The sequence below is a fragment of the Erythrolamprus reginae genome, chromosome 2 (assembly GCF_031021105.1).
Source record: "Erythrolamprus reginae isolate rEryReg1 chromosome 2, rEryReg1.hap1, whole genome shotgun sequence".
NCBI classification, from domain to species: Eukaryota; Metazoa; Chordata; class Lepidosauria; order Squamata; family Dipsadidae; genus Erythrolamprus; species Erythrolamprus reginae.
In genome coordinates this window covers 206,405,492-206,477,580 of record NC_091951.1, presented here as the reverse complement: position 1 = coordinate 206,477,580, position 72,089 = coordinate 206,405,492, and the positions used below count along the sequence as shown (strand labels likewise).

At 41.5% G+C, this 72,089-nt stretch overlaps 2 protein-coding genes across 3 annotated transcripts in view; both read left to right on the top strand.

Moving 5' to 3' along the window:
- Nucleotides 1–3,379, top strand: part of CDC37 (cell division cycle 37, HSP90 cochaperone) — a 15,023-nt gene extending 11,644 nt beyond the window's left edge. The window contains exons 7-8 of the mRNA XM_070741476.1: nt 2,202–2,273; nt 2,869–3,379. Coding sequence (XP_070597577.1) covers nt 2,202–2,273; nt 2,869–3,018 — 222 coding nt within the window. The 3' untranslated portion in view covers nt 3,019–3,379. The remainder of the gene's footprint in view (nt 1–2,201; nt 2,274–2,868) is intronic.
- Nucleotides 3,380–15,101: 11,722 nt separating this feature from the next.
- Nucleotides 15,102–71,430, top strand: TYK2 (tyrosine kinase 2). 2 transcript variants are annotated; one of them, XM_070741494.1, is made up of 24 exons: nt 15,102–15,335; nt 20,004–20,209; nt 20,828–20,951; nt 35,753–35,906; nt 37,083–37,246; nt 38,477–38,861; nt 39,774–39,968; nt 40,520–40,677; nt 40,764–40,899; nt 41,853–42,048; nt 43,571–43,677; nt 44,529–44,702; nt 52,451–52,538; nt 53,215–53,342; nt 54,608–54,743; nt 56,761–56,912; nt 57,154–57,304; nt 57,890–57,987; nt 61,702–61,894; nt 65,493–65,611; nt 65,881–66,053; nt 66,421–66,538; nt 68,802–68,912; nt 70,152–71,430. In XM_070741494.1, the coding sequence occupies exons 2-24, from the start codon at nt 20,023–20,025 to the stop codon at nt 70,284–70,286; spliced, it is 3,582 nt and encodes a 1,193-aa protein (XP_070597595.1). In that variant the 5' UTR covers nt 15,102–15,335; nt 20,004–20,022; the 3' UTR covers nt 70,287–71,430. The 2 variants fall into 2 exon arrangements, with proteins under 2 accessions (XP_070597595.1, XP_070597596.1); XM_070741495.1 differs by having other exon boundaries at nt 15,187–15,335; nt 41,856–42,048.
- Nucleotides 71,431–72,089: the final 659 nt, after the last annotated feature.

Genomic DNA, 72,089 nt, shown 5'->3' with positions numbered 1-72,089 from the left:
TTCGCTTCAGGACTCAGCTCGAAAGCGGCGAGAATGAACGGCGTGGGCGGGCGAAGGGCGGGCGGCAGCGAGGAGTTTGCGTGGGCGGTGGGGAAACTCCTTGCTGATGCCCGCTGCTTGCCCTCCCGCCAGCAAGAGGGGGAAGACCCAGGGAAGCCGCCCAGCAGCTGATCTGCCGGGCGCCATCTACGCATGCGTGCCCATAGAAAAAAAGGGCACACATGCGCAGATGGTGTTTTGACTTCCGGGTTGAAAAATCGCAAATTACCCTGTTCGCAATGGTCGGGGACGCAATAACCGGGGTATTACTCTATATCATCTTGACTTATGTTTGGAAATGTTTTTCCTTAAAAAGCAGCACATGCCACATGTGCAAACAATTCCACATCATTTAAAATATTCAGCCCAAACCCATAAAAATAATTCAATCCAACATATTGCCTGTAATGTTCAAAGGCTAATTTATCCCCCAAATATTCAGGTAGGGAAAAATAGGAACATAGGAGATTTGAATTTTAACAGACTCAAGAATCAGTCATAACTCCTTGTTGAAGAATGTCATAACTGTTGCCACTCACCTGTATGAAGATTCTCACAGAAAAGTCCAGGTTGGCTAGTATTGCGCACTCTTAATTTAAAACACCTTTTCTATTTTAAAGATTTATATGGCTTCCCAACTTAAATGCTAAAACTGCAACTCTGGGCAGCATACAATCATAAAAACAAAACATTTCCTCCAACAAAACCTTAGCAATGTTACCAAAGACTTTTGCCCCAATTCCTAAGGGAAGATCCAGAGGTTTCAAAAACTTTTGAAAGGCAAAATGTCAAAGTTTTACTTTGTCTGCTCACCCAAGGCAAATACAAACATGGGTGACAAATTTAAAAAAAAGGGCGGGGGGGAAGGTTCGCCAGTGAAAGGTGGTCAATAATATCTGGATCTCTGTTCTCTGTCCCCTGCCATGGTTTTCTTCTGAACTGCTCTTAATATAGTAACCCTTGTGGCTATTGTATAGTGTACGGCTAAGTTTATGTTTACATATAGCTTTCTTCTTTTTTCTACATTGTCTACCTCTGGGTATGCCCATCCCACTTACCTTGTATGTCAGTAAGATGAAGACAATATGGACGCACAGTACTTTTTTGTGGCTGTTGATATGAAGGAAACTAATGGGAATGTCTATGGAGATTCTCAGTCATCCAGTACTTCTTGGATGAGAAGTGAAACGTATTCAAGGAAAAACAAAGTCCAGTTGCCTTTTGAAAAAACACCTTTGGGACAAACAATGCCGAAAGAATTAGTAGTAACAACGGTTTGAGAGTCATGCAGCATATGTGGTTTATTTTTTTCTTCTACCTATTTGGCAGAGGGAACAAAGCTAATTTTAAAGGAGAAGGACAGTTGGCCCCCTCCAAGGACAAACAACCCAGATGCACTCCTCAATAAAATCAAGTTTGGGATCACTGCCATAGATGTAATATTAGCTCCATGTAAATCAAAGAATGGATTCTGAATGTGAATACTTACAAGAATAGAAATGATGTCTTTGAACAGATTAGAATTTATTATTATACATTTATAGTAATTTAAAGTAAATTCTGTATTAAAACAAGATCATCTTAATTTACTTTTTTTGGTAAGCCAGTTATAAAAGAGCCATTGACTAATAATTATTCTAGTGATGTTTTGTATTTGGAACATTTACATTATTATATAAACATTTTATGTCTCCTTTTCCATGTAAGGTGTAGGTTCATGCTGAATGTAAATTTGATTTTGGGATCAAAGGACTAGGTGTTCCTGATGTTCTGCTCTTTTGCATATAATTTTCCCTGACAATATTATTGCATTGCAGCAGATTATGATTTTTTGTTCTTCCCAGTTACAGAAGTAATTCAATGTGAACCACAGCAACTCCCAAGTTGTTGATTAGAAGTCTTTTCTAGCTTTCGTATCTGGAGATATTTTTAACTAACTGAGCTCCTCCTCTTTCTCTCTTGTATTTTTGAATATACAAAAATACAAAACATTAAATGCAAATATAACAAACTGGAAAATGCACTTTTAAAATTGCACTTTCTCATGCTTCAGGGAAAACTGTTTTATTGTCTTGAATTTTTAATATAAGGATATAAAAGTTAAGAATGCATTCCATGTGGATTCTTTCCTTTGCTTACTATTTCTTTCTTTTTTTGGCCAGGAACTTCAGAAATGTTTTGATGTGAAAGATGTGCAGATGCTTCAGGATTCTATCAGCAAAATGGACCCTACTGTGAGTATCCTTAGAACGGTTTAAGAATTAGGTTCCAGATCTCCTCCATGCTGCAAAATATTATTTCCAGATTAACTTCCAAGAAATATTAGGTTCCCTTCTTATATATTTTCCTATCTATATGCACTCTCCTGTTGCTTGAAGATAAAATTAGGCCCAATGTAGTCATCATTATACAACTCTCCCGGTGCCTTGTAAATTTGAAAAGCCTTGATTATCTTCACTCTTCTCAATTTATTATATGTATCTCTGCAAACTAAATACTGTATTTAATGGGTCCCAGTCATATAAGCTGTAGGTTTTTTTATTCTGGATAAGCTTCCTTTGGCAGAGGGCAACCTCAATTCAGGTATTCTTCCACTTGGGTAGATGGGATATTGACTGTGGCTCCAGGCTTTTGTTCATTAGCACACAATTTATTGATTTAGAATATTCCACAAGCTCTATGTCGAGAGACCAAGCATTTTTCTAAACTTTAGACTCTACTGTAATTTTTGAGAGCAAATTGAGCCCCCTAAGCATTAATTGGAGTTGTGAAGATATCTAATGTGCAATATACAGCCCTTCAGCAGGATATATGTTGTATCTTTTACAGGAAGCAAAATACCACATGCAGCGGTGTATTGATTCTGGCCTGTGGGTACCAAATGCTCAATCAGAAGGAATGGAAAAAAGTGACAAGTTAGAAGGCGTCTATGAGGAAGTGAAGAAGGAGAGCTCTGAGGAAGAAAAAGGAAATCCCTAAAGCCGTGGCCATGTGTCTGTAAAGCAGATTGTCCCATTATCTTCTGCCCATCCTTTCATGCCAGTCTGTTCAATGATGATGTACTCTACATATTTAGACACTTTTTGAAATTGTAGAGCTGCCTCTTGACTGGCTCGCTTGCTCATCCAATTTGTTCCCAACTTGTACAGCTTTGTTATGAGGAGTCCATGCACCATAATGCAGGCTCAGAGTGGCTTGGCATAGCAGTTCCACCTTCTGTCTTGCTGTGATGACACAAGTCAGTGTCCTAGTTACAAATGTGCTATTAATATCTATCTTTTTGTTTGATAACCAGTGAAAGCTATTGAGCAAATAAAAAGGTTGAAATAGCTGAGATTGATATGGTGTGAGTAGCCATTGTATTTATCTCATATGGATTCAAATTATTCATTTGGTTTAGTTCCAATCCAAGTTGTTTGAAAAGACTGAATGGGAATGATGTGTAACATCCAAAATACAATCCTTAACATCTGAGATTTACTTGACAGCTTTGGAAAATATGTCTTCTTGAAACCTTGTAAACATAGATAAACATTGGATAGACTCTCCTGGATTGAATGGGGACAATGAACTACCAGTCAAGGCAATACCCTGTATACATTTTGAGCTGTAACCACTGCAGGGCATGTTTGGCTATTTCTTGAAATGATCTAGCAGACTAATTGCTTTGTAGTTTTGGGTGTCTGCTGTACTTTGCCTTGCTTTACAGGAATTCCCAGTTAGGCCTGTCTGAAAGGAAAGTTGCTTTTAGCCTATCTTTTTACTTTTAATCTGCTGTTAGAAAAATAATACTGGAGAGCTACTAGGATGAGCCTGCTTGCTTTTTGCCAAAATCCAACTATTCCTTGAGTTGTAGTTTCATGTGATTGTGTTCTATTTGCATATTCCCAATTTTGTATGACAGAGCAATTGAACAGTTAGTGAAACCACGTTCATTGAACAGAATTACAAATTTGCCTAAAGATGAACAATTTTGGTTAGCATTTTACAAATGGAATGGGACAACTCAGCACAGCCACCTCACCACCACCAGCTCATCCACCACCATTTCACCATTTACAACTCATCGCCACCAAGTTGCCACAGGATAATGCCATGTGGCCAGGTTGCTCTGGGGACAACTCACTACAGGTGACCGGAAAGAGAGCTGGGCAGGCAGTCGACAGCGGTGGAAGCTCGGTGCCACAGAGGTTGTGAAAATTTATTTATTTATTTTATTTTATTTGACTTCTATGCCGCTCAATCCCAAAGGACTTAGGGCGGCTTACACCAATGTAAATTACAAACAACAATAAAAAGAAGTCAAGAAAAAAACAAACTAAATTCTAAAGCCCTAATTAAAACTCAAAAAACAATTCAGCAGCACGCGTACTAGCCATTTATACCGATTTATACACATGGACAAGCTAGTGGTTGATTTAGGGCCCCCAGGCCTGATGACATAGCCAGGTCTTCGTGGCCTTATGAAAAGCCAGCAAGGAGGGAGCCGTACAGACCGGGGGGGGGGGGGGAGTTGATTCCATAGAGCTGGAGCAGCAACAGAGAAGGCCCTCCCCCATGGTCCTGCCAATCTGCATTGTTTAGCTGATGGGACCTGGAGGAGGCCAACTCTGGGCTCCAATTGGTTTCTGGGAGGTATGTGGCAGGAGACGGTCCCGTAACTAATGGGAGCTACCCAGCCGCTGCCGCCTCCCTGACCTGCCCATCACTACTGAATGGCCCACCTACCACCACCAATACATGGCCTGTGGTGGATGTGGAAATTTATTTTATTATTTATTTATTTATTATTTAGATTTGTATGCCGCCCCTCTCCGCAGACTCGGGGCGGCTCACAACAAAGTGAAAACAATTTACAACAAATCTAAATTACTATTTAAAAATATTTAAAAGACCCCATTTTCTAATGTGATATCTCCAGCTGTTTCTTCCCCCACTTACCACCAAACCAGCTGAATTCTGGTTTGAGCCAGGGTGGCGCAGCAGGTGGAGTGCTGTACCGCAGGCCACTGAAGCTGACTGTAGATCTGTAGGTCAGCAGTTCAAATCTCATCACCGGCTGAAGGTTGACTCAGCTTTCCATCCTTCTGAGGTGGGTAAAATGAGGACCCAGATTGTGGCTCTGTTAAAAAGTGCTATTGCTAACATGTTAAGCTGCCCTGAGTCTAAGGAGAAGGGCGGCATAAAAAATCGAATAAATAATATAAATAAATAAATTCCAAATAGCCCAGAGCTCCGTGCAATAGCAGTAGGGGATGTTAAATTAGGAAGACTGACCAGCACTTTGTCCATTTGCTTGCCTGCCCAGCTCTCCCTCTGGTAGCCCACGGCAAATTGTACCCGCAGCAAGTTGGCCATGTAGAGTTCTCTGGTGACTTGGTGAGTTGGCAGAGGCTGGCCATGTCAAGCTCGCTGCATATTGATGTCCTAGACCTGTGATGGTAAACCCATGGCATGGATCCCACAAGTGGCATGCGGAGCCATATCGCTGGACACACGAGCTCAGATCCGGTGTGCACACCAGCTGGCTGATTTTCAGGCCTGGTTCCACTGAGAGTCGGGAAACAGTCTGTTTCCAGCCTCCAGAGGGGGTTGGGGGAGGCTGTTTTTGCACTCCCCAAGCTCCTAGAAAGGCTCTGGAGCAAAAAAACCCAGGCCTTTTGGTTCAATTGGAAGTTGGCAAATGGGCCATTTTCTGCCTGGGTGGGGTGTCTCAGGGGGGAAGGCCATTTTCACCCTCCCCAGGCTCCTAGAAAGGCTCTGGAGTCTGGGGACAGTGAAAAACAGGTATGCCATTGCATGCCAGGATCAGGTCACACTTGCATGCGTGGCGGGGGGTGCCTCACATGGAATTATGGGAGTGGGCATGCACATGCGTGACCCCTCCTGTGCACTCCCCCCTTTTTGCCACACGAACCAAAAAAGGTTCGCCATCAAAGTTCTAGACTCTTTATAAAACCTTTTGTAAACAAATTCTTGCTGTCTTCACCCACAAGGAACTGGCTTTCATTCACTATGTAGTTTAGAGCATGGGTCCCCAACTTGTGGACTGCGGCCCACTACCAGTCTGCGGTAGGTTCGTAACTGGGCCATGTGAATGGCCAGCCTGTGCATGCACAGCTCCACTTGCATGAGCATCACGGGCACATGGCCCCACTCACAGACCAACAGGTGTCTATAAGTGCCTTCCCCTCCCACAAAACCAACCCCTCCCCCCCCCACTCCAAGCCGCCAACCTGAGTCCCTCAGGATTGGGTGGCATAGAAGTCGAATTAAACAAACAAACCTGGAAAGATTGGGGAGGTCTGCTTTAGACCTTTGAACGGCATGCACATCTATCAATGAAGAATTTGTAACTTTTATTCCTGGAGTTTAGTGACTCTGTCTAATCACGCTGATTTGAAAGTTTATTTTCATTTTTAAAGGCAAATTACAGACATAGCAGTAATTTCCTCTCCTAGTTTGATTCTATCAAGGAATTAGTCAAGGACAGGTTAAAAACAAACAAACCCCGAGGCTTTCTTCTCTGATCTCCAGCATAGCTAATAAGTCTGCTAATCTTATTTGCCTCTTGCATTTTTTTTGAAATTGAGCAAATCTCTTGAGTAGTTAAAATGGTAGCAAAGAAAAAGCCTTTTAAAAATAAGACAGCTGTGCGGTGTGTTTAGTGATTGTCAACTAGTCAATCAATATCAATCAGTCAGTTCTCTGATCGCTGAAGACATGAAATTGGATCTTCCTTGTTGAATTCATTAATCAGTAAACTACAGTATTGTCATTCAAACTAGATATATATCTAATAGATAGATTGAGATATAGATATATATTAGAATGACAATAGTTAACTGATTTATTCAATCAAAGAAGATCCAGTTTCAAATCTTCAGTAAAATAAATATATAATTTTTCTCCATGTGGTAGCTTTGAAAATTAAAGTTACTAGATTTGCATAAAACAAGCCGTAATTGTCTTATGGTTTAGCATTACTCAGACTTAGTCTATGATATGGTAACTCACAATTTTTTATACATTTTTTAAAATAAATTACAATTGATTGGCTTTATACTATAAGCTAAATTATATTTTGGCAGAGGGTGTTATATGAACCTAGCCTGCTGCAATAGTTTATGCTAACAAAAATTGGTGATTAGTCTTTGGTATATACCAGTGATGGTGAACCTTTTTTGGTTTGTGTGCCAAAGGGGTGTGCGCACACTCTCCCCCACCCATTCACCCTGGGCAACGCACATTCGTTTTGGTGGCTGGCAAAGGCATTGCGGGCTGCTCCTTTGATATTTCCAGGCTGATCCTATGGGCCAGATTTTAGCACCTCCACGGGCCGGATCGGAGTTTGACATCCCTGTTCTAATCCAACTCCCAGCTCAAGTAGCTTTAAAAGTAATCACCAGGACCTTGAATCAGGAGCCAGTGCAGTTAATGGAGTTAATGGTTACATGAGCATAACAATTATATGCACCTAATTACCCACATCATTGTGTTCCAGATTAAAAAAACAACCTGGTTTTTAAGCCTTCCAGTATGCAGACGGGATTTCAGGAAGAATCTTCCACAGGGCAATTTCATCACTTTCAAAACATAGGATTTAATGGAAGGGATCTAGTGTAATCCAATCCTGTGGGCCCATGCTGGCTGAGCAGACACCCCGAGAGCTGATCAGACAGCTAGGCCTTATGCAATGGAGAGCTTTGTAGTATATAAAATAAGCCCTACATGGCATTGAGCCAGATTACTTGCGGATCCGCCTTCTGCCGTATGAGTCCCAGTGACCGGTTAGGTCCCACAGTGTCGGCCTTCCCCAGGTCCCATCAACTAAACAGGACCTAGGGGAAGATCCTTCTCGGGGGGGGGGGGCTCTGGAATCAGCTCCCCCCAGAGATCCGCACTGCCCCCACCCTCCTCGCCTTCCGTAAGAGTCTCAAGACTCATTTATGTCGCCAGGCTTGGGGCGATTAGACCTTAGCCCCCTGGTTGACAAATGTTATATATGGTGCTTGTTTGAATGGGTATGATTGATTTTTAATATAATCAGATTTCAGTTACTTAGTTTTAATTAATTGGATTTAGCTTACTGTATTTTCTTTTATATATATATATGTTGTAAACCACCCCGAATCCACGGAGAGGGGCAGCATATAAATCCAATAAATAAATAAATATAAATAGCACTCTGAATCACACTGCAAGCAAACTGGTGGCGAGTGCACCTTCCAGAGTAGGAGTGTCAGCTGGGCATAACAAGTCATGTCCACTATTGCTTTTTGAATCAGTGGAAGCTTCTGAGTGGCTATCAAAGGCAACCACTTATAGATACATTGCAAGAGCAGTGTTATTCTACTTAAAGCACAGGAAGTTGGTATATTACAAAGATTATTAAGCATACTAAAATTACTACAACTTCTATGAGTAACAGCTGCTAAATGTTTGGGTTTAATTCAGTGACTTAAAATATGAAATTATTTAAAGAAAGACAAATTATGAAAAAGAATGGCACTGGGAATAGATGAGGATGCATTACAATTACAAAACAAACACAGAAGAAAGAGTGAATCCTCAAACTGGGAAAGTTGTGATTGGATGGTACTGTATTGTGAAACAAGGTGAAGATTTAAAAGGCAACTTATGGAAGATTGTATAAGTATGGATGGTTTGCAGATACAGTGGGTAGTGTTAGTGTCGTTTTAGCTTTGGCTTTGTTTCCATTCTCCTATCTCATGCCTTTAATTTCTTCAGCCTACTATTTCATACTTATTTTCTGTAGTCTGCATTATACTGTTTATGGAATGGAATAGTTTGAGGCTATGTTAAAACCAGTGCCTCCTTTGAAATGTTTATAATTTGTATCAAGGATTAATGGCTGCCTTTGGAACAAGAAGTTTCTCATTGTCTAACTATGCGACACAATATTTCAGTGCCTATGAAGATTATTTAGCTATGTGAGGCCATAATCCTTTTCAAAGTTTGTTTGCTTTGTTTTCAGGCATTTTTGGCTGCTTCTTGTGCTCTTGAATCTGTTCCCAGTGTTTTTATAGTTTCCCACACAAATGCCCTCTATTGACTGTTGTGTGTTCCCATTACACCCACATGAATTGCATGATGCAAAAGCAGAATCTTTTATGTCACAATCACAAAAGCTTTTTGTAATAATATAAATTTATTCCAAAAGACAGACAGAATAATAGGGAAGGCAGAAATAAGAACGTACATCACTAGACTATTTATCTAAAAACTTTAAATAAGTAGTAGTACTTGGTAACTAAGCAAATACAATATCTAAGTAAATATCTAAGGAAATCTGCTCAAAAAATAAAGGGAACACTCAAATAACAGATCCTAGATCTGAATGAATGAAATATTATCATAGATTATTTCATTTGCACAACTATTCCATTTGCACAACAGTCTGTGAGATTGACTGTCAATCAGTGTGGCTTCCTAGGTGGACAGCTTGATTTCACAGAAGTTTGATTTACTTGAAGTTATATTCTGGTTTTTAAGTGTTCCCTTTATTTTTTTGAGCAGTGTACAATAAAGGAGGGCCGGGGTGGACATGATAGCAGTATACAGGTACTTGAGGGGTTGCCATAGAGAGGAAGGAATCACACTATTTTCCAGGGCACCAGCGAGCTGGACCAGGAGCAACGGATGGAAACTGACCAAGGAGAGATTCAACCTGGAAATAAGGAGAAACTTCCTGACGTCGAGGGTGATCAACCAATAGAATGGCCGACCAGCGGAGGTTGTGAACGCCCCAACTCTTGACATATTCAAGAGGAGATTGGACTGCCATCTGACTGTGTGTGTGTGTGTGTGTGTGTATGATTCCTGCTTGAGCAGGGGGTTGGACAAGATGACCTACAAGGTCCCTTTCAACTTAAATAAATAAATAAATAAGAATGAATGAATGAATGAATGAACGAACAAATTTACAAATCCTGACAGCAGTAAAAGTCAATTTGGTTTAGTAGTTAAGGCACTAGTGTAGAAGTCAGGAGACTGAGAGTTCTAGTCTCATGTTAGGTATGGAAGCTGGCTAGTTAACTTTGGGCCAGTCATTCTCTTCCAATTCATCTCAGAGTTCTTGTTGTGTGATGATGTTCGTCCATCACTTTCGAAGAGGATTTTGACATCTAACACAGGTGGTGGGCTGTCCACGGTGTGTTCACAGATGGCTGGTAAGGCCTATATGGGCAAGGAATGTTGTGCCACACATCTCTGGGCACCACTGTAGCCGCATTTGCCTCTCTGTGGCTCGCAGAGTGCTCGCTTCTCTTGTTCTATGGTTGTTCTGCTGTCCTCAGATGTCTGGCAGCCTTGGTGGATCAATGGGCACCATGCTGATCGATCTTGTACCAGGTGCTTCCTGGGAGGTGGTGTCGATATTCAGGGACTTCAGAGGCTTTCAATGTTGTCTTTGTATTGCTTTCCTTGAGACCGCTCACCCTAGAGGAGCTGCTTAGGTATATGGTGGTCTGGCATCCTTGCAACATGGTCTGCCCAGCGTGTCTGGGCTTTCAGTCTGGGGTGTGTGAACTGGTGGCAGGCCTGCTACACACAACATTGTCTACATTTCTTCTTTGATTTTTCTGCTTCTGCCATTTCTGCTTTGAAAATGAGAATACATACAATACATGTGTGTTTGCATCTGATTTGAAGAGGTTACAGTTGTGGGGTGGGTGGGTAGTAGAAACCTATTTTAAATTTTATTTTTTTTAAAAATAGGGAGTTTGTTGAGCCTGGCACAACAGAGCAGCATGCCCGAGGCTTAGCATGACTGCCAGTGTACAGTACACAAAGGCACAGGAGTTGATGGGGCGACTCCAAGTTGGCATGGCCAACTTTAAAATGTGGTGAAATTCACTTAACACTCTTGCTTAGTAACCAAAACTTTGGGCTCAATTTCTTTTTCTGTCTTCTTTCCTTCCTTTCATCCTTCTTTCTGTCTGTCTTCCTTCCTAACATGATTTTCTGTCTGTCTGTCTTCCTTCCTACCATCAAAGTGTCTAGGGGGAAAGCATTTTGAAATTCCCTGATATTTCTGACATTCTCTGTAACTTGTGATCTAGTTAAGGCACGGTCATAGATGACATCATACCAAACGGCTAAGCCATGGAGAAATATCAGTAGCTGAGGAAGCAAGTTGTTGCCACAGTTATGCTCATTTTTGCTTGACTCTGCCAGGCAGTTTTCTTTTCCCCCCATGATTTTTCCCTGACTTTTAAATATTTTAATAGTTTGGTTTCCCCCCCCTGATTTTTTCAGTTTTTTTCATGAAATCCCTGATATTTCCTGAACCACCGATTTCCCTGATAATTCCCTGATTCCGTTTTTCAGGTTTTCTGGACACCCTGTACCATATCTCTTTCTGTCTTTCTTCCTTCCTAACATCTTTCTTTCTTTCATGAGAGCACATGGGCCCAGCTGGCACTTGGCTTATTTTCCTGGCGGCAAGAGTTGGAGACAGCTTGGCGCACCCATCCGCTGGCTCTCCACTTTCTGCCAGCCCTGCCAAGGATGCTTCCTGGTCTGCAAAGGTCCCGGAGCCGAAGCCAGGAAAGCGAGAGGGGCAGCGGTGGCAGCACCCACACTCTGTGCCCTGTCATGTGCCCTCCAGGAGCGTGGTCCTGGCCTGGCAGGGGCCTTGGCAGGACAGGCAGGAAGGGGACAGCCAGTGGATGGGCGTGCCGGGTAGTCTCCAAGCCTCACCTGGAAGGTAAGCCGGTCGACGGCTGGGCCTATGTGCTCCCGCCCCTTGTTCTGATCACCTCTGGGAAAGTTCATGGGAAGTGGCAGTGGGCAGAACTGGGCAGGGCGGAACTGCTTGTGCAGCAGTGCCTGGCAAGGAAGGTTGGGCAGAGAGGCGCGGCCAATTGTCTTGTTGTTCCGTGGGGTGGATGGGCTGGAAGAAGTGCAGTTGAGTGGGGTCGGGGCAGCGCAGCATATCGTGCTTTCTCTTGCCTTGCTCTCTATCCTGGAATGCCGTGCATCCCCCCCCCCCCGGCCAACCGTCCATAAAACTGCCTGCCCCGTTTCTGTAATGGGCAGCCAAAAATTTTATTGCAACTGTGGGTGTGGCTTATTTTGTGGGTGTGGCTTGATGGTCATGTGACTGGGTAGGAGTGGTTTCCCGGCCATGTGACCAGGTGGGGGTGGCTTGAACAATCATCATCACCTCACCAGTGTTGCTCTCTGGGGTGACAATTTGCTTTGCGTTCCCCACGCTCTCCTTCCTGGGTCTCCCCCTGCCTCAGGCTGGATAGCTAGGCGAACGGGTGCCGATCAGCTGTTGAGAAAAGAGGGGGGAGGAAATGGGCCCCCTGCAACTCCTGCCAGTGCTGGTCTCCCTGCCGCTTTCCGAGGAGAAAGAGGATGGGAGGGGGGATAGTCAGCTGGAGCTGGGCACACAGCTTCGTTTCCACTGGTGGAACTGCGTTCCACCCCATCCTGCCTGCTGCCCACCTCTGTCTTGAGGGCAATCAAAAGAGGGGAGGGGGATGCTGTGGAAAAGGCCACCTCGCCACCCCAGACTTCCAACCTGGCGCTGTGGTCCGAGTTCCCAGAGTGGCGCCGGTGGTCGGCTGGGTTAATCCGCAAAGAGAGTAGGCAGGAGGCCGAATGAGAAGCAAAGTGAGCTTCTTTGGAGCCACAAGCGCTGTGGAGCCAGCATGGGTGGAAAGTAGCCTTTTGTGCAGAAACTCCCCTCCCCTCTTTGGATTGCCCTGCAAAGGAAGGGGAGTTTCTGCCTTTACAGAAATGGGGCGGGTGCATGTCAAGCAGCCCCTCTCAGTGTGTGCATTTCCAAGGGCCGCCCACCCACCCATGGGCCAAGCCAGGCTGGACATCGACCTCGGAAGGCAAGCAAGCGTCGGAGACCAGCAGGAAGGCTGCATGGGAGGCCGCCAAGTATGGTAGAGATACAGGGAAGGCTGCTATCCCCCTTTGCCACTGTCCGTCATGCTTTCCTGCCTTCCAAGTGGCCTTCTGCTTGCCTGCCTTTGCTAGTTGGCCACATGGGCACTGGGAAGACCCCGTGGAAGGCAGGAAAGTTTGTCAGAACTACAGGTCAAGGGGAACAAAGTAGGAAAGGCAGGCTGGGACAGTGGGGGACGGGGGGGGGTATGTGTGTTGCAGGGGCATCTAGGTAGGCCACGACTTCCCAGCCATACTCAGAGCCTCAGCTGCCTGCCCCTAAGCAGATACTAAGTTGAGGCCTGCCTTCAGAAATGCAGATTTGATAATCCATTATTCCCAGTTGCCAAGGTCTGATTACAGTAGGAATTGCCCAGCACCTTTTCAGAACACAAGCCCCTTCATTGCATTACTTTCAGAAACTTCAGGAAGCTCAAGTGCAAAGACCATAGAGAAATTATAACTCCTCCCTCCCCCCAACTCCATTAAGTTCTGCTTCAACATTAAGCCATCTTTCCAATCCATTTTGTCTCTAGTGCCTTCCTTGGAACTGAACCAGAGGAAATGAGAGAATAAAGAGCTAGGCAATAATTAGAATCAAAAGGAAAAGTAAAGTATGCAAAAGATGAGACAATTGGGACAAGGCAAAAATGTCACAAAAATAAGTTGGTATTGCTGAAGTAGAAAAAATATCACGATTCAAACAATATGCATAGATTACATCATTAGCAGCATGCAGATCCCTCCCATTCTGCATCAAATAAACTGTAAAGAAAATTAAACAGTCTGTCAGCAAAAATCCAGGAAATGGGGAGGGAGGAAGGAAATCCCCACTCTCTTGTAGCATTTATTTAACTATTTAACTTTCTTTAGTTTACTTGATGCAGGATGTGCATCCTTCCCATCCAAGAAGACTAGAAAATCCAGAAAGAGGGCAGGAGGGGAGCTGGGGGTGTGTTTCTTTTATTTTTCTCTCTCCACAAACTCCATCCATACATCAATATACACATTCCTTGAGATAATCAGTGATATATATTCATTTTTAATCCATCAATCATAAATCAGTATCCTGCTTTGCACCAATTTTCCATTCTATTTCTTCAGTCTTTTGCACTCCCAACCTCTACTTTTCTCTTCTCTTCCTATTTTCTTACTCTTTCCTCTCCTCCTTTCCCTCCATCAATCTACACTCCATCTCCTGCTTTCCTCCACTTCTCTCTCCTCTACTCTCTTCACTTTCTACTTCCTCCCTCTTTTAACCTTCTGAGTGCTTCTTCTCCTTATTCATAGTTAACAGACTGAAACTTTCTTCCCTACTTTTGATTTAATAGTGCCCCATCCTAAAATTATTTCTTTATATCGTTCCATGTCTATTATTCTGTCCAGTATTTTAAAAAATACCAACCTACTACCATATTATAGGTATGCATTTTTCCCTAGTGCAACCTCTACTGGAAAAGTTTATTTTTGTCATCTGGGTAGCCCACCAATTAATTTCAGATTATTGTACCAAATTAACTGCTATAATTTAACTTCTCAGCCATTTATTGTTTCTCCTGCTTCTTAAATTCAATTCCTCCTCTTCCTTGAATTCTTATCTTTCATCTCCCCCTATTTCAACCATAACTAATACCCCATAGCAAATCAACATTGGGTTGGGTTGGGTTGTTTGTTTGTTTTTTAGACTAGCGTGCATTCACATGCCTGCAACCAAAGACAGATTGCATATAAGCAAGCAAGCAAGCAAGCAAGCAAGCAAGCAAGCAAGCAAGCAAGCAAGCAAGCAAGCAAGCAAGCAAGCAAGCAAGCAAGCAAGCAAGGGGATTGGAGACAAGTGAATGGACCATTTCGGAGCCGGTATGCCGTATGACACTGAAGGCTTCTTTTCGGATCCCTCACGTGGTTCTGGGACGGAAGCAAGTCGGCTGGGCCTTCATAGACCGCAATGCTTAGGAGACGCACCTCTTTCTTTCAGCCCCGCAGTCACTCAGCGACGGACAGGCTCAGACGCAACGACCTTCTAGACTAGAGAGCCAGGGGCTTAAAGCCAGAGTCGTTCGCGCACTTGGGAAGCCAATCAATTTTAGAGCCTCCAAAGTGGGCCGACTTTAACTTTAACGGCGTGGGGCCCGATAGGGGGAGGGATGGAGCGGGGCGGAAGACGAGCCAATGAGGGAAGTCATCTCATGAAGCCAATAGTAAGCGTTGTCTCGGTTTCGTGAGACAGACAGGGAGGGTGAGAGGGAGGGAAAGGGCTGGAGCGGGTTCTCTTGGGTTTATTATTGAGATTGTGTTGGCCGTCGCCACCAGCGGCGTGAAAGCAGCAGCAGCAGCAGCAGCGAGCTTCTCTTCCTCCACCTGCCTCTGAGGTGGGTAACAGTTGGGCCGGGGAGACTTGGCACGTGGAGGGTGCACGGACCTAGTTGTGGGGCCGGGAGAATTGGGCGAGCCGACCTGCGGCTCCGGGAGGAAATGGCGCGCCGAGAGTGCGAGAAAGTCCGGAATGACGAGAGAGGCGAAGACTGAAACGACTTCAGAAAATGGGGGCGGAGGGGGGGTGTTGAACCAAAATGCCCGAGGAACCGAGGCGGGAGGATGAGTGAGGGAGAAGGAAGGGCTGTCAAGTTTTCGCCAGCTGTCATTTGCTGATATGGAGCTTCAAGTCTTCTGGACGGCATGGAGGGCAGGTTTCTTGCAACTCGTAAAATGGGGCTGTGAAATCGCTTCAGGCGGGCGGGTGATCTGTAACGAAAATAGTAGCAGTAGCCACAAAGCACGGGATGACGAAGAAACCAGCTGTTCCTTAAATGTGTAAACGTTTTGACAGTTTTAAATTTATTTCGAATTGTGCCCCCAAAATATAATTTGCAATGAAGCGATATTGCCGTTGAGTCAGTGTTTATTTACTTTTAACAACCGCATAGACTTCCAAGATGATGGCTATTGATTTGAATAACTTCTACTATTTTACTTTTAGCTTTAATGTTTACATGTCAAAAAGTAATCGAGGTTAAATTTGTGATAGGTATCTGTCGATTATAGATTAAGTAGCTTTTAAAAAAACATTGGCAGAGATATTTCTGCCTACTATTTGAATTATTTTCCCAGAGGAGTCTTTGGATTAATTCACCAAAGCAGTTCTTATGAACAAGCAGAAAAGAAGATTATGAAAACACATGTTTCATATGTTTGGCTATCCATATGTTTGGTTCATATGGATGTACTCATTTGATGTATGGTGGAGAAAAATAAAAAAATAGTTTAAAAAAGATTATTGAAAACAAAGTTTTCCTAGAGATTAGAGATCATAAAATATATAGACTTGACTCAGAAGTACATGTATTCAAATGATAGAGTAACAATGTTGTGGATTATTTTACAGAGTCATGCTTTACAAATATACCACATTCTTTACAAACAGTACTACCTTTGTATTGCAGACAATATAGTGAGCTCCTTGAAAGACTAAATTTTATTCAGGAACACCTGGACTTGCCTCCTTAGTTAATATTCTGCCTCTGATTAGGAATGCCAGAAAGATAGGGAATAGAGGTTATAAAATAAAACATGTTCAAACTTTAAAAATAAGTTTTATATAGTTAAAAATCTTGAAAAAGGCGATTTACATAAAATAAAGAATAGGCTTATTCCTTATTTATGCTAACGCATTAGCTAAGATTTCTGTTCTTTCTTATTGTATGCTTAGCCAGCAGGCTTCTCTGGAGGACAGCAAAATGCAGAGCCATCTGTAGTCTCTTACAAGTGTTCAGTGGAATGGCTTGTATTAAGTGTCAATAATGAGATGGGTTTATCTGTCTGAGCCAGAGCAACTGGCCTGCACCAAACAGTGGGTAGAGTGCCACTGTTTTTTTTAAAGGAATAGAAATACAGACCATAATTGTTAATTCGGTATACTGTAGATACAATTACAGTATATAGTAGTGATGGTGATCCTATGGCATGCATGCTACAAGTGGCAGGCAGAGCCATATTTGTGGACACGCAAGCTCAGTTCTGGAAGGTTGGGAATTGGGTTATTTCTGGCCTCTGGGAGGGTGGGGAAGGTGGTTTTCGCCTCCCCAGGCTCCTAGAAAGGTTCCGGAGCTTGGGAAAAGCGAAAAATGGGCAGGCTATCATGTGCCAGGAGTGGTATGTGTGTATCACATGTGCATGCACAGGGGGGCACATGGAATTGTGGTGTGGACACACACACATGACCGCCCCCCCATACTGCCGGTGTCTTGTACGCATTGCCGAGAGGGCACATCGAATTACGGGAGTGGGTACACACGTCTGTGACTCCTCCGCTCCCTCCCCCTTTTTGGCACAAGGACCAAAAAAGGTTTGCCATCACTGGTAGTTTTGATCAAGGACAGAAAGTTTTATCTTAAATCAGTACCCCAAATTAGAAAAGCCAGAAAAATCTTAATAGCTGTTACAGAAGGATTGCAGAGATGGGTTCCTCCCTGTTCACACCAGTTCACCCGAACCAGTAGCAAAACGCTGGTGACATCACGAAGCTGGTTCCGTCAGTGCCATTTCATGGACGCCACCATATTTTTTTTTTGATTTAAAAAAATGCTGATTTTTTTCCCTGCACCTGTGCAGAAGCTGAGTGCCAGCATTCTGCATTGCGCCGTTATTTTGTTACCCACCTTTTTATTTTTAAAAATGTGCGAATTTTCAGCACTGGGCATGTGCGCCCACACGGCACAGCTATGCAGTGCACAATGCATGTGCAATGCAAGCAGAACAACCCAGCACGGAAGGGAGCGAACCGGCAGCAAGGCAAGTTAGATCCCACCCCTGAAGGATTGGTTTGATTAGTGTTTATACTAACCTATGTTACTATCTCCTTAAGCTTAACTTGATGGAATCAATCAGTTAATTATCTTAGTTTTTTGGGTAGGTCCATCAGTTCCTCTAGTTAGAGAAGATGCTATGTGATTAGGCATGCAATCAGTAGGCAAATTATATCCAATTATGCATCTTCAGTTGGGCCATGCTATGGTACTGTAAAGGTCATGTCTTGTTCTTCGGAGAATGGGAGGATCTGGATGGGAAACAGTAGGCTTTGGCTCAACCCTAATAACATTGGGTGGCTTTGGGTTTTAGAGCCTTCTGATTGTGGCCACATTCCGTCACTTGCTCTGGATTGGATTACACCGTAGCCTCAGACAGATCTTGTACACAGTTGGGGTGGTCCTCTTAGACTCATAGCGAATACTCTGGGTCACATTCACAAGAGAGACTCACCTGTTGGGACATAAGAGGATACTATTTTCTGCCATAGTACCAGTTCTTCATCCTCCCTGGAATCACACTTGCCCAGATACTGCTGGCCTTTCTTTCTCTGGGTCATGGATATCAAGCGTGCCACATCACATTGCTGTCACGTGATGTATTGCAATGTTCTTTTTGTGGAGCCCGGGTGGGCGTGGCCCATGCGTGATACATTCGCCTGTTGGCCACAAGTTTGACCAATTCTGCTCTAGGTACTAAAAACCTGATTTTGCTGTCAAACCTAGGGCTCTAATAGTATGAATGAGTTCACTTCATACTTAGTTTATGTGTTTGTGAGTGTTCTGGAGTCTAATTACTGTGATTTTTAATTTTGGTGGTTTCTATTGCTTTACAACCAATTTGGGGGTAGTGGTTGTTTGTTTGATTGGGAAGCAGAAACAGAAAGAAACAGCTGAGCGTATGGGCAGAATTGTGTTCTTATTAATGAAGCAATAATAATTAGTGGCATTTTCAAATTTGTTTATTTAAGAAAGTTATATTTTATTGCTGATTTGTATAACTGCCAAAGAGACTTAACAGTCATCCTTGTCTTTATTAAATGTAAGTATCATGATGGCTTGAATGATTTGATGCTTGAGCTAATATTGTATTGGTTATTGTTTATGCTGATTTCTGAAAGATCCTTTTTCTAGGAAAATAAGAATCCAGAATCTATTATTCTGTTCGCTTTCAGAATGTCAGCTGAAAAATTCTAAATCTGGAAGCTATAGTGCTGTTATTTGGTAAAGATTTTTTAATTTTGATCACATTCCTAAGTTTATCAGCATGATTCTTTTGAATTTTTAAGTAAGAGTCTAGAACAGTGATGGTGAACCATTTTTTCAGGTGCAGAAAGAGCATGTACACACGCTATTGTGCATGTAGGAGTGCCCACACCCATAATCCAATGCCTGGGGAGGCCAAAAACAGCTTTCTATACCCTCTGGAGGCTGGAAATGGCCTGTTTCCCAACTTCTGGTGAGCCCAGTAGGCCCGTATTTCGCCCTCCCAGGCTCCAAAGGCTTCCCTGGAACCAGGAGAAGGTAAAAATGCCGCCCCCCATTCCTCAGAGGCTTTCTGGAAGCCAGAAACGCCCTCCCAGAGCCTCTGTGTGAGCCAAATATCAGCTGACCTGCACACACATGCACGTTGGAGTTGAGTTATGGCAACAGCTCGCGTGCCAGCAGATATGGCTCTGTGTGCAACTTGTGGTTCACCATCACTGGTCTAGAATATAGTATCTGGTTTCCACTTGTAAAAAGGTTATTTCATTCTGGTAACATCCAAGGAATACCCGGGAATACCTAATAAGTTTAACTTAGAAATAATATCTCTCAAAGGTTCCATCAGATGCACAAGAATAAGGCATTTTTTTAGAATTATACCATTTTGCGTTTTGAGATAGCAATGTGCCTATTTTTTTTAGAGAGGAGATCAATATTCACTCCACCCATTTTTTCTCTTTAAGTTCCTGTTCTGCGGGCAAATAGAAAAAAATGGTGTGATTGTGTGTGTGTTGTGTTTTTCTTGGTGAAAAACAGGAAAGACTTACCATGCTGGCTTTCAGAGTGTATTTAAGTCACCCACCCAAATGTATTGGCCCTTGGACTTGAGTTCCTCTTTAAGTTAAATGAAATAGGCAATTATTTTGATAACTAGGAAGTGAGAATAATTGTGATCTGTAGTAGATACGGTTTCCTTATAATTATTTGCTCTTGCAAATTTTCTAAATGATGTTTTTGTGTTTTCCTCAGCTAAGGATTGAACATTAGCATGATGGCTCTCTGCCACTCTGCAATAAAACACAGTGAATCAGGCATGGAGAGGTGCCATTTTTCACCTGCTGGAGGTCTGAAGGTGTTCTTGCACTGGAAGGGTGAGGCTGAGGAACAATACCAGACATACACCAAAGGGACTCTTTGTGCTGAAGAGATCTGCAGTGATATTGCACAGAAGATAGGTAAGAAACAATAGGCCTTGGCTTGTCTAAACTTCTGTTTGTGATAGGCCTGTGTGGCCTCTATTTTTTTGATAAATACCCTTTCAATTTATTCTCTAGAAAAGAATGACCTAAACTGATTGTTTGTTTCTCAGAAGAATAGGAGCTACCTTTTGTAGATAAAAGCTTTTGTTGTATTTAATGTGCATTCATATTTCCTAGCAAACTATAATCCAATGCAGGTGAGTGGCAGGAAATTCATATAGAGAAAATCAAAATTTTTATTTGTTAAAAATTCTAATTCTACTTGCATTCTAACAGTGCACAGCTTAATAACAGCATCTATTTTCAGAAAATGAAACATTGTGCAACAATTTGGGCAGTTTCAATTAAAAAAAATTAGTATTATTCCCCATGAGTTCATTAATCAGTGGCTGCTAGTCAATAACCAGTAAGTTAAAGAGAGGACTGCTGTTCTCATGTCCTGCTTTGGGGTTTCTGGTTAATTACTACGAGAAGCTGGATCCCAGACTAGATAAAATTATAAAATGTAAAATTATGAAATGATTTTGCTCAGTTTGATTTGATGGCATATGTCAAGAGTTTCTCATTTCTCTGTATTTTTTTTGTTTTTGATAGGAATCACACCAACTTGCTTCAGCCTGTTTGCACTCTATAACCCAGAGACCAAACTTTGGTTCCCTCCCAACTATGTCTTTGACGTTGATAGTGACATCAAGATCACATTGCATTTTCGTTTGAGGTAGGAATATTCTTTGCTTCCATGTGTGTTGTAATTTGTTTTGCTATTTGGGGTTGTAGTCTCAGAATAGTTGCTATTAAAATATTTATTTGTTGAAGATATTTGAGAATGTGTATAATTGTAATATGCTACCTTTCTTTAATGTATTTAAAGAAATTATTAGTTAAATAATTAAATTTAAGGAGCTGCAATTGATAAGCAGTTTCCAGTCTTTCTATGGAAGAATTAAGAAGTGATGATAATTTTTTCTTCAGTTTGTAAGAAGTTATGGAACTACTGATTGATATCTATCTCTATCTGTCTGTCTGTCTGTCTACCTACCTTCCTATCTATCTATCTATCTATCTATCTATCTATCTATCTATCTATCTATCTATCTATCAACATACAGTAATCCTTATTCTATTTTTCAAAGATGATTTTAGTTACATGAAGTTGTAGTTATTGCATAATTTAATAATAAAGAAGATAGATCCTTAAAGGGCAGAATGAGAGAGCTAAAGGCTTTCTAAATATCCTAGACATATTGCATCGTTATTTACAACCTGATGATCAATCTAAATGCCATAGTTCCCTACATTTAAATTTGTGGGTGTATTCTGTATTCTGAAAGGGGAATTTTTGTTATGCCCTCATATATGAGAGTAAATGGTAAAATTTATTTTACCTCAACTGCCATGTCAAATTGCGCCCCACCATGAGACATGTGTCTGTCGCATTCCTCGGTGTTGTGTCCACTGACCCTTCCCAGCCTTCGGCTCTCAAGCAAAGCAGGAGAGGGAAGAAACTCTTGCGAGCTGCCTGAGGCAAAGCACCTGCCTTTCCTCCTTCCTTCCCCCCGCCCCCTGCCCATCTCCATAGAGCAGGGGTAGGCAAAGTTGGCTCTTCTATGACTTGTGGACTTCAACTCCCAGAATTCCTGAGTTAGCATGATTGGCTCATTAATTCTGGGAGTTGGAGTCCACATGTCACAAAAGAGCCAACTTTGCCTACCCCTGCCATAGAGGGTGGAAGAGTTCATGTATGACACAGCGCCAGGACAAGTAACCTTTTGGCTGCCTGCTGCACACAAGAAATGTTTCTCTCTTCCAAACTCTGCCAGAAATGAGCCCTCATGACACTCATTGCGCACTCGGCAGCCTTTTGGAGCAAAAGGGGAGAAAGACTTCTTGCATGCAGCTTTGCTGTGTCTGTTGGGGCTGTCCTATACATGGCTGCCCAGTGTCTCACCAGGCGCCTGGGAAGAGTAAGAGGGGCCTGCGGGAGGAAGGGAGTGCGGGCAAGGGCCCTGCAAGGCTTTCTGCCTCAGGAGGAGTCCGGCTCAATCCCCGTCCCGTCTGGTGACTCCCAAGATGGAAGGGCTTCCTGGGCATGCCAGCGGGGGCTCCGGTCAGTCAGCACTCAGGTGGGGCAACAGCGGGAAGATTGGAGCGGAGAAGAGCAGGGGGGAAGGGAGGGCCTCCAATGACCATCACCATAGGGGGAGAGAAAGGAAGACTTCTGCTGCTTTCTTTACATGCAGTCAAAAACAGAAGGCTTTCTTTCTTTCTCTCCCCCAAACTCTGGCTCTGCGACTTCCAAACCCCAGCCAGGGCAGCGGCCGCTCTGCAAATGCGCTTCCCACTCTATGGTGACAGCTGGAACTGGAACTGAAACTTAAACCAAACATACTGGCCGAAAGACGCCTTGGAACTGCCAGATTCCAGTAAAACACATGTCTTGCCGCCCGTCCCACCTCCTGCATCCTAAAAATAATACCGCCCCCCAATAATATTTTGGGGTTCAAAAATATAAGACCCTGTCTTATTTTTGAGAAAATATGATGCAAATTAACTGGCAAGGCTGAAACAAGGAAATGGGCTGATTTGAAGGGTTTGAAATTATTAACTTAACCATTATACCTTGAAATAATTCTTATATCATCAAATATGTAGTGCTGAATCTATTGCCGATGTTTGTAATGTACAATGTGTACCCATTACATATAATAATGATATAATCTTCCAAGTTGAATCAGTCAGTTTTTTGATACCCTGCAAACTACAATTATGACAACTTTTTAAGGATCAGACTAATACCATCAACTTATGAATAGAAAGCAAACAATTTTTTTCCAGGAGAGATTGTTTCTCTTGCAGACGTACGTATTCTGGAAGTGACATTCTTTTGCTGTCCTGATTTTGGAGGGGGTTTGGAGTTTGTCTATACATACAGTCCTTGAGTTACAAGAGAAATTGGGACCGGGATTGCTGTCGCTAAGTGATGTTATAGAGCATGACTACATTGTTTAGCAGTTGCAGTCCCTGCAGCCCTGGTTCTTATTTTATTTATTCATCTGATACATATATAAGATTATGGTAGCTCATAAGAATTGACTCTGAGTGGCATAAAACAAACACAGCAAATGTACAAAAACAATAATTATTAAAATATAAAAAGTAATTATTAAAAATAAAAAAACAATTTAAAAATTAAAATATACAAATCATAGAGAGAGTAAATGATCACCCACAAGGGGCCATCTAAAAATGTGTCTATTTCCTTGGTATCCTCAGATCTGGTGACATTAATATACCATACCTTGAGAAATGTCCAGAATGATGATAGAAGTGAATCTAACCTGACTTTGGTGGAAGCAAATGTTCTAGCCTAGCTAATGTAGATCCCTATGGTTGCTATCATTAACTGAATCCCATAGTCATCAAGTGAGGTGACATCCTGCTGGCTTCCCACAATTAAAGTCAGTGGAGAAACTCTGACATTAAACACTGACTTTCCAACTTTACATCAAATGGGAGATCAGACAAGTTTCTTAGAAGACTAGTTGGCAACTTTGTCATCCAAAAGGTAGAGGAAGAACTAGAAGACCTCCAAGGGCCCTTCCTTTTCTGTTCTGTTCTGTTCTGGAAGTTGGCAGGAAGTTGCAAGTTCTTGGCTCATAAATAGGTATGTGGCTGTTGTCAGCTGGAGAAGTGAGTGAGAGAGAGAATGTTAGGCACCTATGTGTGTTGGGGAGAGGGTACATAGGGAGCGTGCTAGTGGTGGGTTTCTACCAGTTCGCCCCGGTTCAGGTGTGGTGGTGGGAGGCTTTACCCATCCACATGGACATCATCACGAACACTCTGTGCATGCGCAGAAGCTGCGCACGTGCAAGTGAAGCACGTACAGGTACACACATTTCCAAACCAGTAGCAAAGGTAAGTGAAACCCATCACTGGAGTGTGCACAAAAGTTACTACGCATGTGCCAGTGAGGTAAGTTGGAACACATCCGCGGTAGGGGAGCGTGGGAGGGCAACCATGAAGCACTATATGGCTTAGGTAAGTGATTCTCAACCTTTCTAATGCCACAACCCCTTAATACAGTTTCTCATGTTGAGGTGACCCCCAACCATAAGTCTAGCGCTTTAAGCTCATGGGCAGGAAAGCCAGAGGGGCACCCCCACCGTAAACGCCTGATTGGTCAGATTGCAAAAATATTTTCCAATGCGCCAGAATAGAAGCTTTATTTTCTAACACCATGGGAAATTTGTCTTTTCCCCTGGTCTTAGGTGACCCCAGTGAAACGATCAACCCCCAAAGGGGTCCCGACCCCAAGGTTGAGAACCACTGGGTTAGGCAGTAGTATATATGGTAGTTTGCCATGTCATTTTTAATGGAAGTGTAGTTTTCTCCTTCATGTCACTCGGCTGTTGATTACTTCTTGGTTGATTGTGTGAGTTGACAATTCCTTGATTAGGGTATTGTATATTGCTTAATTGTTTGTCTGGTGTTAATGCTGCTAATCCCTGCTTATCTGGATTGCTGGAGAGATGGTTTTCTGCTCTTTTTGTTTTCTTTTTATCTTTTTAATTGTCTCTTTGGAATGATATGAAAATATTATGCTGTCTATTGATGTTCGAGTGCCAAGATTTTCAGCATTCCCTAGCATTTTTGGATTTTGTATGTAGTAGTTGTAGTACTGAAGATGTTACCTAGTTAGATAACAAAACACCTGTCAATTGGTTTAGTTGTGGGATATTAATTATCATCAGCAATATAAAACAGCAATCCATCCATTTAAAAAAAAATGTTGTTGAATAAGAAGCTGATTACTTTCTGACATATCTGGTTGGAAAACCTTTTCTTCACTTTTTTCAATTAGGTTTCCAGCAAATTTTCTTTATACTTGAGAGCTTACAATACGTTTTGGAGCAAACAATTTGCAGAATTGTAATTAAGACAAGCTCAGCTTTACTGTGACAGGTCATCACTGACTCCTCTGCTACTCAGAATCTATGATAAGATACTTGGTAAAATTAACTAAATTTGATTAATGATGCTATTTACAGTACAATTATACACTTATCTCTTCCTCTGTAATTTGTCCTGTTGAATTATCAAAACCATAAATAATGTTTTCATTTAAAGATAAAACAATGATAAAATTTGTAGCTAAAATGATTGAAATTATCTTTGGAGTATAAGAAATATACACTGCTCAAAAAAATAAAGGGAACACTTAAACAACATAATATAACTCCAAGTAAATCAAACTTCTGTGAAATCAAACTGTCCACTTAGGAAGCAACACTGATTGATAGGCTGTTATGCACATTCAACTTTGTACAGAACAAAGTATTCAATTAGAATATTTCATTCATTCAGATCTAGGATGTGTTATTTGAGTGTTCCCTTTATTTTTTTTGAACAATATACTTTTGGAGTATAAGACACTCTGAGCTATAAGATATACCTCCCTTTTTTTGGGAGGAAAACAAGAATTAAAAATCTGTCTCTGCCTTCCAGCAATTTGTCTTTTTGCAGCACAACCTGATTAGCACAAGCAGCTAATTGTCGGTTGAATCAGCTTCCCAAAGATCAGCTGTTTCAAGCTGAAGGGATTGCCATAGCCTATTGCCGCTTCCATGTATCCATTTTCAGCCTTTGTGCTCCCATTTTCCACCTGTTCTGAACGGCGGGGATCAGACACCTTGCACTGTCATGGTGACCAGCTCTCTGATGACTGGCAAGCACACCCAAACAGGGAGCATTTCAGCCCTGGAGGCTTGTCAGGCAGAAAAACGGTCAACGGGTTTCTGTGTGTCTGACATATGTGTGCGGGGGAGAGAGAGAGAGAGAGAGAGAGAGAGAGAAAGGAACTATGGGGAGCCTCCTTTGAGTTGCAACCATCACCCAACCTTCGCCTGTGCCGCCAGCGTCTCCTGAAACCGCCTCTCTTTCTTAAGCCCAGACACCGATTGGTTCTCATTTCCCAATTCCTGAGTTGCAACAGCTCAGCCTTTCCCCTCAATTTGTGGCAATATGCTAGCCAACAATCTGACTCCAAGTGGAAGCTGCCATCCCTGCTTCTTTCCCACATCTCCAACTTTCTCCTGGACTCATCAGGCGCGGAAGGACAGAATGCAGAAGCGGCGCGTTAGAGCAGCAAAGGGAACAAGCGCTGTGTGGGAGAAGGGCTTATATTAAAGGGACCAGATTGACCAGGGGTGTGTGTGTGTGTGTGTGTGTTCTTGATTAAAAATTTGGTCTATATGAAGCAAAAAAAAAATCTTTCTTTTTTTCTCTCTCTCACTTCCTCCCTCCCTTTCTCTCTAGTTCTCTCTCTTTCTCCCTCCCTTTCTTTTTCTCCCTTCCTTCCTCTTTCTTTCTCTCTTCTTCATCCCTCTTTCTTTCTCTCTCTTCCTTCCTCCCTGTCTTTCTCTCTCTCTCTCTTCCTCCCTCCCTCCCTCTCTCTTTCTCCCTCCCTCCTTCCCACCCTCTCGCTCTTTCTTTCTCTCCCTTTCTTCCTCTCCTTTTCTCTCTCTTTCTCTCTCTTCCTCCCTTTCTCTTTCTTCCTCTCTCTCTCCCTCCTTCCTTCCCTCTCCCTCTGTTTCTTTCTCTCTCCCTCTCCCTCCCTTCCTATTTCTCTCTCTTTCTCTCACCCTCTTTCTTTCGCAATGAAGGAGCCGGCCAGAATGACTGACACGGGAAGCAGAGGAAGAAGGGGAACTTCCCAAGCTGCCGAGGCTTGTCAAATGCCCGGCCGCTTCGGCTTTCTCTTACTGGCTGCCGGCTCTGCCTGCCTCTTCAGGGAGTGGCCCAGCTCAGCTGGACTTGGAGGCTCTGCCCGCAGAAAATCCACCTGGGTTGTATCCAGGAGGGGGTCTAGGCCAGTGGAGGCGGCTTGACAGGAGGCTATCTGGCCTCCTGGTGCTGGCTACCTTTCTGTGGCAGTTGATCTTTTTAAAAAGTGGGACATTTTTGAAACACCGCAGGACACAGGACAAATTATCAAAAAGCAGAACTGTCCTGCCAAAAATGGGACGTCTGTTCACCTTAGCTTATACCTGCACCTTCTCTCCGTGGCTTTGCTCATCTACTTGGCAGAGAGACAATCCTGGAGAGTTATTCTTTGTTTCTTAAAAGAAGACAGAAGGTTTTTTTCCCTCCCTCCCCTCTTTTCATTTTTTTTTGCAACTTCAACATCTTTCTACAATCCTTATCTTGAGCCAAGGCCAGGAGCAACTTGTCAGTGCTGACTATGACAATGTGAGAGCATTCTCTACAAAACGTATGTTATGGAAAGCCCTGCTTTCTCAGACAAACCTTTGCCATTTCCCAGCATGCAAGGCACTCATGGATTCAAGCACACCATTCAGTGGGGAGGAGTATGTGGATGTCATTTTGAAGCTACAGGAGGAATTTGATCACATATTTGCAGACTTCAAGATGCACAGAGCCACATTTCAAATTTTTGTGGACCCCTTCTCCTTTGATGTGTAAGAAGCCCCTCCTGTGCTTTCAATGGTGCTCATTGACCTGCAGTGCAACTCTGAACTCAAAGCCAAGTTCAGGGAGGTGAGTGGAAAAGCAGACAAGCTTTTTGAGAGAATTTCCCCTCAGCTTCCCTGAGCTTTCCCGAATGTTCAAGCAGACCATGTGTCTTTTTGGGAGCACATACTTGTGTGAAGAGCTCTTCTCTACTTTGAACTTCAATTAGTCCAAGTACAGGTCCAGACTTACTGATGAGCATCTTCAAGCCCTACTGAGGGTTTTAACTGCTTCCTCCCTTAAGCCAAATGTGGCTCGGCTATGCGAGAGTAAGCGCTGCCAGATCTCTAGCAGCAAGAAGTAGGCAGGAGAAGCTGTGTTCAAAACAGTTTATGTTCAATGCTCCATTCATGTTCAGAAAGTTAAATGTTAAAGAACTGTTAATACAGACATTTGAATCTGAATAATAATTACATTTCTCTAGTCAGCAACTATATGTGGTTTCTTCAGTCTTCTATATCTGCATTATTATTATTATTATTATTATTATTATTATTTTCATTTTATTTATTCATTACTGATTTATTTATTTTTTTCTTATGAATTTGTTATTTTATTTTTATTTTTTAACACAAAATAAGATGAAAAAATAAAGACATTTGATAACATTGGAATGTTTTTGTAAGAGCTTTTCTTGTGGAAAACCTGAGGCGGCCCAGCCTCACCCAGACTCTACCTCCAGCGGCCCCCGGGTAAATTGCGGAGAGGGGCGGCATACAAATCTAATAAATAATAATAAAATGATAATAACCCCATCTTTCTCCATGAAGGTTTTCACTCAACTCAGAAAATCTCTTCAATATGTTTCCCCTGCTGAGCCAACATATTTTGGTGAAGTAGAGCACATCCCCATATTCTGACCCCATTTCCTCTAAAAAAGCACAAAACCTTCTGCGCTTTAAGCCCCTGGATCTGAAACTCCTCAGCAGGTCTAGCTGTGTAATGATGTTTCAAATTGTATTCTTTGTGCACCGCAACTTTCTCTATGCAAATAAGACACGTCGGGATGCCCCTGTGCTCAATAAAGAAATAATGCACTTCCCACTTTTCCTGAAATTGTCTGTGCTCATCACCAACCTTTCTCTTCACTGCAGGCTTTGAAAAATACATGTTTGTTGGGGCTGTGTAATATATAATATATAATTCCACTTGGTGTCACTGTTTCAGTGTTTAGCAGCTAAACTTTAGCCAATGCATATTTCCGGGGGTTTTTTCTGTCTCGCTGAGTAGCAATTTCCACGGCTGCCTCTGCTTCTGAGCCTGGGGTAATGGTGAAAGTTCACAATAAGCCTGGCTGATGTCCCACCTCCAAGAGCAATATACCCCATCGTGATTGGTAGATTCATTCTGCTCCGCACACAACACTGAAAAGTGCCATTCGTATCAAACTCGGGCCGCACTAGCATTAAACTTTGATATTGAGGTGGGGGCTGCAAACTATTGTCCCGAGGGCTGCAGTTGGCTCGCGGGCCACGAGTTTGAGAATCCTGCCTTATAGGCTTTTGGCATGAAACAGAAAATAAGAAACATGATTTATTATTTTATCCTTTTAAAATAATTTTATTAAAGCTAACTGCAATAGTAAAAACTAATAGAAACTTAAAGAAAGAAAAAGTAGAAAAAGTAAAAAGGGTGAAGGAAAATAAACATGGAAACATAGAAGATTGATGGCAGAAAAAGACCCCATCTAGTGTGCCCTTATATTATTTCCTGTATTTTATCTTAGGATGGATATATGTTTATCCCAGGTATGTTTAAATTCAGTTACTGTGGATTTACCAACCACGTCTTCTGGAAGTTTGTTCCATGCATCTACTACTCTTTCAGTAAAATATTTTCTCACATTACTTATAATCTTTCCCCCCAACTAACCTCAGATTGTGCCCCCTTGTTCTTGTGTTCACTTTCCTATTAAAAACACTTCTCTCCTGAACCTTATTTTACCCTTTAACATATTTAAATGTTTCAATCATCTCCCCCCCTTTCCCTTCTGTCCTCCAGACTGTACAGATTGAGTTCATTAAGTCTTTCCTGATACGTTTTATGCTTAAGATCTTCCACCATTTTTGTAGTCTGTCTTTGGACCCGTTCAATTTTATCAATATCTTTTTGTAGGTGAACACAGTATTCCAAATGTGGTCTCACCAGTGTTCTATACAGCGGGATCACAATCTCCCTCTTCCTGCTTGTTATACCTCTAGCTATACAGCCAAGCATTCTATTTGCTTTCCCTAGCACCTGACTGCACTGTTCACCCATTTTGAGACTGTCAGAAATCACTACCCCTAAATCCTTCTCTTCTGAAGTTTTTGCTAGCACAGAACTGCCAATACAATACAGTACTCAGATTGAGGATTCCTTTTGCCCAAGTGCATTATTTTACATGTGGAAACATTAAACTTCAGTTTCCATTGCTTTGATCACTTATCTAGTAAAGATAAATCATTAGCCATATTACAGACACCTCCAGGAATATCAACCCTATTGCACACTTTAGAGTCATCGGCAAATAGGCAAACATTCCCCTCTGTCACTCACAATGATATTAAAAAGAATAGAACCCCTTGTAACCAGTCTTTGCTCAGAATATTCGCCATTAACAACAACCCTCTGATGTCTACGCTTCAGCCTGCTGCAAATCCATTGAACTATCCAGGGATTAAGTCCCTTCACTTATTTATCAGCTCTTTATGTGGAACCACATCAAAGGCTTTGCTGAAGTCCAGATAGGCAATATCCATGACACCACCTTCATCGAACACCTTTCTGACATAGTCAAAGAAATCAATGAGATTAGTCTGACATGATTTGCCCTCAGTCAAGCCATGCTGGTTTGGGTCCAATAAGTTATTGGTTTTTCGGTGCTGATTTATCCTCTTTTTGAGTAGAGTCTCCATCATTTTAACTATAACTGATGTCTTACCAGCTTCTTCTGTGCTGGTATTCTTCTCTTCTTCTATTCCCTTCTTGTGGATAGGCACAACACTGGCCAATCTCCAATCACCAGGAACATCTCCTGTTAAAAGGGATTGGTTAAACTACTCAGTCAGGGGGGTAGCAATCACATATCTGAGTTCTTTAAGAACTTGGGTGGATGCCATCTGGACCCATTGCCTTATTTGTTTTTAATCGTTCAAGTTCTTCTAAGACATCGGCCTCTGAGATCACTGGAGCTGGAAGCAATGCTATATCCACCCATAGTATTATATTGTAAGCTGCCTCCTGAGAAAACTGAACAGAAGTAGCTATTCAAGTGGTCAAAGAAAAAGTAATAATGTAGAAACCAGAAAGAAAAGTGATAAAAAGAAAATATGTTGTTGGAAGAAATGACAGGATTACATGCCTTGAGTTCCTGATCAGAAGGAGTGAAATGCTGAGAGTGGCTTGGTTTGTTGGGCCCAATTTTAGAGTTTCCTGTTCCTGTACAAGAAATGTGTCCCACTGGCTGTCAGACTCCCATGGGAGGGGTGTGTGTGTCCTGCTGGCTGATGTAATCCTCCCAAGTACCATATGGTGAGTTTCTGTTGCTAGATGGGTCCTATTATGTCTTTTGTATTGCAGAAGAGCCAGCTCAGGTCTTAATGTCCAATTGACAAAGAGGGGTGGGGAATGAGTTTCTGCCTCCCTTTTATGAGGAAATATTCTGCCCTTCTAATATTTCCTAAAATATTTTATTTTCTAGGAGAGAAGTGGGTTTTTATTGTCCTACAATCTAAAGACGTTATTTCTGAACCACATCTCAACAAATATAAACAAGTTTACCTAAAACCTAATGAATTATCATTTCAGAACTGATATCAGTAAATTCCTTTAAGGTTGCTTTGATCAAATAAACTATTTCTTCCTTTTACATCTAACAATCTTAATCTTTAGTCCATTCAAGTAATGTCATAAAATGTATTTCTTTTTCATTACTTTTGTTACCTTCTGACAAAATTCATCCAAACCTCTTTTGTAAATCCAGTATAAAATAATTATCCAAAGCACCCTTATGAATTATTATTTATAATTTTCTTTTGATTTTCAAAACATCAACTGATATATTTTGTATGATCAATGGAGCATATTTTTCAATGTCATTTTTGTAGTCATTATCCATTTTCCCTGCCAATTTTTAATCAAATAAAGTTGCTCATTTTCTGTGATTTCTTCCAACCATCTTTTGTTCACAATCTATCCATAGAAGTAAATTTTGATGCTGCATAGGAAAAATTCTTAAGTTAATTCCAAAATGTTTCAAATTTAACTGGAACTTAATTTGCACATAGCTTGCTAAAAACAAAGTCTTGATCAGGTTTTTGCTATTTATTTCAAATTGATTGATTTTTTTAAGCTTGTAATTAAATTTTTCATTCATTAAATATTGGAGGGAAATTCACCTGCTGTTTTCATTCTTGTCAGTCCAAAAGCTTCTAAAAGCCACTCCGAGTCTTTGGAGATGGGTGGCATACAAATCAAATCAAATAAACAAAAGAAAATAAAATAAATAAATAAATAAATAAATAAAGCTGAAAAGTAGTTAAGTAATTTCTGAATGTGCTTAGAAAAGGAAACATGCAATGTAGCTTCCCTAAAGTTTCTGACTATAGTCTGAGCAAAATAGTGATTTCCTTGTCTCCCAGTATCCAAAACTTGTCAGAAACGGCTGTTTTATGGTCTCCTCATGAGGAGCAATGGCCTGTGGCACTTGTGAGCAATCTCCAGTCTTTTCTTTATCCAGAGAGATTTGAAGAGATGGCCTATTCAGTGGCTGCTTGTTCTCTGGTTCTGCTTTTTGTGGAGTCATCTTCAGTCCACCATTTCTTCTTTTGGAAGCTTCATTTAGATGCTCATTTCTGTATTGTCATTGTGTGAGGTTAAATAAAAAAGAGTGGGAGGAGCCACAGGTTCTATTGTTCCTTGAATTGCTTTCTTGAACATGGTTGGAGGTCTATACAAAAATATAGAAACATAGAGGCAGAAAAAGACCTCATGGTCCATCTAGTCTGCCCTTCCTGTCTATTCAAGTTCTTTTTAAAAAAGATATTTAAATGTTGCAAGCAGGATTAAATTCAGGCTTGCTGCTGTTTGATTCATTTCATTTGAGGTAATTTTGTTTTTATTAATGGTAACTACATTTTTAGAAATAGGATTATTCTGCAATATTTTGTTATAGGCTTTTCTTTTTCATATTAAGTCAAGTAATTTGTCTAAGGAAATCTAACTTGAGTATAACCCTTCAGGCTTTCCAAAAGTGCAATATAACAGCTTTCTTCAAAACATGTTATGAGATCAAAGAGCCTGAGGTATTATTTTTATTTTTAATATAGTGAAATGATTGGGGTTGAATAATATTTTAATGCAGTACTATGGCATATGGTGACTTGTTGCTTTGTGTATTCTGAGTGCCAAGAATATTATGAATTTGTATTCAAAATCCATAATTCTCTTTTCTTCCAGAAATACTAGGTATATATATTTTTGATCGGTAATGTTGATATTCTTTTTTAATATTATACTGTACTGAATAATACAGTTTTATATAAAATAATAATGTTTAGTGACTGAAAAGTAGGCCATTGGTATAATAATGAAAAAAATAATTTTAAAAACCGCTATTGGTTTCATAGCAGTCTTGCATTTCTGTGTTTCTTGGTCAGTGAAGTTTGACCACACATTTTGACAAAATTGCCTTAGCTATTTCTTCCTGAAAGCATTGTATAGAATGAAAAAAAATGTGTTTTTATGTGCTCTTCTGAATCAAGAGCACAACGGTTCTTACCTTGTTTTTGCTTCAGTATATATCTAACCTACTTTTCAGAATTATCTGGTATATTAAGGCTGTGCCAGCTCCGACATGTCAGAGGTTCCATTAGCGCAAGGGAAGAAGCTCTCATTGCTCACCAACCTCCAGCACTGCCCGATGGTCTCCAGGAAAGCCTATTCCGTTCCGGATGCTTCGTAGTGCTAATGACTAGTTCCCATTTGCCCAGCTGAGAGGAGGTGGCATTCGGGATGGCAGAGGTGTGGGCACAGTCGCAGTTCACTAAAGACTAATGAATCATGGCTTGTGTCCATGATATCGGTGGATGGGTGGATTTGCAGGATGGGGCAAGTGATACCTTTAAATAGGTGGTGGGAGCACTGGGTGTTTGCTGCTGACAATTTATTTGTTCGTGCTGAATGATCGTTGGTTATTGCTGGAAGCTTGGAACTAAAGACTAAATTTGCATTACATTACACCGTGATCAGTGGTGGGTTACTACCGGTGCGGTAGGCGAGTGTGCACCAATAGCGGCCACCAGATTGTGCAATTTGTGCGTGACCACTCTGATGCCAGTCCTTTGGGTGCCACCATCTTTTTTCTTTAATTTTTGGTATTTTTTGCTTCCTACACATGCGCAGAAGCAAAATCTTGTGAGGGGACGCGCATGTGTGCGAGATTTTGGTACGTTTTTGCTTCCTGCGCATGCATGGAAGCAAAATCACGCTGGGGACATGCATGTGTAGTGCATGTGCACATGTGAGACTCCACTGGTAGCAGGTAGGAGCAATCCACCTTTGGCTTTATTTACCAGTAGCTTTTCGGAACCTGACAGTTTTGAATAAGAAGACACTTTTAAGAAGACCATAATAGAGATACAGTAAATCTTCCCTCTTTTCCCTTGCCTCTTATCTCGATTTAAATTATACATCTTTTTAGCCATTTCATCTTTTTAGCTCAACTCCATGAAAGTTTATGCCTTTTAAAAATATTTGTTAATCTGGATAAAGTGGTATGAGACCACTACACATTTTCAGAATTTATACTACAGCTATTACAGTGAGAAGGAAAAGGAAAGAGGAAATGGGCTTCACTTTGGGGGAGGGAAATGTTTCCTTTGCTATCTTTGTTCTTTTTGTCTTTTAAAAATATTTTTACTATTAAAATTGTTTGTAACAATTGTAAACCACCCAACTAGAGTTGCAAAAAATGCAGGAAAATATTTACAGATGCGATTAGGAAAACGCAAGTAAGGGAAGCTGTCTGTTTCTCTGTGGCATGCTCCAGAGTTAGTTCACCTGACAGCCTGGTCATCCTCCAGACAGAGAGCAAAACCAGGAATGTTGTTTACAGGGAGGTCCTGAGCAATTCATCTGAGAGACTAATTTAAAGTCTATGCCCATAATAGCAAACCTATGGCACGCATGCCACAGGTGGCATGTGGAGCTATATCGGAGGGCATGCGAGGCATTGCCCTATGTCAGCTCCAGTGCTGACATAGGCTGTTTTTGCCCTCCAGAGGCTTCAGGAGGCTTCCCTAAAGCCTGGACAGTGTGAAAAATGGCCCAACGGGCAAACCGGAAGCTTGGAAAAATGGACTTTTGGTTGGGCTGTTTTTTGCACTCCGGAGGCTTTAAAAAATGGCCCAACAGGCAAACCAGAAGTCCGTTTTTCCTAATTTCTGGTTTGCCTGTTGGGCCATTTTTTGCCATCCTCAGGCTTTAGGAGTTCAGAGCTTCAGTGAGGCGTGTATGCATGCGCAGGGGGCAGTGCAGAGGCTGTGCGCATGCATGGGAGGCAGTGCAGAGGCTGTGCACATGCATGGGGGAGGGCATGGGATTGGGTACCTAAGCCAAAAAGGGTTTGCCATCATTGGTCTATACTATACAATTTATTAGCCTGCCTCCATAGCTATGGTTGCTATCCTTCTGCCTTAAGCCCACCTATTTCATTGTTCATTATTCACTTACAATAATGTTTTCATCTGTAACAGAAACTTACTTTACCATCTCTAATGAAATAATACAGACACTTTTGAAACTACTCATTAATCTTCAAGTTTCAAGTGTCAATTTCTCAAGCTTCATCATATAGTTTCATAGCAAAGCACGGGTATTAACTAGTAATGTTGATAAAGATGACATGCAGAGGGCTCCATGTTTGTAATAATGATTAGTATTTCATATTAATGTTATAGATTTCTTTGTAGACCCATTGGACTGATTGTATTACTGTTGCTCATACAGGTATTATTTCCGAAACTGGCATGGGACAAATGACAACGAGCCAAACATATTTCGCAGTATTCCTCGCTCAGCTGACTCAGAGGACAGGTCATATAGGAGTGAACAAGGCAATGCCATCCTGGATAAATCATCATTTGCCTATCTCTTTGAGCAAGTATGGCATTTCTTTTCTTTAGATATTAGATATATCTAATATATATCTAGAGTATTGTGTTAGACTAGATTTTAGTTCAGGAGAAAGTAACTGGAAAAAAACTCTACAAAATGTTAGAATGGCAGGACTGCATAAACAAAAATAAATAAAAATGGTGATTGCACAAAATATTGCACAGTGAAAACCAAGCTGTATGAAATAGATTGTGATAAACCAGGGCTCCTATCAAATTAGAAACAGAAAAGTAAGCAAACTGACTTACTTTTGTACATTCAATAAAACTCAAATAATCTGATTGTCCCTGGGATACAGTATTTCATGTTGTAAATGTGGAGAATACCCAGGGGTGGGCTACTGCCCGGACCGGGAAGAATACAGTGGGGTAGTAAAAATGGGGTTCCACTCCAGAGCACTGAATGCACTTAATTTGCACTGAAAGATGTTGAAAGAAAATGCATAAACCACACCTATCCAATATGAAAGACTTGCTAAAATCTACCGTTTCCCCCAAAATAAGACCTATCCTAAAAATAAGCTCTACAATGTTTTTTACTCATGAGCCTAATATAAGCTCTCCCTCTCTGCCTGTTCTATGCTTGCGGTGCCACCGCCACAAGGCAAGGTGGGTGGTGGAGGAGATGGTGAACCTTTTCAGGATAGGCTGTGATACAGAATCAATTCAAGAATATATTACTATTGTTCTATTGAACATCTCACTACCATTCTCATAGAAATATTTGAAATAGCATTATAGCATTCACCTACCCCAAAATTTATGTTTGTTTGTTTGTTTATTTAATTTGACTTTTATGCCGCCCAATCCCGAAGGACTCAGGGCAGCTTACAGCAGTATAAAAATTACAATTTGTAATTGTACTTTACAAATGTTAACATTTGTGTTCATTTTCTTTGTTCTTAACTACTCCTTTCTCTTTGGGGCGTCATTCCTTTAAGTTTTTTCTCTTTACAGTTATACATTATGCAATCATTGTTACTTTTTTGCAGCAAAGTTTAGTATTTTGTATAACAGAAAATGCTTTGCCTATGTAAAATTGCTATGCCAATCTTTTGCAATATTTTAGTTTGATCCCCAGTAAGAGAACAAAGAGATAGATCTCAGATCTACTATTTTGGATAAATTATTTCTTCATATTATTTTGGATTATTCTTTATTAGGGAAAATACGACTTCATCAATGATATTGCCTCCTTAAAAGACTTGCACACTGAACAAGAAATTCACCAATTTAAAAATGAGAGCCTGGGGATGGCTGTCCTCCATCTGTGTCATCTTGCACTGAAGAAAGGCATTTCTGTTGAAGAGGTGGCAGATAAAACAAGGTATTGTCATTATTTATGAAACTGCATATTTGCTTAATGATGTGGGTTTTAATCATGAGGTCTAAAATTTATTTTTAAAGAATTGTGAATATTATTTATTGAAATAAAAACACTATCATAAAACTTACATCTGTTGGAATTCTTTAGCTTGCACATTGCTACTGATACCGTGTTTACCCAAAAATAAGACACTGTCTTATATTAATTTTTGCTCCAAGAGTTGTGCTATGTCTTATTTTCGGGGGGTGCCTTACTTAAAGCAGCTGCCACAAGATCTGAGGGGATGGGGTGAGACGGAATGGGAGTTGGGATCTGACATGCCCCTTCTGGCCACCCGCTTAACAGCCTCCCAGTCTCTACCGTCTAACTGCTCCAAGCTGCAGGAAGAGTAAGGCGGGCTGCAATACCGTCAGCTTCGGGGGCTCCTTTCCTCAGCGGTTCGTTTTGTTACCTCTAGGCAGCTGCACCAACTTTTTCCTTCCCGGCGGCGGCGATGGCGGCGGCTTCCCTTTGAGGAGCAGCAGCGCCAGGAACGTCACGTGACGAAGGGAAGCCGCCGGAGCCGCCACTGCCAGGAAGCAAAAAGTTGGTGCAGCTGCCTAGAGGTAACAAACCGAACCGCTGAGGAAAGGAGCCCCCGAAGCTGCCGGTATTGCAGCCCGCCTTACCCTTCCTGCAGCTTGGAGTGGTTAGACAGTAGAGACTGGGAGGCTGTTAAGCGGGTGGCCAGAAGGGGCATGTCAGATCCCGACTCCCATTCCATCTCACCCCATCCCCTCAGATCTTGCGGCAGCTGCTTTGCAAAGTTGCCCTGGTCGCACATTTCGGATAATAAACAAAGTGAGACAGCAGCAGACTGTGTCTGCTGTACTGGACGGTACAAAGCGATGGAAGGAGCCAGCAGGGGACCCCACATTATTACGGTACCGCTATGAACAGCTTTGAATGGTACCGTATGTTTTTCCACCGTACCGTATGTAAACTTGACTACGCCTTATTTTCGGGGTACGTCTTATTTTCGGGGAAACACGGTAGGAGTTTTATATTGTGTGGGCCAATTCAACAATGAGCCTAATTTCCAGTACTGTAATCCCTTGATGTTGGGGGTGATTAGATGGAATGTATTATCATTCTATGTATCTTTCTAATTTTGTCATTTATTTTACTGAAGAAACATATTCATACCTATGAAAGCTGCTTTTGGTACCAGTTTGTCTATGTCCCCTGCAGTTTCAAAGAGTGCATCCCACGGTCCTTTTGCCAACAGATTCAGCAGAACAATTCTTTGACCAAGTTCCGCATGAAGAATGTTTTCAAGAAATTCTTGCAACGCTTCCAGCAGCACACATTGAGCACTGGTAAACTTACAGAACAGGATCTCATGCACAAGTACTTAGCTACTTTGGAGAACTTGGCTCCACGTTTTGGGACTGAGCTCTTCGCAGTTGTTTCACTGGAAACCGTTTCAGAGGGTGAGAAGGCGCCACTTTATAGCAATGGTGGTCATATGCATCCGGAGAACTCCTATTCTTCTTCTCATGGTAGCAGGCCTGTCACACATGAAGTCTTGGTAACAGGCATAAATGGGATTCAGTGGCGGCCTATCCTGGCTGAGGTAGGATCATTTGTGGATTCATCTTCATGTAATTCTGGGAGATCTCAGCATATTATTCCTGTACATTGAGGGATACTCTGAGACACACACAGGCAGGCGAGTTGTTAACAATATCAAAAGAACAGATGTGACCAGGTGATTAAAGCCCTTCTTCAACATTCATTTTAAAAAGACATCTTCATCATATCATCACTTTGATAGTCATTAACACATATAAATACATTGATACTCTGGGAATGCTGAATTTTATTTGTTCCAATTAAAAATCCAAATTTCTAAAGATTTTGTCAAATACAACTTGAGTCTTAATTAGCATAGAAGTCTTAACAACAGCCAAAATCAGTTCAAAATAAAGCTTTAAATAAATGCAATTTAATATTCACATAATTTTTTATAAAAGTTAAAGGGTGTGAGGAACAAAACAGCCTTTGCATAGATCACATATTTCATTAGCATCCTTTTCTTTCCATGTGACCTCTGTCTAATGTTCAGGTTGTAGATTTGGTAAATTCAAAAAGATGCTTATAAAGGTCTTATTAGTGTGTTTATAAAAGCTAATTTGCTTTTATCAAATTAGCTGTTCCTGTTTCGAATTATTCCTCCCCCATGATCACCTACAGTTTTGTTCCTTCATAGTAGAAGTTAAGCAATAATTAACAGCTTAGTTTCCAATTTTAAGAAATGCAGATCCAGTTCACCTCGAGGGCCAAATTTTTAGTGTGGCTTATGAAGACGTAAGTTTCTGAAAGTGAAGAATAAATTGCTCATTTTTTATGTGTGGCTATATGCAAGGGAATGGATATCTTCATTCTGCATCTTTGGAAGCTGGCAAATAGATACAAAGAATGTAACACAATTATATTAGAATCACTGCCAAAAATTCCAAAACTCAATTTAAAATTCTTCTTGCAGAAGCCACAAAGTCAACCCCATAAGGCTTATTTTGGGAGGAAGGTCAAGACTAAGGAGCACAAGTCCAAGCAGTCCTACCAACCTATAGAGCAACATGAAGCTAAATGGGCACACTTTTGTGACTTTCAAGAGATCACACATATTGTTGTCAAAGATTGCAACATCAGCATCCATCGCCAAGACAATAAGTGTATGGTAGGTGAAAAAGGGTCCTACTACTATTTTACAATTTTTGTGTGGAGTTATGACTTACATGCTTTTGATGAGTGTTGTAGATAAGTAAAGAACAAAACATGAATGTTGAGAGTTAAATGTAGTTCAGATTATTTTTAGTGTGCTGGAGCTGGTCATTATTTTTTATCTACCGGTATGTATCTATAAGCAGGGGTGGGCTACTGCCCGGACAGGGATGGGTGATGCAGTGGGGTAGCGAAAATGGAGCTCCACCCCAGAGCACCCAATTTGCACTGAAAGATGTTGAAAGAAAATGCAGGGCATCCTGCATAAGCCATGCTCACAGTGTGGTAGTAAATGTTTTGGTAGCCCTTCACTGTCTATAAGGCAGTGAAAGTGATGTTAACTGAATTGGAGAGCAGGATGTGCAAACGAAAATATTGTTAACAAATAGCAACAACTTTGTACAGGTCCCCTGAATAAAATGTACAGCTTTTAATGGGCTTTTATTTTAGCCCTGTAGCTCAGGACTAACAATTGTGCTTTTCCTTTTTTTATTAAAAAAATTACAGGATTTGACTCTATCATCCCATGAAGCTGCTCTCTCCTTGATTTCATTAGTAGATGGTTACTTCAGATTAACATCTGATTCTAGCCATTTTCTGTGTCATGAAGTTGCCCCACCACAACTCGTTATGAGCATCCAGAATTGTATTCATGGACCCATGCAGTAAGCAATCAAGCCTCCTGTCCCCCATGGTCTGTTTTTGAAAAGAGGGAGCTTCCACATTATATCTAAAAGTTTTCTCTTCCTAGGGAAGAGTTCATTCTGGCTAAGCTGAAGCGTGAAGGGCAGGAAGACGGGCTCTATGCCCTCCGTTGGAGTGTCCTTGATTTCAACAGATTGATTCTATCAGTACTGAAGAATGGCCAAGTCAGAGATGGGGAAATGGTAATGGGCTTTTTTGATTCTGTTAACCAGCTTTCTTAAGCTTGTATTTTCTGAATGTATACTTTGCTTTTCAGAAATCCCAGCCAACTAATGTTGCTGAGAATTCTGGGATCAAATGTCCATGCCTCTATAGAATGTAAGCTAGAGAAAAACTACATACATTTTTGTTTTAATGTTTTAAGGATTTTTAAAAGATAAATAAATAATACATATTTTAGCAACTGCCTAGATGTAAAGGCAGCATGTTTCTAAGGTAGGAGTGCAAAATTTATGGTAAATATATAAAATTGCCTTGCATCAAGTCAGGTAATTAGTTTTTATCAAATCCAGAACTGTTGACATGGATTCAGAATAACTGTCCAGGCTTTCAGACAGAAGTGTATCTAGCACCATGTAGAAACTTTTGCTTCCATAAAATATGCTCTGTTACTAATGTGAACTAAAGAAGAAGTGCATGACAAGCTTTGTCTCCTTTGGGACTCATCAGGCATAGGAAACCAGAAATCTTTCTGTGGAATTCTCTACCAGGAACTGAATTCTATTTCTGTTAGCAGGTTTGAACCCCAGAAAAAGTATGCCTGATAGCATCTTAATGAATCCCAAATAGAATGAAAGTGGTCCTGCACTGCCTCTTTGTGGTCAATATAAATAGAAACCACACATTAAGTAAAAATAGAGAAATCATCCTCTTCCTCCTGACAGTGAAGTTGGAAGACACATAAAACTCTATATATGAGAGCATAATGTAATGTAGCATCTGCAAATCCCTGATCTGAGAATTTCAGAAAAGGGAGGTGGATCATGTGTGCCATTCTAAAAATGAATGCTATCCACTAAGTTAAACCATCCAACTATGCATGGAAATGAATTCTTGTTAGAATCATGGTAAGCTGCTTCCAGAACATGCTACTGACTGACTATATAACTTTTTTCTTACTGTTTCCCCCCCCCAGCAGAGTATCAGTACCCAAGGTAATGCAAACTATAGACAGTTCCGGATCCAGAGGAAAGGAAATTCCTTTGTACTTGAAGGCTGGGAGCAAGAGTTTCCTAGTGTCCAAGAACTAATGAATGCTCTCAAAGGCTGTACTCTAAAATCTGGAACTGACATCTTCAGTTTGAAGAGATGCTGCCCCCCAAAACCAGGAGGTACACAGCAAATCAGAATTATCTTTTCCCACTACATAGGCTAAAAGTGAAATTTGTCCACTGAATAAGATGGATCAGGTCATAGTGATATACTATAGAAAGAGAAGCCATCAGCAGTTATAGTATGTTATCCTTAAAGTTAATACAGTCTACATTTAAACCTTTGGCATATGTGTCTGTATTTGCATTTATATGTTATTTGATATACAATGATCCCTCGATTTTCGCGATCTCGTTCTTCGCGAAACGCTATATCGCGATTTTTCCCACCCGATGACGTCACTCTCTTCCTTTCTCATCTTTCTTTCTCTCTCTCTTTCTCTATCTTGCTTCTTCCTCTCTCACACTCTCTTCCTCCCTCTCATCTCTTTCTTTCCTTCTCTCTCTTTCTCTATCTCTCCCCCTCTTGCTGGCGGGCGGGCAGGCGAGCGGGGGCATCAGCGAGGAAGACCCAGGGAAGGTTCCTTCGGCCGCCCAGCAGCTGATCTGCTCGGTAGCGCAGCAGCGAGGAGCCGAATCGGGGTTTCCCCTTTGCGTGGGTGGCGGGGAAACCCCGATCTTCGTCTGCTCGCTGCTGCTGCGCTACCGAGGAGATCAGCTGCTGGGCGGCGGAAGGAACCTTCCCTGGGTCTTCCCCGCCGGCCACGCAAACTCCACCATCTACGCATGCGCGGCCATGAAAAAAAAGGGCGCGCATGCGCAGATGGTGTTTTTACTTCCGCAACCCTACATCGCGAAAAATCGATTATCGCGAGGGGTCTTGGAACGGAACCCTCGCGATAATCGAGGGATCACTGTGTAAGTTTATGTTGAGGTTTATTGCCTCAGAGAGGGGTGGCATACAAATCCAATTAAAACAAACAAATAAATAAATAAATGAATGAATGAATGAATGAAATATAAATATATAATAATAATAATAATAATAATAATAATAATAATAATAATAATAATAGTAATAATTTATTGAATTTGTATGCCGTCCCTCTCCGTAGACTCTATTATTTTGTAGTGCAGGCATTTAAAATTAAATCTAACTGATAAAAATTCTTATCAAAATAGATCAGCATGATCATATAAGGATGGGCATTTTATAGATATGTCCAAGAATTAGAAAATCAACTTAATTGTATCTGGGCACTGCTCATAGCTTCATTTGTAGTGGCAGTTGGAGAGGTCTGGATTGTCTTGGCAAGTACATCTGCTACGAGGGAGGGCAAAGTTTCCAAAACTAGTATGTATGACAGAAATAGTGAGTTTCAGGAAGAATTTTTGATTGAATACATTCAGGAACATTTTTTTTAAACAGTCTGCTTTGTACATTTTTAAAATTAAGTGCTATTTCTAGGAAACATTTTTTTCCTTGATACTATTAAACAATTGTTAGTACTAATTGGCAGTACTAATTATTTTCTGGAAATGAACAAAATTGCTAAATGTTTCCTTATAAATGTTCTGATTCTGTTCTACTGTTTTAGTGTAATTTCTTAATCAGAACTTTTGGACTATTTACTTTTTGCAGAGATCTCAGACTTGATCATCACACGAAAAGTGAAAGACAGCACAAGGCACATTCTGAATTTGACTCAGCTGAGTTTTCATCAGATTCGTAAGAATGAGATTACACAGGTCAGCAGTTGGCTTTTATACATTAGAAAATGAAAGGTTGGGTTTGTAAGTATATTAGCCAAAAAGGATCTAACTTTCTTTGCCAGTTTCAGAAGTAATATCAACAAATATGAATTATGGTTTAAAACAGTGATGGCAAACCTGTGGCACGCGTGCCACAGGTAGCACACGGAATTATATTGCAGGGCACATGAGGTGTTGCCCTATGTCAGTTCCAGCGTGCATGCGTGTGCTAGCCAGCTGACTTTTGGCCTTGGGGAAGGCTGCTTCGCTCTCCGGAGGCTTCAGGGAAGCTTCCCTGAAGGCTCTGGAGTGCAAAAAGCAGCAATACGGGCAAACTGGAAGTCCATTTTTCCAAACTTCCAGTTGGCTGTTTTTTCACTGTCCCAAGCTTTAGTGAGGTCTGTGCATATGTGCAGGGTGGGGGGAGATTGTGGGCAAGCGTGGGGGTGCGTGTGCGTGGGGGGAGGAAATGAATATGGGCACGTGCACGTGTGCGAGAATAGGCACACACCCTCTTTTGCCATGCGAACCGGAAAAGGTTCGCCATCACTTGTTTAGAAGCTACTAATACTGTATTGTAGTTCCAGTTTTGTTTACCTGTATTTGTGGGGCTTTGGAAATAGACTTTCAGTAGAGACTTGAGTAAAGCATGATAAATGCCTGACAATGGTGATTACTGTCATCTTCTTTTTTTTAACCTTTGGCTGGCACAGATAGGATTTTGAATTTATTGATTTTCAAATAATTATGAATCAATTCCTGGTTCAGTACGGAATTGAAGGATTAAGTAGCTTTTGTGTTGCAAAGGAAAATGGTTTAACTAACATTGGTATATTGTTTCCCATCAGAGAGCGCACTTGGGACAAGGAACACGAACCAATATTTATGATGGTGTGCTTCATGTATGCAGTGGGACCAACGATGATGAAGCAGAGTATTTTTCTACTGAGCAGAATAACAATAGCTGTGAAATGCATGTGGTACTCAAGATGTTGGACCCAAGTCATAGAGACATTGCTCTGGTGAGTAGACATATAAATATATATATTAGGAGTGGGACTTTAGTAAATTAGTAAAACTAACTTTGGCAGAGAAATGGGGGTGGGTGGGCAGAACTTATGGGAATATTGTATTCTATCTATTTATCTGTTATTTGCTGAAGAGTAATGATTAACTTGCTCCAAAGACTGTTAGTATTAAGCATTGTGGGAAACAGGACCCTGCCTTTGTTTTGTGCCTTTGGGTTTTGATTCAGCTTGTTGTCAGGACACAACTGCTGAGCAATAGCCTTCTTTGTATTGATGCTGATCATGACTTTTCATGACTTTTCAGTTTGCCAGCTTAATTCTAGGCCAAGGATGAAAAACAAGTTCTACATTCTTAAGATAGATCCCAATTTTTAACTAAACCAAGACTACTTACCTACTAGGATAAGCTACCAGCATTTCTAACTTATAGAATATAATTCTTTATTGGCCAAGTGTGATTGGACACACAAGGAATTTGTCTTGGTGCATATGCTCTCAGTGTACATAAAATAAAAAGATACATTTGTCAAGCATCATGTGGTGCAACACTTAATGATTGTCATAGGGGTCAAATAAGCAATGAAGAAACAATCAGTATTAATAAAAATCTTAGGATACAAGCAACAAGTTACAGTCATACAGTCCTAAATGGAAGGAAAAGGATGATAGGAATGATGAGAAAAAACTAGTAGAAATAGAAGTGAAGACTTAGTAAAAAGTTTGACAGTATTGAGGGAATTATTTGTTTAGTAGAGTGATGGCGTTCGGGGAAAAACTGTTCTTGTGTCTAGTTGTCTTGGTGTGCAGTGCTCTGTAGCGACATTTTGAGTGTAGGCGTTGAAACAATTTATGTCTAGGATGTGAGTAAATATTTTCACCACCCTCTTTTTGACTCGTGCAGTATACAGGTCCTCAATGGAAGGCAGGTTGGCAGCAATTGTTTTTTCTGCAGCTCTAGTTTTCCTCTGTGTCGGTCTTGTTGGGTTGCAGCACCAAACCAGACAGTTAAAGAAGTGCAGATGACAGACTCAATGATTCCTCTGTAGAGCTATATCAGCAGCTCCTTGGGCAGTTTGAGCTTCCTGAGTTGGCGCAGAAAGAACATTCTTTGTTGTGCTTTTTTGATGATGTTTTTGATGTTAGGTGACCATTTTAGGTCTTGAGATATGATAGAACCTAGAAATGTGAAGGTCTCTACTGTTGATACTGTGTTGTCTAGTATTGTGAGAGGTGGAAGGATGGAAGGGTTTCTGCTAAAGTCTACCACCATTACTATGGTTTTGAGTGTGTTCAGTTCTACGTTGTTCTCCATACTAAAAGAGCGGGTCCAGCAGTCACGTGGGTTGCTCACTGTCCAATCCGATGGGACTGAGCCTAGTCTTTTAAAAGCCTGCCGGATCCGCCCCTTCCCCAGAATTCGCTCAGTCCCGCATCCTGCGGGTCTCGTGAAGAGCTCGTTCCTCTCATAACACCTTCCCTTTGTTGCTTCTCTTCAAAATAAAAGTAAGATTTCTCTTCATTCGTTCTTAGAGCTTGCCTGAATTTATTGCCAGCCTTACTAGGCTGGGCTTTTAACGGAGAAGTCTGCAGCGCGGCTTCTGCAGTTTTTTCCCTCTCTTCTCCGCTTGCTCGCAGCTGCATCCTCTCGGCACGGAGGTTTTTCAGGCAAGCTATTGTAGTTTTCTAAAAGGCTATTTACCTCCTGCGGTGTGAGACATTCACAAGTCCCCTTGATCGTCTCCCGGACTTAGCTTTGCCCTCCGTGATTCAAACTCGGAGCGGTTTGTTTTTGGCGCGAAGGTCCTCACGCCCATTAATTAGGCCCTTTCGGATCGCCTTTCTGGCTACCCGTCTGGTGCTATTCAGTCCGCCGCTTGACCCTGGAGTAAGCTGTGAGTTACTCAGGCCTGTTCTCCATCGGCTAGCCTCCAACCAGTGTGCCTTGGTTACTTTAAATTAAGTTTAGTGAGGCCTGCCATGCTGCATTTAAGGACACGAACTCTGGTTCCGCCCAGATTGCCCTTAAATCGCAGCAGCTCCTGGGCCTCGGAGCAGGGTCCCCTTCCTCTTGGGAAAGCTATTTTAGACTTCTCCCACCAGTTTTTTGGCTCAAGTCTTGTTTTCTGTAATTTGGCGTCTCTGTGCTATCTCTGGATGAGCCAAACCTAAACAGACCCCAACCTAACCTATGGGGCTTAGATCCAGAGGAGCCAGATATTATGGAAGATTCCTCACAGCCAGAACCATTTCAGGCCTTCAGGGATTCTTCTGCTCTTCCTGCTGATATTTCCACCTTACCTCCGGAGTTTCAATCTATTTTTTCTGCACTGTCTAAGGCCATTGATGCCAAACTCTCGGCCATCAATGTGCCCTCTCCGTCTCATCCCCCTCCACGCTCCTCCCGACCCGTGAGCTCGCTCTCATCCTTCAGAGCTCCAATCAATGAGGATTCGGATTCTTCCCAGGAAGAGAATGAGGATGTGGATGCAGAAGAGGATGATGACCCTTTTCAACGTCTGTCGGAAGATGAGGAATCTCAAATTAAGATTCCAGCCCCAGCTGCCATATTTCCCTTTCAACTTTTCAAATCTCTCCTTCTCAAGGCAAGAGTATCCACGGGTTTAGCCGGGCAAGAAAAACAGGCTACTCCTTCCACAGACCCTCCGGAGGAGAATCTACCTTACTTCATGGAAGAACAGGAAGATAAAGAGGTAATTCCTATGCCAAAATTGTTCAAAGATGCCTTGCTTAAGCAGTGGGACCATCCAGCTTCTGGCCTTAACCCCACTTCCAAGGACAAAAAATTATACAAGCTCTCCCCTTCGTATGAAGAGCTCCTTGCCTGCCCAAAACCTGATGAACCGGTCAAGACCCTCCACTCTGCAGCAGCCATGCCTGGTGAAGCAGAGGAGGTTCTCCGTCCAGAAGACAAGCGTCTGGAGCAAATGCTCAAGAGATGTTTCTTCGCAGACACCTGGGCCATTAAGAGTGCTGCAGCAGCATCCTTCTTTTCCAGAGCTATGCTCTTGTGGCTTCCTCAGCTCCAACAACATATGCCTCCTGATGATCTACGAGGCCAACAGGATTTCAATAAGATCTTCGCAGCAGCCCAATATGTAGCAGATGCTACACTGCAATCTTCCAGATTTGCAGCCAGGTCAGTAGCGGCCTCAACAACGGCCAGGAGACTCTTATGGCTTCGCCCTTGGCAGGCGGGAGTAAGACAAAAGTGGCAACTGGCCATGGGTCCATTGAAACGCGATCTCCTATTCGGAGACCTTCTGGATTCTCTCCTTACAGAGACCACGGACAAGAAGAAGGTTTTAGGGCCTACCACCAAGAAGGCCACCAAAACTCAGCCTTTTCGACGCCCAAGTCGTCAACAGGATCAGGGGTTCGCCTTTCAAAGAAATCCAGGTCAGTATTCCCCTCGCTTTCGATCCCAAACTAGGAACACCAGAGGTAGAGGATCCCGCTACCAAAGAGGATCCTCCTCGACCAGGGCTTCCAAAAAACCCAGATGGTGAGTTACCTTCTTTTCCCATAGGCAGACGCCTGACTTGGTTCTCCACCAGATGGCGCCGCTCTTGTAAGGACCCCTGGGTTATTGATACTATAGAAAGGGGTCTCCGTTTAGAGTTTATTTCTTCTCCCCCTAAATGTTTTATTTCTTGTCCCTCTCCCAGTTCTTCCCCATCTCGTATCCGAATGGAGGAAGCTATTTCTCATTTGTTGTCTATCAAAGCCATTCAACCTGTCCCCTCTTCCCAGAGAGGTCTGGGCTTCTACTCTATCCTCTTTATGGTCCCTAAGACCTCTGGAGGTTGGAGAGCCATTTTGGACCTCAAAAATCTGAACCAATTTATTAAATATAGGAAATTTAAGATGCATTCCTTGTCGTCCATCTTAGCCGCCCTTCATCCTGGGGACTTTATGGTCTCATTGGATCTTATGGAAGCCTACCTCCACATTCCCATTGCCAAAACTCATAGAAAATTTCTACGTTTCGCCTTCCAGGGCAGGCACTACCAGTATAAGGCTATGCCCTTCGGGCTCTCCTCGGCTCCTAGAGTTTTTACCAAGCTCTTGGGAACCCTGGCGGCCCATATCCGTGCCACGCCCATTCATATCTTATGTTATTTAGATGACATTTTAATTCATGGAAATTCTAAAGAGGGCGTAGCTGCAGATCTCTCTTTAACCATGTCTGTTCTACAGAACCATGGCTTTTCAATCAATTTCAGTAAGAGCCAGCTCCGGCCATCTACCTCCATTTTACATCTGGGAACCATCATTAACTCAGAAATTTCCCAGGTCTTCCTCTCTTCTGAGAGAAAACAGAGCATATTGGAGCTTATTTCCCACATTCAATCTCAAAAAAGAACCTCCATCGTCACCCTGTCTTCTCTACTGGGAAAGATGGTGTCATGCATTGGTATTGTTCCCTGGGCCCGTCTTCATGCCAGGGAGTTGCAATGGCTTCTGTTACCATTCCAGAGATCGGGGAACAGCAACTCGACTCGTCGCATCTCTGTTCCATCCTCAGTCCTCAGATCCCTCATGTGGTGGACTTCTCCAGCCCTGGACAAGGGATCCCCCTTCAGGTGTCCGGACCAGTTTGTTGTCACCACAGATGCCAGCCTATCGGGCTCGGGAGCCCATGCCCAAGGCCTAATAGCCCAAGGCATGTGGTCAGCGGAGGAAGCTTCCAGGCCCATCAATTGGCTAGAATTGAGAGCTGTTTCTCTGGCCCTCAAACATTTCAAACCTCACATCATCAACCAGCATGATCCTTACGGACAACATAGCCACAAAAAGTCATATTTGCAGACAAGGAGGCACCAGGTCCAGGGCCCTCATGAGGGAGGCCCTGAAATTAGGTCTTTGGGCGGAGAGACATCTCCAGTCGCTACTGGCCGACCACATATCGGGAGTCCTCAACGTCCAAGCGGACTGGCTCTCACGATCGACTCTAGATCCAGGAGAGTGGAGCCTCCATCCGGCATTGTTCCAGCAAATATGCCTCAGGTTCGGTCACCCATTGCTAGACCTGTTTGCGACCGAGGCCAACGCTCAGCTCCCTCGATTCATCTGCAGGTTTCCATCCCCAGGTGCAGAGGCGACCAATGCTCTCAGGATTCCTTGGCCTCCAGGTCTACTGTACGCCTTCCCTCCAATTCCAATTCTCCCAGACGTGATCCACAAAATCATTCTAGAGAAGGCCCGGATAATCCTAATAGCCCCTCACTGGCCCCGCCGGCCCTGGTTCGCGGACCTCCAACATCTGTCCGTCCAGGACCCCTGGCGACTTCCCGTTTCGGAGGATATGTTGCAGCAAGGTGCCTCGCTTCATCCAGATCCGGAGTGGTTCCACCTCACCGCCTGGCTATTATCCGGCGCGATCTAGACCTGCGAGGGTACGACCCGGACACAGTGGAAATCATCCTAAAGGCCAGAAGGGGGTCTACCAACAGGATTTACGACCATACCTGGTCCAAATTCCACCAATGGTGCTCACAAGAGGATTTATCTCCCCTGTGCCTTCCCATCCCAGCCTTCCTCATGAAAGGGTTTCATCAAGGCCTTTCAGCCAGCACCATCCGTCGCCACCTGGCAGCTATTTCTTCCGTCTTGGCAGGGCCTCGCAGGCAACCACTCCGTTCCTTCCCGGAAATTCAAGAATTTCTCAGAGGAATTTCCAACCTCAGACCTTCTAAGGTCCACAGATATCCTTCCTGGGACTTACCACGGGTTCTCCATTCCCTTACTCAGACACCATATGAACCCCTGAGATCAGCGTCCTTCAGGTATCTATCCTTTAAGGTAGCATTCCTGGTGGCGATTACATCCGCCCGACGCATATCTGAGTTGGCAGCTCTTTCAATCAGACAGGACCTCTGCCAGTTCCATCCGGACAAAGTGGTCCTGCGCTTGGACCCCACTTTTCTACCCAAGGTCAGCTCCATGTTCCACAGATCCCAGGATATTGTCTTACCTTCCTTCTGTCTTAAACAGAACCATCACCTTGCAGTCAGATGGCACACTCTGGATCTCACCAGAGCGCTGAGAATATACATCCAACGCACAAGACCCATTCGAGGGTCTGAAGCACTCTTTGTGGCCTATCATCCCAGTTCCATGGGATCCAAAGTGTCCTCAACAGTAATAGGCCGTTGGATTAGAGGGACCATCTCAAAGGCCTATGAGTCAGCTTCCCTCTCCATTCCAAGGAATATTACAGCGCATTCCACCAGAAGTGCTGCCACATCTGCCGCATGGGCGACTCAGGCCCCATTGGAAGAAGTCTGCAAAGCAGCCACTTGGGCCTTGCCAAACTCCTTCATAAGGCAGTACAAAATTGATTCTTACGCTTCAGCGGACGCTGCCTTCAGCAGAAGGGTACTCCAATCCGTTATCTCTCACGATAGCGAACTAATCCCACCCTAGGGACTTATCTATTGGGTATGTCCCACGTGACTGCTGGACCTGCTCTTTTAGTACGGAGAATAGGCGTTGATTGCTTACCTGAACGCCTCTTCTCGTACGATGAGCGGGTACAGCAGTCACTTCCCTCCCTTATATGTTGTCTTTCTATGACTATACCTTTAACCTGTTTTTCCTTCTAATCATGAGAGCTGAACATTATTGAGCCTTCACATCTGAGCCTAAGTCTACGGATTCGCGAATTCTGGGGAAGGGGCGGATCCAGCAGGCTTTTAAAAGACTAGGCTCAGTCCCATCGGATTGGACAGTGAGCAACCCACGTGACTGCTGTACCCGCTCATCGTACGAGAAGAGGCGTTCAGGTAAGCAATCAACGCCTATTTAACAGATGGCTTGTTTGAGATGCACTCATTGGTATATAGAGAGAAGAGAAATGGTGAGAGTACACAGCCTTGTGGTGCCCCTGTGCTTATTGTATATGTATGTGATGTGATTTTTACTAGCTTCACCTGCTGCTTCCTATCTGTTAGGAAGCTTGTGGTCCACTTACAAATGTGTTCAGATACCGCTAGCTGATTTAGTTTGGTTTAGACAATGTCCGGTATGATGGTGTTGAATGCTGAACTGAAGTCTACAAAGAGGACCCTAGCGTAAGTCATTGGAGATTCAAGATGTTGCAGGATGTAGTGTAGAGCCATATTAACAGCATCATCTGTCAATCTATTTGCTCGGTATGCAAATTGCAGGGGGTCTAACAGTGGATCTGTGATGGTTTTCAAGTGGAATATCACTAGCCTTTCAAAGGTTTTGATAACTACAGATGTTAGAGCAACTGGTCTGTAGTCATTCAGTTCCTTGATGGAGGGCTTTTTCGGCACTGGGGTGATAGTAGAGCATTTGAAGCAGGAAGGAACATAGCACAACTCTAGTGATTTGTTGAAGATTTGGGTGAAGATGGGGGCCAATTGGTCAGCACAGACTTTTAAGCAAGAATGAGTTATCTTGTCTGGGCCTGGTTTTCCAGGCTTCTGTCTGTGAAATAGATCTTTCACTTCCTAATTGGTAATTTAGGAGCACATGGACGGATTAGACTGTTCCTGCTATGTTCCTAGAGGTGGAGCTCTTGCCTCACAATCAGGAGGTTGTGAGTTTTATCCTAGGAAGGTAGGGGCAGATGTAGGGTCTTCTGCTTGAGCAGGGGGTTGGACTAGATGATCTGCAGGATCCCTTCCAACTCTATTAATCTGTAATCCTTGGCCAGTGGTCTGGATGTGATGCCTTCCCTTTCTTCTCTGCAGGCATTCTTTGAAACAGCCAGTCTGATGAGCCAGGTGTCCCATATCCACTTAGCCTTTGTTCATGGGGTTTGTGTATGGGGTTCAGAGAGTGAGTATTAATTATATATTTTGAAAGTTTTGTGCATGTGTAGTTTGCTTCTTTCAAATACTGTATATTTCTTCTGTTTCCTCAACTACCCCACAAACTCCAAGTTGTATCTTTGCATCACTTTTGATTCTTACTTGCTTAGTACTGTTTTATCTCTTTTTGTGTCTAGCAAAAAGTGTTAAACCCATACCCAACTGTATTTTGACAAGGTTTCTAACTAATTTCTAACCAATAGGTCATTTTTCTTCTGCGTCTGTTTTAAATTATATTAGGATAGTTTTTGATAGCCAAGAAGTGCACTTAATATTTCTGCAATATTCAGAAGCCATTGGGAATTGGACTATTGTGCTAAATGAGTGGGATTGATTTTACTCCCTTTTTCACATAGGAAGTTCTTAATTTTAAACAATTTATAGATCTTACACAAATGATTTGATTCAAAATGATGAGAGATAGTGGGTCTAGAAACCGCAAAAAAGAAGTTTCAGGTGCATATGGCCCTGAGTGTATGCACTCCTGTCTTAGATCTACAGTATTTTAAATATATGAAAATAGTCAATTTTTATCTCTGCTCATATTTTGTAGCCAATATTAGCAGCTGTTGCTATAGAGCAAGAATGCTAATCCATTTGTTTGCTTCATATTTTTCATCCCTACTTCTGGTTTGCTTTTTCAGATATAATGGTGGAAGAATTCATTGAGCATGGGCCCCTGGACGTCTTTTTGCGTAATAACAAAGGACGGATAACAGTAGGCTGGAAATTCACTATTGCAACACAATTAGCTAGTGCCCTCAGTTACCTTGTAAGTCTGTTGGTGGGGATTTGCATTGGGTGGGTCTTCTTGAAAAGTTTGGATGTCATTTTTTGCTGATCTCCATTTTCAGTTTTTATGACTCAAATGGCAGAATTGCAGGAGTCTTTTTCTTATACAAACTTTTAATTACCAGCCCTTGACTTTGAATTCTTTGGTATTGTAATTTAGTATGGATATTGATCAGATGGGTTATAAAGTTATTTTGGATTAGATTCTGAAAAGGTACTTTATACCCCAATGAGTCCAAGAAAAGGCACAACTGCTTTAAAGGTTGCAGACAAACACTTTGCATAAATACAAACACCCATCCATATGTTTCGATTTCAAAGCATCATCTTGATGGACGGAATTGCAGTACGATTTCCTGTGATTCTCATCTTGAAGAAACAAAGAAACAACATCTGTAGGGCAAGTTATACTCCTAGAGAAGAGAAATAGCTGGTAAATAGGCCCTGAGCTTCAGGGTATAAATATTTTGGGACCCGTTGATTTGTCCATCTAGTAAGATCTGATAGAGTAGATGCTCTTCAGATAAATGGAACTCACGTGCCACATATTCTCTGTTATAATACCTGCTCTTTGGAATACAGTAATCCCTCGCTACTTCACGGTTCATCTTTCGTGGATTTGCTACTTCACGGGTTTTCAAAGGGGGCTTAAATCCATTAAAAATTTTAGATCCATTAAAAATTCATAAAATTCTTCTACAGTACTACTGTACTCTATTAAAGAAACTGGTAGGATAGCACATGTAGTTCCAGCTGAGAAACATTATAGAATGACTGTTTCATGCAAAGGGTGGGTTTTAAAAGTACAAATACTCGTTAAATACATAAAAAAATATCTTTCCTCTACTTCACGGAAATTCGTTTTTTACGGGTGGTCTTGGAACGCATCCCCAGCAAAAAATGAGGGCTCACTGTAGTACTATCCCAGGAGTTCAATTTAATCCAACCCTCCTACCTTTTAAACAATCCTTGAAGCCTGGATCCTGTCTCAGGTAGTAAACAATTTGCGCCCTTGAGGTGGGTGGTGGATTTTATAAGTGTGTTAGTGTCTTCCACCCTGTTATTTTATTGTGAACATTGCATTTAAGTTATATTTGGCTCATAGTCTTAATGAGTTAGGTGTTTTATAAATACAATGTATAACAAGTTGTGTTTACAGGGATTTTTGGTTAAGGAACAATGAATATATTTTTCCTGACACAGTATGTAGTATGTCACAATCAATCGTTGTATTTGTTTATGTAGGAAGATAAAAACCTAGTGCATGGCAATGTATGTGCCAAAAACATCCTGTTGGCCAGGAAAGGTTTGGAAGATGGCCTGCTGCCCTTCATTAAGCTCAGTGACCCAGGAGTCAGCTTCACTGTGCTTTCCCAAGAAGGTAAACCATTAATATTTGGAAAGTAGTTTCCTCTTTATGTTTGTAAAGATCATTCAAGATAGATAGAGGTGATCAAGCTGAATATATTAAAGGTAAAGGTTCCCCTTGCACATATGTGCTAGTCTACTTACAGGACCATCTTCTGCCTCATACTTCCCAGTGACCGATTAGGGTCCACAGGGTTGGCCTTCCTCCATCGGCCAAACAATGCCAACTGGTGGGACCACATGGGAGGGTCTTCTCTGTGGTGGCGCTGGCTCTCTGGAACCAGCTACCCCTGTACCAGCTCCAGCCTCCTGGCCTTCCAGAAAGCCATGAAGACCTGGCTCTGCTGGCAGGCCTGAGGCTGTTGAGTAATACCATACCACTCCACCCCAGAAGTAATGAATGCTTTTATCTTAAGGGTTTTAAATTGTTTTTACATTGTTTTTACTTGTTCTTTGCTGCCCAGAGTCCGGCAGGAGTTGGGCGGCTTATAAATTTAATAAATTAAATTAAATTAGTCATTCCAGACTTTAGGGGACAGTGCTCACCTCCGTTTCAAAGCTGAAGTCATGTGGCTGGCATGACTAAATACTGAAGATGAGTGAAACACTGTCACCTTCCCACCAAAGGTGGTCCCTAGTTTTCTACTTGCATTTTTTAATGTGCTTTCAAACTGCTAGGTTGGCAGAAACTGGGAGAAGTAACGGGAACTCATTCTACTACGTGACACTAGGGATTTGAACTGCCAAACTGCCGACCTTTCTGATTGACAAGTTTAGTATCTTAGCCACTGAACTACTGCGTCCCTTATATATTATATTAGTAGACTTGAATAGGAGGATTCAGTGAAAGCATATCAAATCAATCAGTATAAATGTTTTCATATCCTATTGTGTGATATAAGTGCTTGAATGTATTTGGACCTTCTTGCATGAAGGATTTTTAACAGATGGTCTTGCATTTGTAGTGATAGTGCATGCCTTATTCTATCAGAAGCAAAGTTGACTCCAAAGGGATATTATGCTGCATTCCCAATCTTCTGCAAAGGCAGAATGAACGTTAGAAAAGTCTCTGCTGATGTTCTCACAGTTCCTGAAAAGACTTTCAGGAACATTTTTAACACAACCTCCCATTCATTTTAGATTATACTTTTTTAAAATGTTGTCTAACTTGGGCTTCTTCCTACCATACTAGTTTCTGTAAGCATTAAATTATTTTTCTTAGGAAGAACATTTTTCTCAGATGGGCTGCTGAAACTGACATTCATTACCTTGGAAAATAAAAGTGTAAATCCTACTTTGGCAAGAAGGCCCTCTCCCTTTATTGCCCAAGTCAAGTCAGCCAATGTTGTAAAGCAGAGGTGGCAATGTCTGAATTCCATTTTTGTGGCCCTTAAAATTATCTGTGGTCAGCACTGATGAGAATTAATGAGAGACTTTCCTATCATTTTGATGTGGGGAATAGATAAAAATCACAGTTAAAGCCCTAAAATATATAATAATTAAAAAACAAAGAAAATTACCAAACTCCATATCAGAAACTTAGTTTCTGCACCACCCTAATATATGATGTGATCATGTGACTCCATTTATTCTATAGCCTTCAAGTCTTCCTAAAACATTAAGAGTGGCCTTTGGACTGGTATAAAGTTTTATGAGGGCAAAGTTATTTTTCCTGCTGGTGAAATAATTCAGCAGATCCCAACCCTTGCTAGCAAATCAATATTTCCATATTTCAAAGTAGTGTGGATTATTTAAGAAGGCATACATTTGTTTGCTGGTTTGTTTAAAGGAGACTATACGTGTAGAAAATGAGGTTCAAACAGTTGTTATGCCCACAATTTTAAGGGAAAGAATTCTAAGATCTCTAGATGTCATGCTCTCATTGCATATTACATGATAGCCTGCATGCCACTGTCTGAGTAAATATTTAATATAGCTTTCTTATCTTGACTGTAATCAATCTGTGTACTAGATTTTGCATAATTTCTGTTCTCTGTCCTAATGTTGGATTTCTTTCTCTGTTTGTAAAGAAAGGGTGGACCGGATTCCGTGGATTGCTCCAGAGTGTATCAAAGATGTAAACAACCTTAGCACAGCAGCTGATAAATGGAGTTTTGGGACCACACTGCTGGAAATATGTTTTGATGCAGATGTGCCACTAAAAGAACGCACTCCTTCTGAGGTAGTGTCTTTCCCTTTTTCGTTATATTGCTGCAGACTTTAGGGTTAGTTTCTTATAGAAAAGGATAGATGTAGTTCTACTTTGAGAATAATAACATAACTGAAAACTTTTTCCATAGGAATATTGGGCTGCTTTTTTATTAGTTTATAGTAATATTAGTATTTGTTTATAAATGCATAACTGTATTATAATCTAATTTCATTTGGCAATATCAATCATAGGCGTCTATTTTTTTCTGCAGAAAGAACGTTTTTATGAGAAAAAGCATCATCTTCCAGAGCCATCCTTCAAAGAACTAGCTACCCTAATCAGCCAGTGCCTGAACTATGCTCCTGGAGAGCGACCCTCTTTCCGGACTATCTTACGAGACCTCACTCAACTACAGCCACACAGTAAAAATCCCAAATAACTCTTGGATAACAGCATTTAGTTAGCCATTGTTTGGTGTATTAGGAGAAACAGTATACAACCATCATTTCTTTGTTCATTTAAACAAAATGACAAAAGTGTCACTTAATACTGACAGCATGGTGGGTAGGTGCTCCAATGGTTGCAAAATGAGAGCTGTCTTGTGTAACATAAATGTATTCTCTCACTCCCTTTTGTGGATACAAGAGGACAACTGTAAAGCAGGCTCAATTAAGATGCTATGAGGATAAGCAGAGACTCAATTTGTGGCCCGATTACAACTGCTTAAATTGCAATACCAGTGAGAGAAAAACTAAATTTTAACCCTAACAATAAAAACTAGAAGAAAGAGATTGTACAATAATTTAGTCAATTTAGACTAAATGATTTAACCAAATTGGTTTGACTCAAAGAGAGAATGGAAAGTTATGAGCACTTAGTCAGTACAGTACTAACCTTCAATAAAAGCTTCTTCTGATCTGTATGTTGTAAGCTTCCTGAAAGTGCTTTGTCAGTTTCTTCCTGTCTAGCCATGGTATATCCGCTATATCTTTCTTCTTCTTTTCCAGATCCTCTTGACATTAGTTCTGTGAATCCTGCGTTCCATATATCAGATCCCACTGTCTTTCAAAAGCGCTACCTGAAAAAGATTCGAGATCTGGGTGAGGTAAATTGCCTTTATTAAGAATAACAGCTTACTTTCTTCCTCCATTCTTTAAAAGTAAGAGCTGAAACAATTAATTCCTCTTGTGATTTTTCAAATCTGTTCCTGCAATTAACTTTTTCTATCTGTATATTGAGGATCAAATGTATTGTATACCTTCATTTTAAGAAGCAAATATAGTTTCCTATCTTTTAAGAAGCAATAAAAAAAAGATATATTCAGCAAATATATAACAGGGAGGTGGAATTATGCTCAGTTTTAGCTAGAACTGTATCCGTGTGCATTGGACTGCATTTGCATCCTTCAGTGTAATATTAATTCAGTGTAATATTAAGAATAATGCTATTACATTTACAAATGTACGTATTTAGGGTTCTTTTATTTCAGGTCCCATCCCATATTAAAACCCAATGTGGAACTGTTGATAAGGCATTTTAGCTCCATCTTTTTCTTTATTTCATTGGCAGATACAGTCTACTACAGGATAGAGTGTGAGGTCCTAAATATTCTCATCATATCAGTCAAAAGAGATACAATCTGTAACACTGATGTTACCATTAGTGATCATCATCTTTAGAAACAAACACAGTCTAGAAAGACATTACAGTGATCCCTCGATTAGCACGGTCTCGATTAGCGCGAAACGCTGCAACGCGGTTTTTCAAAAAATATTAATTAAAAAAATAAAATATTAAAATAAAATATTAAAAAATAAAAAATAAGTCCACGCTAGTTCTCTCTCTCTTTCTCTCCCTGTTGCCGGCGTGGTATATGAGAGAGAAAGAGAGAGGCAGAGGTCGGGCGCATTACCGGGAGGTGGAGGCGGCGTGGGGACGCTGGGTGCCGGGGACACCGAGGAGGGGGCGCCGGCCGCTCAATCGGGCCGGCAGGGAACAGAATGGAGCCTTCCGCGGCGGGGCTGGTAAGGGGGGGAGCCGAGCCCAGCCCCGTGGCATTCGCTTTCCTCCCGCCCGCAGCCGACTGATCGTGGGCTCCTTCGCAACCTCGGAGAGCTTCCTGGTTTTCGTGAGCTTTCATGCCCTGGAAGCTCTCCGAGGTTGCGAAGGAGCCCACGATCAGTCTCGGCTGCGGGTGGGAGGAAGGCGAATCCCCCGTGGGCTCCGTTACATCTTCCGCTGCCAGCCAGGCCATGCTGGCGGCAGCGGAACAATCGCCTTCCTCCCGCCCGCAGCCGACTGACCGTGGGCTCCTTCCCGAGCTCCCTTCCTGAGCCTCCCGTTTTCTCTCCCCCCCCTCGCCCCTTCGCCTCCCTGTGTTCCTAGGAGAAGTGCTGGGGATTGAGGCAAGACAGACCTTCTGCTCCTCACCAGCACTTCTCCTAGGAACACAGGGGGGCGAAGGGGCGAGGGGGCGGAGAGAGAACGGGAGGCTCAGCATTCCGTCAGCCGCAGCGCTGGCTGTCAACTTTTCTTTTTAAAACTGGGCAGGAGCTGACTTGCCTCCCCAGTGCTAAAAAGAAAAGTTGACAGCCAGCGCTGCGACTGACGGAATGCTGAGCCTCCCGTTCTCCCCCCCCCACCTCGCCCCTTCCGGTTTCGGCGTTCGGCAACGGAGTCCGGCGCTGGGGCCATGCGGGGCCGCTCATCCAGGGGGGCGTGGACTGGCAAGTCGCCCTCCTTTCTCTTTCTTTCTCTCTCTTATACCACACCGGTAACAGGGAGAGAAAGAGAGAGAGAGCGGAGGGCACCTTGCCGGTCCACGCCCCCCTAGATGAGCGGCTCCGCATGGCCCCAGCGCCGCCCAGGGGTTTCCCCTTTGCCTGGGCGGCGGGAAGACCAAGGGAAGGTTCCTTCAGCCGCCCAACAGCTGATCCGCTCCGCAGCGCGGCAACGGGGAAACCCCATCTTCGGATCCTCGCTGCTTCCGCGCTGCGGAGCAGATCAGCTGTTGGGCGGCTGAAGGAACCTTCCCTTGGTCTTCCCTGCCGCCCACACGCAAACTCCACCATCTGCGCATGTGCGGCCATGAAAAAATGGCGCACATGCGCAGATGGTGGTTTTTACTTCCGCATCCAGTATAACGCGGAAATCGGTTAGCGCGGGAGGTCTTGGAACGTAACCCCCGCGCTAATCGAGAGATCACTGTATTTGGTCTTCTTGGGTGCTAAATACTTTTTTGTCTAGTTCAGTTCAATGAAACTCAATTGTACAGATCTCAGGCCTATGAACTTTGCATGCACTTAGTCAAACTGTAATTTGTGTGCAAATAATGCCATAGTATACCAAAGGATGTAGTTGTGAATGCTCCAAATTATATTATTTGCATCAATTTTCCCCATTTATGTAATGATAGCAATGGCACTTAATAGTTATATGCCACTTCATAGTGCTTTTCAGCCCTCTCTAAGTGACTTTACAGTCAGTAAATTTTCCCCAACAATCTGGATTCTTACACCAGTGTCTGGGTCTTCACATTAAAATAAAATAGAATTCTTTATTGGCCAAGTGTGATTGGACACACAAAGAATTTGTCTTTGGTGCATATGCTCTCAGTGTACATAAAAAAAACATTTGTCAAGAATCATGTGGTACAACACTTAATGATTGTCACAGGGGTCAAATAAGCAATGAAGAAACAATCAAAATTAATAAAAATCTTAGGATAAAAGCAACAAGTTACAGTCATACAGTCCTAAGTGGGAGGAAAAGGATGATAGGAATGATGAGAACAAAACTAGTCGAACTAGAAGTACAGACTTAGTAAAAAGTTGACAGTGTTGAGGAAATTATTTGTATAGCAGAGTGATGGCATTCAGGAAAAAACTGTTCTTGTGTCTAGTTGTCTTGGTGTGCAGTGCTCTGTAGTGATGTTTTGAGGGTAGGAGTTGAAACAATTTGTGTCCAGGATGTGATGGGTCAGTAAATACATTTTCACCCCCCTCTTTTTGACTTGTGCATTATACACTAATAAAACAAAGATGTAATTGGTGCCATTTGCATTGTCACAATGATACATCCTGTGCTTTATTGTTTTCTGAAGCATAATAGATACCTCCCATCAACAGTTAATCTGTTAAAATCAGGTTTTACTCCTGATTATATGTTATGGGGCTCAATGAAAGTTTCATTGGATATGAAGCAGACCTTTAGTTCATAAACCTATTACAAAATCCTGGCTTTTATTATTTTTAAACTCGTTAATTAAAAAATGTAATGTTATTACTTGACTTATCACGCCAAAATGTAATTTCCAAAATCATCATTCAGCCTGTCTTGAGTTAGATATGAAACTATATTTTCATTTTAAAGAAGCCATGTACAATACAGTATATCCATTCAGATGTTCTTTCCCTTTGGCTTAAATCCAACATTTGCTCCATAGTTTTGCCAATTTCAAACAATGATCTTACTTTGCTAATTGATCCTATTTTGTTTAAGTATCAGCTACATGAGCTGTGGAATAGGATCATAAATAAATATTAACTTCAGTCATTTCAGGAATGGAGAAAAAAGTATTATTTAGACTTGATTGTCAAAATCTGTGTTTTCTTTTCACAGCATAACAACTGTGTGAAATATTCCTTGGCTTGTATGTAGCAAGGGATTGTTCTGATAGCATTGATATTAGTTCTCCTTCTGAAATTGTTCTGTACATCCTGACAATTGCCACAAATGTTCCCAAAGAAATATAGTTTGGCATTTGGCTTTTGAAATTCAAAATCCTTACCCTGTTTCTTTCTCCCTCTCATTCTATTAGGGCCACTTTGGTAAAGTGAGCTTGTATTGTTATGATCCTGCCAATGATGGTACTGGTGAGATGGTAGCAGTGAAATCATTGAAATCAGGTTGCAACCAACAGCTCTTGACTAGTTGGAAAAAGGAGATTGAGATCTTGAAGACACTCTACCATGAGAATATTGTAAAATACAAAGGCTGCTGCAGTGAGCAAGGTATGGAATCTGCTGAGTAGCTTCTACAGGAGCAAGATGATGGATAGCTTAGTATAAGCATGCTCCCCACGGAACTAGTCCAGTTTGTATCCTAGCTTCATCATCGGAATGATTTTTTAAATAGCTTCTATAATTTTAACTTAGATATTGGGCAACGCTTTTAGATTGCATTCCCATATGAGCAGACGATATATCCTGTTCATAGAAACATAGAAACATAGAAGATTGATGGCAGAAAAAGACCTCATGGTCCATCTAGTTTGCCCTTATACGATTTCCTGTATTTTATCTTAGGATGGATATATGTTTATCCCAGGCATGTTTAAATTCAGTTACTGTGAATTTATCTACCACGTCTGCTGGACGTTTGTTCCAAGGATCTTCTATTCTTTTAGTAAAATAATATTTTCTCACGTTGCTTCTGATCTTTCACCCAACTAACCTCAGATTGTGCCCCCTTGTTCTTGTGTTCACCTTCCTATTAAAAACACTTCTACCTGAACCTTATTTAACCCTTTGACATATTTAAATGTTTCGATCATGTCCCCCCTTTCCCTTCTGTCCTCCAGACTATACAGATTGAGTTCATTAAGTCTTTCCTGATACGTTTTATGCTTAAAACCTTCCACCATTCTTGTAGCCCATCTTTGGACCCATTCAATTTTGTCAATATCTTTTTGTAGGTGAGGTCTCCAGAACTGAACACAGTATTTCAAATGTGGTCTCACCAGCGCTCTATATAGTGGGATCACAATCTCCCTCTTCCTGCTTGTTATACCTCTAGCTATGCAGCCAAGCGTTCTACTTACTTTTCCTACCACCTGACTACACTGTTCACCCATTTTGGGTGAATCACTACCCCATAATCCTTCTTCACTAACTTATCTATCAGCTCTTTATGTGGAACCGTATCAAAGGCTTTGCTGAAGTCCAGATAGGCAATATCCATGGCACCACCTTCATCGAACACCTTTCTGACATAGTCAAATAAATCAATGAGATTAGTCTGACATGATTTGCCTTCAGTAAAGCCATGCTGGTTTGGGTCCAATAAGCTATTGATTTTTAGGTGCTGATTTATCCTCTTTTTGAGTAGAATCTCCATCATTTTAACTACAACTGATGTCAAGCTAACTGGCCTGTAATTACCAACTTCTTCTCTACTGCCCTTCTTGTGGATAGGCACAACACTGGCCATTCCGCAATCCTCAGGAACATCTCCTGTTAACAGGGATTGGTTAAACAAATCAGTCAGGGAGGTAGCAATGACAAATCTGAGTTCTTTAAGAACTCTGGGGTGGATGCCATCTTATCTTTAATCGTTCAAGTTCTTCTAAGACATCGGCCTCTAAGATCACTGGAGCTGAATCCCTACAGCTGGAAGCAATGCTATATCCCTCTATAGTATTATTTTGTAAGGTGTCTTTTGAGAAAACTGAACAGAAGTAGCTATTGAAATGGTCAGCAACCTCCTTATTCCCATCAATGTACATACTAAGCTTCGTGATGCTGCAGTTTTTCTTCTTCCTATTATTAAGACATCTAAAGAAGGTTTTATCCCCCTTCTTTATGGATTTGGCAATTTCTTCCTCTTTTGAGGCTTTAGCACCATATATTACCTGTTTCACCTCCTTCAGTCTCATTTTATATGAGCTGTATTTCAGCTATACTGTCACCTATACTTCCAGACTCTTTATACCTCCTATAGGTAGACTTTTTTTCATTGACTATAGCCCTTACATCATTGCTAAACCATAGTGGTTTCTTCTTCCTTTTACCTTTAGTTATTTGCCTTACATACAGTCCTGTGGCTTTTAAGATGGCCTTTTTTAATACAGTCCACTGGGTGCTCGCTCCTGGCATTTTATCCCTCCCCTTTAATTCATTATTTAAATATTCCCCCATTGCATTAAAATTTGTTTTTCTGAAATCCAGAATTAGTGTTGCTTTTAGACTTTCCTTAACATAAATGGCTACTCCACCTCCCCTTCTCTCTACTCTATCCTTCCTATACAATGTATATCCTGGTATGGATATTTCCCATTCATTAGAGTCCTTAAACCATGTCTCAGTTATGGCAACCAGATCCAAATTATCTCTAGATATTATGGCCATTAACTCACAGAGCTTGTTGCTCAAGCTTTGAGCATTTGTGCACATTACCCGAGGAACATTATTATCATTATTAGTTTGCCCCTTATCATCAACAACTACATCTATTTTATTTACAGCTCCCTTTTCATAAACTTCAAGAAACTGGTTTATCCTCATTGGTCGGGGACAGAAATCATCCACATCAGTTACATCTCTGTCCCCATTACCTAGTTTAAAGGCCTGTCCAAAAAGTTCTGAACTCCTCACCAAGCACCTGGGTACCTCTGTATGATGGATGCAAACCATCCCTCTTAAACAACTCCCTATTAGACCACCTACTGACATCATGATTTACATAGCCAAAACCTTCAGCTTTACACCACTGCCTTAACCATACATTAAACTCTGTGATACAAATTGTTTTATCTTCCTGAACACAAACCGGTAACACCTCTGAGAAAGTCACTGAATCAGTTATTCTGCCCAGCTCCACGTTAAGACATTGGAAATCACTTTTTACTACATTAACATTTCTCTGGGACAAATCATTTGTGACAAGATGCACCACCACATCAATGTTATTACCTTTACTCACAGCCTTGACAATATTTGTAATCTGCCTCCTGTCCCTGCTGGCAGTGGCTCCTGGGAGACACCTCATCAGCTTCACCATATCCTTACTCTGTACCAAATCAACACCTCTAACAGTCTAGTTACCCACAAGAAAATGTGTCTTCTTTTTATTTCTACTAACTGCACTTGATGGTTTGGTGACAGTATGCACCTCACTTACAACAACTTCCCCTTGGAACATCCCCTCATCCTCTGCCTGAGGGACCTCGCTAATATCTGCAACATCCTTACCATTTAAATCCGCAAGAACATTATAGGAATTAGATACAGAGAGACCAAAATTGCTGTTTCTGCTCCACTGCACGTAATCTTCCTGAACCGACAGTTGTCCACACAGCCCTCCTCCTCGGGGGACACTGAGGAAGTGGAGGCTGCACACATGGTTGCATTACATCATGTGGCTGGGACAATCTTTCCACTAAAGATGCAGACTAAACTTTCTGCCCATTTATTCAGTCATTTTTTTCTGACCCTCACTTATAATTTCTCCTTCAACCAGTCTATTCCAGTACTTCTTCTCTATTAATAGGTACCAATAGATCATCTTGAAAGCAAGTATCTCAGGAAGACAATTACTGAATCTGCCAAATTATTATAGATTCTCTGGAGTGTATCAGCTACATTGGCAGCAAGACAGATTCTCTTAACATTGGCAAGAGAAAGTATGCAGAATCAGCAGGGAGGCGGAGAGAAATGAGTATTATATTGCAAGTAGGCCTGATGAACTACCCAAAAGATACTGACAATCAAATGTGGTCTGCAGGCCCTGCAGGTGCACTTTGTTTAAGTCAGGAGTTTTAAAGACCAAATAAATTAGGGGAAGCGATGATACTTTTTTAAAGCTAATTTTTCTTGCATTTTTCAATTCCAGGAGAAACGATTGTGCAGCTTATCATGGAATATGTGCCACTGGGAAGTCTGAGGGATTATCTTCCAAAGCATAATGTCAGCTTGGCCCACATTCTCCTCTTTGCCCAACAGATTTGTGAGGTAAAGTCTTGTCAGCATTGGAAACAGCCTTTGTGTGGTTCTTGACTGAGGGAATCCTTTGTCTTGGATCATAGTTCCAATAGGTAAAGCAAAACGAAGAGAATTGTTTACATAATTGTTCCTTAATGCTGGGAAAATATTTTATTTTTATAAAAGGAATATGATACATGAAATTTAGGATTGCCAGCTCTGCCTTTGGGTATAGATATATCTATTGATTGCTTTGGCCTCTGATTGAAGAATGTAAGGTGGCTCTATTTTCTCTGCAGGGAATGGCTTATCTCCACTCCTTGCACTACATCCACAGAGACTTGGCAGCTAGAAATGTGCTCCTAGAGAATGAGAATGTAGTTAAGATTGGAGACTTTGGTCTTGCCAAGGCCATTCCTGAAGGACATGAATATTATCGTGTCTCTGAAGATGGAGACAGCCCCGTCTTCTGGTATGTAACCAACTGCACTATTTTATAGATTTTTGATACTTGAGAGAGCTGACTGCATTATAATTCATTCATACAGGCATTATACCGTGTGGAAAGTAAGATCTTAATAATCATAGAGAAAAGATAGTAGCCTTAAAAGAGTATCTTCCTGTGTAATTGCTGAGAGGGAAAACTGCATGCTTTTATATAGAAGAATGCTTTGGAAAAGAAGAATTGCAGTCTTACAATACATTAAAAATGAGTTGTAAACACTCTATTTGACAATTTTCAAAGCCATTTGGCTACTGTTGTATAATTTAAAAGGAGCTAGATGAACTTCATTCTAATTAAAATGTAGTTTGTCAGCTGTTTATTATTATTTACATAGGTATGCTATGGAGTGCCTCAAGGAATGTAAATTCTATTATGCTTCTGATGTCTGGTCCTTTGGAGTGACTTTATATGAACTGTTGACACGGTGTGATTCAAGTCAGAGCCCTCCACAAGTAAGTAAAATTAATATTCATAACATTTTTTATGTATGTTTGGTATGTATGTGTTGTATAGTTTTAATTGCTGGGGTTTTATATATTTTTTCTTTTAACATTAGATTTGTTTCCCTATTATATTGGTTTTATTATTGTTGTGAGCCGCCCCGAGTCTTTGGAGAGGGGCGGCATACAAATCCAATTTTTTTTTAAAAAAATTTTTAAATTAAAATTTACTTTATTTTAAGTATTATGTAAATTTATTAAAATTTACAGCAACAAGCCATAGCAGCCATGAAGAATCATTGTAGGAATTGGGTATGTTTAATTTAATAAAAAGAAGGACTAAGGTGATATGATATCAGTTTTCCAATATCTAAGAGGAGAAGCAACCTAGAATGTAGGATAAATTTCCTGATGGTTAGAACAATCAGTGGAACAATTTGCCTCCAGATGTTGTGGGTGCAAATTGTAGATAATATTTTGACAGCTAATAGGTTTCTGGTAATTGGATGTTTGTACCTGGGTAGGTTGCTCCAGTAGCCATTTTATTAATACACCCACTATATGCATTCAAAATTCTAAATGTAGTCTGGCCCCCAAAAGGTGCTTATTGCTATGTCTATACTACAGAAGACTACCTTTGCTATTTTAACTGTAGTTTTGTTATCTAGGATGTTGATTAACAGTATAACAGAGTTGGAAGGGACCTTGCAGGCATCTAGCCCAACCCCCTGCGCAAAAAGGAGATCCTACATCTGCCTCTACCTAGGATCAAACTCACAAACACCTGATTGTGAGGCAAGAGCTCCACTTCTAGGCCACAACAGCTGGGCTTTTAGTTATCTTTAATTGAATCAGAATAGAGCTGGAAGGGACCTTGGAGGTCTTCTATAGTCCAACCACTTGCTCAAGCAGGAAACCATTTCAGATAACTGACTCTCTAGTTTAAGACTTTTTTCTTAAAAACCTCCAGTGATGATGCACCCACAACTTCTGAAGGCAAGCTGTTCCACTGGTTAATTGTCCTTGTTAGGAAGTTTCTTCTTAATTCCAAGTTGTTTCTCTCCTTAATTAGTTTCCATCCATTGTTTCTTTCCTGCCCTTTGTGTCAGGCCAAAGCCATTTTATTTGGGATCTTAGGCCTGTCACATTTTAAGCTACTCTATTATGCATTTTCTATTGTGGGAAATTAGGAGGAGGGATTGTATGAAGTTGCTAGCATGTAGCCATAACATTTGTTTTCTAGAAAGCCAAGGTCATCCTTTGTCTCTGTACCTCTGCACCTGCATGGAAAGAGATGGGTGGACTCTGCCAGCATGGCAATAGAAGATTGGGCAGTGTGATGGGCTTGAGGGTGTGGGGGCAAGGACTTGAACTTTCAACTGGGTGGTGAAACCTGGAAAGCTTCAGATTCTGGTTTCACCCAGATGTGCCAACATGACTCTATTAATAAATTGGAAGTCTCTCTAAGGAATACTTTGCCCTGGACTTTGATTTAATTTTGGATGCTATTTGGAACTCTAACACTCTGGGTGCGTTGGAAAATAAATTGACCCTTTCCTCTTTGTGGCAGTCTCTCAAATACTGGAATGCTGCTATCATGTCATCCCTAGTCCTTTTCTCTAGACTAGCCAAACGCAAATCCTGTAACCATTATCCATATGTTAGTCTCCAGACCTTTAATCATCTTAGTTGCTCTTCTTTGTACTTTTGCCAGTCTCAAAATCTTATTTGTAATGTGGTGACCAAAACAGGATGCAGTATTCAGGTGTGGCATTACTAAGGTTTTATAGAGTGGTACTAATACTTCACATGGTTTTGATGCTCTACCTCTGTTTATACAACCAAGGATTTTATTACCTTTTTTTTGGGCTGCTGCTACACATTGCTGGGTCATGTTTTTAAGTGATTGTCCACTAGGACTCCAAAGTCCCTCTCACCTGTTTATGAACCAGCTTTTGCCTAATCTGTACTTGTACTTTTGGGTTTTCCTGCCCAGGTATAAAACCTTTCTTTTCTCCACATTAAATTTCATTTTGTTGGATAGAGCCCATTGTTCAAATCTGTAAAGATGTCTTTGGATCCTGAGTTTTTCTTCTGGGTTTTGGCTATTCCTGAAAGCTTACTGTCATCTGAAAATTTTATGAGTTCCCCTTCTATTCCTTCATCAAAGTCATTTACGAAGATATTGAAGTTCTTTGAAGAAAGGAACTTTTGGCATGTGCCATCTTCATGTTACCTAATGAAAGCACTGACTGATTTTCTCATATTGCTTTAGAGATTTATTGAAATGATTGGAATGACTCATGGTCAGATGACAGTGCTGCGGCTTATTGAACATTTGGACAGAGGGGAAAGGCTGCCCAGTCCAAAAGATTGCCCTTGTGAGGTGAGTCTGTTCTCCTTTGCCTTTGATTGCCTTTTTGTTGTAGAACTTGTAGTCTGGGGATCTTCCTTTCTGATTGGCAGTTGGATCAATTTCCTGGAATACCACCAATCAGCTATCTGTTCCCACCCTTTCTGGCTATTACAGCCGTTTAGCCAACTCCATCCGTCTTCCCACCCACCTCCGGGTATGTCTGATGCAGCATTCGGTGTATAGGACGCACCCAATTGTTGACCCTCTTTTTGGGAGCAAAAAGAGTACTGAAAAATACAATACTCTCAAGACACTTCCCGTTCTAAGCTTAAATAGCCAAAAGAACCAATATTAAGTAATGCAAATTCTTGTCTGATAGATAGATATGCAGTCAGAATTGTTGATTAATATTTAAATGGATAAAGGATGAGTTAATATACATTAGAAGCATGTTAAGAGTATTCTAGAAATACCCCTGCTGCAATCTTTTTAGTTTCCACAAGTAACACTTACTATGCCATTATGTGCCCACATACTTAGAAATCCCATTGATTCCGTGGGTCTTAATCCCAGGTAAATGCACTGTATTGTATTGCACTGTGTTCATATTCATATTTCTTCACAAATAATAGGGCATAATTCTGATAAATCTTCCAATAATTTATAATATTAGCCAATGTCTGAACATGTTTCCACTCTTTCAGATGGTTTACTGTAATTTGAGGATGCTTCCTGACATAAATTAAAATAATTCCTAAGGGTTAAAGCCTTCGTGTTAATTATATCTCAATTTTCTTTAAACAATTGTGTATAAATATATAGGTACAGCTACATTAGCTCTGATTAGAAAGCATAGTATTTTTATTCAGAGCAGTTAATGCTGCGAACAATCTGTTTTGGAAGTTTAAGACACATCTAATATCTCCCAGTGATTACTAATTTACCCAGTGGTGGTTTTTAGACCAGAAATTGCAGAACAGTGTAGCTGTGAGAGATTGTGAGTCTAGAAAACAAGTTAACGGGAGGGGAGCTGGTTAGGTTTACCAGTAGACCAATGCCACATGGGTTTTGGACAATTTGCTGAGCTACCTTTCTCTTTCTTTCTTTCTTTCTTTCTTTCTTTCTTTCTTTCTTTCTTTCTTTCTTTCTTATCTTTTTCTATTCTCTCTTTTTTCTTCCTCTGTTTCCTTCCTTCCTTCCTTCTTTCCTTTCCTTCTTTCCGTATTATGTGTGCTTTTTTGTTTTCTAAATCTGTACTTTTCCCCACAGATTTATCGTCTGATGAAACGCTGCTGGGAATCTGAAGCTTCATTCCGCCCAGCCTTTACAACCCTAGTGCCCATTCTCAAAGCCTTCCATGAAAAGTACAAGACCCAGGCCCCTTCAGTTTTTAATGTGTGCTGATGAGAATGAAGAGATTTGTACCAAAGACCAAAGTCTTATTTGCACTCTGTGTCCTAGTGCTTACATGTCTGGATAGCCACAGTGCCATGAAAGTTGCTTCCAAGTGACAGTGATCTTGGATTCTGATCTTTTTTGCTCTGCGCAATGTCCCTGCATTGTCTGGATTTTTTTGCATTTATCAAATGTGATGGGGCATAAGGAAAAGCCCATTCAATTTCTTTGTCTAGCTGAAAGGCAGAAGCTGCTTATGAAACTTTGTCCTTTGCTACATCCAGCTGGAATGCAAGTCATTTGTAAAGTCTTATTATGAGATGTTCTGGTACAGGAAAACAAGTTGGCATCTAATGCATTTTATGGACTCTTGAGCTGATGGTCTGATGCACAGTATGAATCTGTAATTCAAGGAACCCTGAAAAATGGAATGCAATATTTTAACTTGCTATTTGAAAAACCTGTTGTGTCATATAGAACTGCTTACCGAACAGAATGAAAGGCATCTGATCTTTCTTTGCAGCATCTTTAAAAGGAAATACAATTTTCTAACCTGGCATTTATTCCTCAGTCACTCTTTTTACATCTCTTTATCACCCATAGCATAGCATTATTTGCCCCTCTACTTGGTAAGGGTCACTCATCTGCTTATGTGAAGTCAGAAGCACCCATAGCTGACTCAATGCTAGAGAAGTAAATATCTGATCATGTCTGTTTCCACAGATCTCTGTTCCCAAAGAGCAATCCTTACTGTCTCCTAGACGGATGAATCAAGAATTTCCACTAATGGGAATTTGCTGCAGCTGCTATGTTTCCCTTTGAACTTTCTAACAAGTCATCTTTTTAAAAAATGATATAATTTTTTTTTCTTGGGCTGAAAATCATTTCTCAAACCATTATTGGTTTGAAATGACCAGTCCCAAAACTTTACTACCACCTATCCTCTGATGTTTGCCAATCAAAAACTTTGAATTTCAAGAGAGGTGGAAAGAAACTATAGGCCTTAAATAATGCTGAAAATCAGGACAAGAAATGCCTTTTGGTCACTAATTAGTTGAAACCTTCTGACATGTAAATTTTATGTAGCAAAATAAAGGTGGCTTAAGCCGGTAATCCCAGATCCTGGGGAAAAACTAGCTGCCATATAACCTCAGAACAATTGTGATTCCTCTTCCCTGTTGTACTGTCATTTTGCTTGCTAAGTAATTGGAGCAATTATTTTCATTGTGAAGCTTCAGATTGTTCTCCCCAAATTATCTTTCAAATGAAGTTCATCTTTCATTGATGTGTATCAGAATTTGTTGGGAGTGAAACTGCAGGCTCTAAATCAGGGTGTCAAACTGGCGGCCCACAGGTCAGATATATCACATGCAGGTCACGCCCAACCCAGCTCCACAAAGGGGGAAAATGTTGCAAAATGTCACATGGTGGCCATGTGATGCGGCGAGTTGGACACCCGTGCTCTAGGTCAGTGATTTTCAACCTTTTTTGAGCCACGCCACATTTTTTACATTTACAAAATCCTGGGGCACACCACCAACCAAAATGACACTCTAACACAGTACATATTATATATATAGTTAATAATATAATTTCTAAATGAATTTATACTCACTTAGGAGGCCATATACAATATAGATAAGATTGTGATGCCTTGTGATGCATTGTATATCACCCTGTGCTGGGGTTTCTTATAAAAAGGAAAAGGTCAAATATCTATATACACCATCAGGATAGACATGACCAGCTCAGGCTGAGGCTTCATCTAGTGGTGGCAACATTTACCTCCAGTCCTGACCAGGATTAGAAATC

Bases quoted from the DNA above. Each gene is read 5' to 3' on its own strand.
- TYK2 (XM_070741494.1), top strand. From the start codon at position 20,023: ATGATGGCTCTCTGCCACTCTGCAATAAAACACAGTGAATCAGGCATG. The intron at 44,703-52,450 runs GTGAGTAGACAT...TCTTCTCTGCAG, and splicing joins GTCATAGAGACATTGCTCTG to GCATTCTTTGAAACAGCCAG. The intron at 65,612-65,880 runs GTAAAGTCTTGT...TTTTCTCTGCAG, and splicing joins TTGCCCAACAGATTTGTGAG to GGAATGGCTTATCTCCACTC.